Consider the following 72,089-nt stretch of genomic DNA (forward strand, 5'->3'; position numbering starts at 1 on the left):
ATGTTATGGAGAAATGGTTACTTTGCATTTATGGTTAAAGAAAAAAGAAGAAAAAAGAAAGTGCCAAACAATCCTGCCCCAGTTCTTTATTTAAGGAGACAATGTACTTTCCACCCATGCGCAGGCAGTGCTTTACAGGCTGTATAATAAAACGCTGTTCCAGATATTGTCTAAATAGAAACAGATTTAACCCTGCTGTTGTGACTCGCATTGCTGGGTAATGAAAGTTTTCAATCTGGTTTTACTTTGTTTTATGCTTGCTGGAGAACTGCACATCCACAAAACCTTAACTTATGCACACAGACCTGTTGTTCCAATGCCATCTGTTTGTATATAAAAGGTGAACACCCACCCCCCAAAAAAAACCCAAACAAAAAACCCCCTAGGATTTGGCCTTTTCTGATAGGTAATGCACTATAACTCGGCCCTCAAAGTGATCTTTCCCGCAAAGACCGCAGGTTGGAACCCAGTGGCTTCAAATGAGACTTGTAGGTGCTCGAGACAATGGGGTGGTGGTGCCTGTTGCTTCATTTCGTGACGAGAGGTCTGAAACCCGAGAATTTCTAAGCCTAAAACTCTTTGAGGCTGAGTCAAATCATTTACCTATGCAGTCATCCACTAATGGCATACTCAAAACTGCTGAAAAGACTCTTTCATTTAAGTCGACTTTGAAAATTACCCATTGCTGTCTTACCTAAAGCAACCTCCAAGTGTTTCTCCATAGGGGAAAAGACCTGTGATAAGAGATAGTCCCTGAAGATCTGAGAACAAAAGATGGGCTGCAGCATATGCATATCAGGAAACGGTCCATTACTCATTAATTGCTCCATTTCCGTACACCAACGGGGGTCACCCTGTCGCTGAGGACCAGAAAGATCATAACAATAATATAAATACTGCTTTATTTACAATTTTGCAAGAAAACAGCTTTCCATGGTTATTATGTAGAGACTGTTTTTTTAAAGTTTCCACAAATAAAACATTCTCGGAGGACAGTAGGAAGTTTGTAATTTGAAGCATTTTGCAGTGGGACTAAAGGCATATTTCCATATGTCACAGAGCCGTGTCCAGCTGTTGGGGCATGAACTAAGGACGAGGAGGAACTATATTCTCCTCTTTGCCCCCCTACAGATTTGCTGTGTGACCTTGAACAAGTTTCTGAGCTGCAGTGCCTGTGTGTACAGGCAGTACTCTGTTGTACTTTCTTCTATACTCCATGATACTCCCTTTTATACTTTCAGTATTTTATATCCAGAAAAATCACCCTTATTCTGGTTCCCTTAGCTCCCGTGCCAGCTACCTACTGACTGCAGCATATGCAGTTCTCTGCCCCACAGCAGTCCGGTCCCCGGGCTGGTGCTGGGGGAGGATGGAGGGAGGGTACCAGTGCGAGCTGCTGGCAGCGTGCGCCCTGCCTGGCTGGGGCTGCCTGGGGCTTGCTGGGACTGGGGTCACTGTGGTTTTCCCATCTGCACATCAGAGGTAACAGGATTCACCTACTGCATGAGAAACTGTGTGTGGGTAAATAGAAGTGACACTAAGGGCAGGCATTATTATCATAATGTGTGTCTTACAAGTGCTTGAGGTAGTCACTGTAACAACATCCCCTAAAATTTATGTCCACTTGAACTGCTCTGTCTCTGTAATCGCAGAGCAAGAATGGGCAGGTATGACTCTGATTCTTATCATCTAGGATTAAAACACAGCAATCACCCCAGCCCACCTCTTAGTATTCATTTTACTTATTAAAGCTTCCCAACAAGTCTCTGCAGTGATGTTATCTGCTAAATTGTGTGAGGTTTCTGATCATTAAGTGGATTGGTCTTCAAAGAGCTAAATGAAAATGAGCAATAAATATCAGTGTTACTTAGGTCATATAGTGCAAAATGACAAGGAGACCGAAAGACCTTCTGGCAACTGTAGAACAAACAAATGTGAAACAGATTCACTAAAGCTTCTTGTGGGTTTTTATAAAGTTTCTCAATACTTTTAATTATTTTAAAAAGCAAGTTAAAATGAAGAAGCCGGCTCAATCTTAAGGAGCAGGAACTCCTGAAAATCCCGGGTTTTTTGTTCCATTGCTGTGACCTGAAGTTATGTCCTTTTACTCCTGCATTGCCTTTCTTCTCTGCAGAAGGGACACTCTAATATTTATGTATGCACCGGAGAAAGTGTCATTATTGCGGCAATTTCTACAGTGCTTTGCACATAGACAGATGCATTTAGGAAGGTGAGCCTCCCGCTGGTGGGTGTAAACATCAGCTTGAAGTTTTGCACCTGCAATTGTATTTCCTGTATAAAACTGAGCGCCTGTACCAGTAGCAACCTGACTGCAGAGGTAAATGAGGCAGCAGCGGTTGCAGTAGCTTCTGCTCATGTCGTTGTTTTCATTCACTTGGAAGAATAACCAGCCACAACAGTTGCCAGGGCAGATTGTATCCTCAACCAGATACGATGAAAATCTTCCACTGCGAGTAATGTTAAACAATTTTATGATTTCTTAGACAGTATTTGAAGGACTTATTTTTACCCAGTGAAAAAAGTAATGAAAAAAAAAAGTCAAAATACTGCGACTTCTTATGCCTTGATTCCTTTTTTTAGTCCCTTTTCCGTAGTGTAAAATCATGACAGCAGCCAGTGTGAATGGTAACTTTCTCCTTGTGTAAGCAGCCTAACCCTGTGAATATTGCTCTGGTGAAGCCACACAGTCCTCCCTTATAACGTGGCAAGAGCTCTGCGAGCCTGAGATGTCCGTGCACACTCCAGCAAACCAGGGACAAACTCCTCACCCCACTACAAACCCACTCACCCTGTTCTCAAAGGCCAGAGTTTTGCTCTAGCCAGGAGAAAGATTTTCCTTGTCCCTTTCACCAGCTTTTCTCCTTCTGGAGAAGCAGTGTTGGAAAGGGGTATGACAGAGAATTTCTCCTGTAATAAAAATATCCAAACTTGACTGTACTCAATCCTTTGGCTCTTTTAAGGTCTTAGCTGTTGGCATCTCTTCCATGGAGACTGAGGCATTCGAGTTAGAAGAGGGAAGAAAAAGAAAGAGAGATTCAATTGAAATAGGGTTGAAAGATGGAGGCAAGCAGAAAGAAATGGAAGGAAGAGTCAGCTTTTTAAACCGGAGAGAAAGAAGGCTGTAACCTAAAAACCCGCAAGCCTGGTAACAGTCATCTCTTATTTCTCTGAAGACTGTTGGGGTTTCTCTAAAGGAAGCTGGGGGATGGGGAGAGGACAGTTCCTGGTATTTTCCTCAGCTTCGAAAGCAGAAAAAAGTCATCAGGCTTTCTACGTGAGTAAAAAGAAGTGTTAGGAAAGTGTGAACTCTACTGTAGCACCATCACGTGCTGTATGGTAAGGGCTAAGGTACCATGATGATGGCTGTCAAGCAGACAAGAAATATTCACTCATATTTGACCCCGCAGTGAAGTTGCCAGTGTATAAGGGAGAAATTCTGGCTGGATGCTAAAATGATTCAGAGGAGGGTTAGGAGTGCCTGGACTCCATTCTTCCTGCTGCTCAGTACTAGCTGAGCCCCTGACACCCCAGGAGTAGGCAGTCCTCGGCAGCAGGACGCTTCCAAACACAGCCAGGCAGGGGGCTACATCTGCCTTGTGTGACTTAGACCTAATACATCCGAAAGCTTTCTCCGCCTCGGTGAAACATCTGTTCACAAAAGGTGCCAGCAACAAAAGGGTCAATATGAGATCACCATGAACTGGTTTCAGCAGCCCTTCAAACAGGACTCAGAAACAAATCAAAGCGGTGTAAGGTAACTGTAAAATTTATGGTTCAAAATTAAATTATGCAGTCCTTGTTAAACATAATATTTTAAACTTCTGTGGAAAGCATCATCAGGCTTTTAAATTATAACTGTGATCAAGCATGGTGTGAAATACCATGGCTCCCACTCTGCAGACAGGTAAATCAGGCACGGCGCAGAGTGCAGGCATGAGGGCGCGCATCACCTGGGTTCTCACTCCCACCTGCCTTCCCCTGGTGCGTATAGACATTATCCATCCACACAGCAAAGGGGGGTGGGGGGGGTGGGGGGGGGGGGGGCGGGGGGGCAGCTACAGGGGGGTTTCTTGCTCTTATATAGGATCAGATCTCTAGTGACTTGGGCAAGGACGCAGAACTGAGTAGCGGCATTAGGATGAATGCAGATGGGTTCTGCTCCCATTTTAATAGGGATTCAGCTGTAGAGGGAAAAATTCATTATATAAATATGCACTGAGGTGAAGCAACCCAGAATGAAGATTAGAAGGAAGGAAATTCTGGTCTCAGGTCTCGGCTCCTAAAGTATGAAATTCTAAAGCCAAAATGGTGTGACTTGTGCTGGAGCCTGGTGCGCAGGGCCCGTGTTTTTAAAGACGTCATTTTGCATTTGTTGCATCGGTTAGGATTTACATAGCCTTCTATGAAATCAGGGCCATAAATGTTGATTTTAAACAAAGACATTTCCATAGGATCTTTATTGTCTGTGTAGTGGTAAAGTGCTATGAATAATTTTTCCCAGGTGCTTAAACAGGTGGTGTCTTCAAGGGAAGCAGGGCTTCTTTCATGTTCCCTATAATTTGTGCTGTCTTAAGCCTTCATTGTCAATGTCTTGGGTGAACGTTTATGGCTGTTTGAAATGTGCCTTCCCCACAAAGATGCTGGATACCCAGCTCCACAATTGGAATATAAGTGTTACAGTTATTTATTTACAGGGAAGGAAATAACACAGTGGCTCTATTTGCTACTCCTAAATTTATTTTCTCTTCTTTTGTGCAGTGTAAAAATGTTAGTCATCTCCAATGGCCCTTGGAAATAAGCTTTCCAAATATATTCTCATACTCTATATAGATGCACTGATGACACTCCAGCAGTTCAGCAAGAGGAAATCTGAAATAGTGGCACTAAATGACAAGGGAAAAAAATCACTGGGGAGAAAACTCCCCATAAAAGTCGGAGAATGATTATGGAGCGTTGGGAAACGTTGCCAGTGCTGGACTGCATACTCGTTGAGCCCTCATTACTCAGACATCATTGATTAAAGGTGGATGGAAAAGTGCCATACAAAAGAGCAGACTCACGAGCTTCAGCTTCTGTTTCCATCTGCTTTTGGGCTGCAAGTTCAAATCCGTGTGACGAAATTGGGATTTTTAATATTTACTTAGGACCCAAGCAAAAATGGCCGGACCGGGAAGGGCTGAATCACCACCATTAACACGTGGTGCCTGTGATGCTGTGCCACCTTCATTAGGAGCTTGCGTTCAGAAATGGGAAGCAAGCTGTGGCAGCCAGGTTTGAAAATGGGGATTGATATGACTGCAAGTTTCTGTTTCCTCATTCAATTTTTTAAAAGGCCTTAATACTTACTTTCCTAAGAAACATGTGTCATGGACTTGGATTTATCAGCATTTTTAAAAGCAATGGATGTGTAGGCTTGCTGCGGTCCATCAATTATGAGGGCATATATAAGCTGTATAAACATTTCCATGTGGTTTTGGGGTCTCCCTCAGTGATGTCCTATGTCCATCCTGTCCACGCTCATTTATTCTGACACACAGAGAATCCTCCATGACTAATGACGGTGTGAAAGTGAGTGATTGACCCTTCCCTGGTGTGTATGTGCAGAGATTATCCATCTGCACCGGCAAAGGGGTGGGAGGTGGCGGGGGAGTGGGGATGACTGCACATAGGTTTCAGGGGGATGCTTGAAGGAGCTAGCATTGTGATAGTTCAAGACATTGATCGTCCAGCCAAAGAGCTCAAAGAAATAAGAAGCAGAAATATGGTAGTATATTAAAATACCACCTCTGCTTCTCTAGCCACATGTAGATCATCCCCAGGATAATACCGTTTTACTTATTTATTTATTTATTTATTCATGTGTGTATATATATGTATATGAATCTTTTTTCCATTAAAGAAAAAAACTGGGATTAGGACACGTAAGCTGAAGCAAACTACTGAGTATCTATTTTGTTCAAAAACTCTGAAATAATCTTTTCTTCTTCCTCATCATCATTTTTCCAGCCATATGGATTTGCCAGTTCACTGCATCATTGCATGTTTATAACACAGCATTTCTTCAGCAGCTGTCACTATCTCATAATGCCATAGTACATCTTGTATGCTGAGTTGCAGGCCACAGTATGCTAGAAAACAGCTTATACTTAAAGCAAAAAAGACCCTCTCTTGACATTGATGTGGGCACTGGTTGTAGCCTTAGGGAAGGCAGAGGGAGCGCTAGCAGCTATCTCAAAGATGTCCATTTTGTATCTGGGCTGCAAATTCAAAACCGGGGCTTGCTATTTAGCCATTTAGCACAATACAGTTTAGGATACATTTACCAGAGACGTGGTCCTTTCTTCCCTTTGCTAACCTGTGACGTGCAAGTTGGCTACTGGGATGGAGCTGGGGAGCCTGGCTTGCTGACAGGTGTTTTCAGACTGGAGAAAAGGTAGGCGAAAATAAAATCGGTGTGTGCCCACACAGAATTTGTGTGCAAATTCTGAAGATTTCAGTGAACTGGATCAAAAATTGCCCTCAGGCTGGTCGTAACGATTTATTCACTGCAGGGTTACAGCTGAGATGCCAAGGCACTAATTAATGTGTGATCTTCTTTCCTCTCCAAAAGATAATGAATCTGTAAGAACTGCCCTAAAATGATGTTCTCTGGAAGGGGTAAGTAGAGAAGGATTGAGGCTGCCTTCTGCCGTTGCTGTTACCTTCCTTGCCCGGCAGCCCTAAGAGCTGGGGAGATGGCTCGGTGAGCGCTCTGGTCACACCATCGCTCGCTGCATGCCCACCTAGGGCCAGGAGGCAGGATCTGCTGAGCACGGGACATGTGTTCGTCTGGTCCTGTGAGAGCGTGTGTGGGCGTCAGGTCACAGGGAAGGGAGTCTCTTGCCCTATTTCTCAGAGTACTTGAGTTTGGTTGTGCTGGGGCTACCCCAGCTGAAAACCTGACCACACAGGCTGTATGTGAGGCAGATGTTCAGGCTGTGGTACTTTTTCAGAAGTTTGGCGGTTGTGACTTTCAGCCCATTGTTATCATTTGACCATCATCAGAACAGGAAGAGAAGTTTGGTTGGGTTTTTTTTCTTCTTCTTCTTCTTTTTATATGAATATTATGATATGATAGCTTGATCTATCAAAATATCTTATAACATGTTGCAGGTGGTGGTTTAATGATGTAACACCCCTTCACAGAAAATAAACCCCATACCTGGTAGTTAGATTGAATGTGATCAGATAGCACTAAATCACAAATTGGCGTTGCTTGCTCCCCTCTTGTGAGCCTGTGTGATGAGATTTTACAGAAACGAAACACAACCAGGAAATATTTCTTCTTGCAACCAGTCATTAGCAGAGAAAGAGCAATTGCTCAGTACTAAGATTATCCAACAGAAGAAAGAACATCCTAATCCCAGACGTGAGAGACAGGATGTCCATTAGGAATGGTAGCCACTGATCAATAGTCTAATTTAGCATAGAGAGGTTTTATTGCTCTGGGAGCTGGAAGGAGGAGAGGGAGGTATTGCAGTGTCTTCAGTTCTAGTCCTGTCCCTGCCGCTGATGCACCCCAAAGAAACACTGGCTGACTCCACTGCTTTTCCACAGCTATAGGATCAAGCAATAATTTTAAACCATCAGACCATTATGTATTTTGAACGTGCATTTGGTTATGTATGGGGCAGCACAAACGAAGAAAATCCATTTCTGACAATGTCAGGAGTAAGCTGACATTTGTCTGCAATTCATTTTGGAACAAATCCAGCAAAGTTCTAGGCTATCAGTAAAGAAAATAATTATGAAAGCCTTTTCTCAGACATTTGGTGTCTTTTTCCTTTTCTTTTTTCTCTTGTAATTAAAAAAATAGAGATAAAATTCCAAAGCAGAACTTCTAAAAAAATTATTTTCTACAAATATGCAAATATTTTCTACAGGGTGTTTTTACTGTTTTCAGAACACCTCTGTCCCCTGTTCCCCTCCCATGCTTCTCAGATATGAGATTTCAAACTGCAAGCTGGTGAAGTGCATCACCTTCAATAGTGAACTTGGCTGCCAAAGGTTGTTCTAACCAGGTGAAGGGGTAAAAGTTGCTATTATTACATGAACTAGCTAATTAAGAGTAAGCATTACCAGTAAAAACTTTATGTGATGGAATTTATATAAGGGTCAGGTAATCACATGAGTAGGAGGTGGCAGGCGGCATGCTGGCACGCTGCAGCCCTCGCTCCTGCTCTGCCTGCTCTGAGGAATCGCTCCTGGTCTAAAGCCTGGGGAGGGCATGTCTAACTTAATGCAGGAAAAGTGATAAAATGGTGGTAGCGGAGCCTAATAGATTTTCAAGGAGATTGAGCAGGAGCCATGGAAGGTAGCAGTGAGGCATAGAAAGCAAAAGTACACCAGGCCTCATTTAATTATCTTCTTCACACTGCATTAATCATCACAAAAACAGGATTATGCCTATTTTTACATCAGTGTTGGAAGGTAATACAAATGTCATTTTGTGCACTGTCTGTCATTAGCAACAGTTAAATGAAAGGTTTGGAAAGCAAAATAATGAAGGCAGGCTGCTCTCTTGACCTATTTTTCACCAACAACTTCTTTCCCTTTGACCTCTGAATCTGTATTTCCCTTATCAAATCATCGTCTGATTTCCTATGACTGTTCTCGCTTTCCCCAGCCCCCACAGCCACCCTGGTACTTGCTGTTCCCATGACCTCTCTCTTCAGCTGTCTTATTTTATGTCCTGGTTTGACAGTCAGTCTTTTTTTTTTTTTTTTTTCTCTTCCTACAGCATCCATAACTCCTTGCTCTCCAGTAATCCTCTTCCTTCTCCAGTTGCTCTTCCAGCAGCTCCCCTGGTGCCTCCTAGGACCTCGGGCTCCTTGGCTGTCTGCTCTGGGGCTCAGCTCAAACCCTTGCCCACCAGCTCCCAGTTCCCATGGCCCATGCCTCCATCCCTGCCTCGTGCCTTCTCCCTGTTAAGGTCTCTACAGCTTGTAGGTGTAACAGGTACCTAACGTGCCCCTTCCCACCTGTCTCTCCACTACCGTTTGCTTCTCTGTTCCTAGTTTTGTCTCTGCCCTCCTCACTCTCCTCCGCTGTCCCTGTTTCCTCCTTTATGCTTCCACCCTTGCAATAATTTAAACAACTCCAATCTTTTGCTGTGGTCTCCATCCACATGTGGCCATGATCTGATGTTTCAAAAAGAGGCACCCAGTTTGGCTGGCTGTGTGCTTAGAGTATGGTTTAACGATGTGCGATCCTTTCTCACCCCCACAAGGGCAACAAATGAGTTATGAAGTTAAATATACCTGTTACTGTGCTTCCATAATTATTCTTCCTACACATGGGGAGGTAGAAGTTCTGTATTAAATTTAACCATAGCAATTGTCTCAGCAATGTCTCAGGCTGACTATTGCAGCAAAACATGCAATTTTTAGTGTTCTTAAAAGACTGACCTTGCACTTCACCAGGAAGTCCCTTAGTCAGAATTCATGGGAGGGAGCTGAAAAAAAGAAGCAACGTCTACTTGGGTGGAATTTATCCTAATCTCTTCAACTCCTTATACTCATGTATCAGTATAAATGCTGACATATAGCTCACCTTTTTCCTGCACACACTTGTGATTGCTCTGTATTATCTCTGGCTTGGAGGTGCAGAGGTGTGAGTATTGCAAAGTTAGGCAAAATTCCAGGCTGGTGTATAAGATGCTGTGTTTTTTATGGGGGTGAAATAGTAGGACAGAAGTCTGAAATCCAGACTATGACAATTTCCAGTGATTTAAGGACACAAGATGAATCGGATCAGTCACAGCTCCGATTTCGGAGGAATGTGCAGGAATATATCTTCTCACATTAACATCCCCTGACTGTGATCAGTCTTTATCACCCATACCTCGACCCGAACAATGGACAATCGACTGCATCTGTTTCTACTTTACTAATTTGATCTACCTAAGGAAACTACTCTTGCAGTAACTTTAAAGATGAAAAATAGCACCAATTATATTCTCTAATACAATTGATTTCTAAGTACCCACGTGTACATTTCTGATTCTGTACAATTCTGCTGCCAACCCCATAAGAAGGGATTTTATGATGATCTGAAAACATTCTTTCCTAAGACTGTGCGTAAACATGCTGCAAAGCCATATATATAAGCAGATACTCCAGAACTGTTGGTAAGAATACATAAGATTAACTATAAGCAGTTCCAAAATTTTACCCATTTGTACAACAATGTATCAAATAAATGTAGCAAAACCTCTTTTGGGTTCTTGTCTCTTCCATTCTTGTGTGCCACCGTGTGCAACCTTGGTTGCAGTTGGCACGGAAGACAAATCTGCTTTTTGGCTGCTGCACCCACGGCAAAGGCGTTGGGAGGTAGCTGAGATATTTTATGGGGGGAAAAAAAGCTGTGTTAGTATGATATCTAATAATACAGTTTAAAAGACAGCACATTTTATAATTAACCAAAGCAGATACCTTTTTGTGCCATTGAAAAGTCACCTCTGGAACTCAGTGACACATTAGCATAGCCTTTGCTGGGTATAGTTATGTGGGTTTGTATTATAAGAATAAAGTTTAGAACTCAAAATTTTAAAAAGGACATAAACCTTGCCGTTTCATTCAGTATCTGGTTAGGCTCTGGAGAAATGCTTGTACAAGTAGGTTATTCCATCAGCTCAGTGCAGCAGGTATTTTTCACCTTGCTTCATAGAAGGGTGGGAGGATCTAGTAACTGATGAAGACAGGATACCAGACAAGATGGAGCATTGGCTTGATTCCATATGATAATTTCAGCATAATTGTTTTGCCTTTAGGCTGCTGTATCTGATTAGACCAGTCTCTAGCTGATCCAAGGTTAGGAGAATGCAAAACCACTGTAGTGTGGTGCTAGACACAATGCAGTCAGACCAAATAATGTGGGTCAGTTATCCATGCAGATCTGCAGATACAGGCACACAGGCAGTTTTGCATGAGGAACATAAGATGCAGTAGCCCCAGATTTGGGAGGAGAGTTAGTCATTGGCTGAGATGAAAGTTGTGGCCTCTACAGTAGGCTGGGTAATCACATAAATAAATATAAAAATCCATTTTAGAGCAGTGTTCTTTTAATACTAATTGGATGCAAAAATCTTATCACATTAGTAACCTTCATACCTTTATAATAAGTCTTTTATTGTATTAGCCAGCTTGGTTTTCACTAATATGATACGAAAGACTTGCTAATATATTAGGAAAGTCACTAACACTATTAATTTACTAGATAAATTACTTCTCTATCTTGGAACTTTAAATGAAATGGAATTCACTAATCCTAATTGGTTTGCCTTCTACCAGAATTATTTCCCATTAGTTCAGCATGTTTTCTTTTCCATACTTGAACGGAAGAGATTTCTTAAACTCAAAGCCTTGGGGTACAGTATATGGGTTTATTAATTATCAGGTATTCATTCAAGGGGGTTAATTAAGCAATAACTTTCCATTGAGTGGAATATACAAAGGAATAAAAGGCTTGACTTGTCCTGCTGATTAAAGCACTGAGGCCATTGTGTCATCATTTTGCTCCATCTGGTTGTGGGGGAATAAAGATTTTTCCACTATTTAACATAATTGGCCGAGAGCTCAGAGACCCCATTCCTTATGTACAGGAACTTTGTTGTTAAGTTTTGTCCTTTGTTTTCCCTCCCTCGTCTCTGCCTAGCAGCGAGTGCTGTGACCTTTCCTTGTGGCTGTGGACCTTGGTGTTGTTATCCGTGTTTTTATCACCTGAAGACTGCAATGCAGTAAAGGGAGCTAAATCCCCTGGGAAATGAGGAGCCGGTGCTGAAGGCATGCATCCTGCTGAGTCAGCAGGGTATCTCGCTGTAAGCACATGACACCGATGCTGAGGAATTGGTACTTGGCTGCGTATTGGCTTCCAGGCAGAGTTTATGGTGTTGGCTTTGACGTTTGGGCCTAATTCAAACCTCTTTGGAATCAGTGGAAAGACTTGCCATGTACTTGAATTGATTCTGGATCAGGCCCAGCAGCCTGGGAATAGCTGGTCTGTGCGAGAGACACCCTCTCTGCTCAGGGGACATTGCCTCGTCGTTCGAGAGGAGCAGTGTGTCAGCTAGAACATCTTCCTTCGGGAAGGAGAGTGAGCTGCTCTCAAGTGAGGACTTGAGACTCTCACAAGGGCTACTTTGGTCTAGGGCTCATCCTGCAGCGACTTGAATCTCTTGGCTTTTAGGGTGCACCTTCGAGAAGTGGATCCTTTGAGGGCATGAATTAATATATTAGAATAGGTGGAAGAGAAAGAGGGTTTTCCTAGAGCTTCCCTAGGTCCAACTGAACTCCATTTCATGTAACAGCCTCCCCGAGGCCGCGGCAATCTGTTTTAATTAGAGCAGCCTCTGAGCATCTCTCGATTATGCTGAGGAATGGGGCTTCGCTGAGAATTTAGCTGACCCAAGCTGTGGGAGTGCAAAGGCCATCATTGCGCAGGCCTCCCACGTACCCTCATTTGCACTGTGTGAGTCTTCAGCCCAAGCCAGCTCTCTGCCATCCGGGCTCTGGAATCCATTTATAAAAGAAGCTTGTGGTTGTGTCTGTTTGTTGGTAAATGCATATTCTACGCTAGCCGGAGCTGGCTGGCTGGCTGAAACTGCCGCTCGCAATCAGCCGTGCATCACTGAGTCAGCGCATCCCAAAGCCTGAGCACATCTCTACCCAGGGGAAGCAGGGCTGGGTCCCCACCACGCCTGGCGAGGTGGGGCCTCCGGGTACCAGCGCAGGAGCCCACTCGTCCCAGGCAGAGAAGGAGAAGGAGGTGGAGCTGCAAGCTGGAAAAGTGTGTGATGTTAGAATGACTGCTGAGTTTATTCTCCAACAAGCGTTAGCATGCTTTTCTTGCTTGATTGTTTTGGTGATTGTGGTAAAGTGCAGATGTTATGCAACGGTAGGACTGGTAACACTGGCCACTGCCAACTGTAGTGTCAGGAATCATTTATAAGCTTCTCAGCAATGAGCTTTGTCAGCACATGCTTCACCTTCTGTTACCATCGCGGGCACCACCGTTGAGCCAAGCCGTGCCGGGACTGAGACGCCCCTTCCATCAGTGAGGACTGGACCAGTCCGCTGGGAGAAGGGCTTCTTGCCCCCACGTGCTGTGCCCATGCCATCCTCTGTTAACTTTCGCAAACCAGCTCTGCAGCTCAGCCAGAGAAGCTGAGATTCCAGCATTGCCTTACCAAGAGGGACATTTTGGTAAAATGAAAAGATTTCGAAATCTCGACAAGAAAGGCTGTAAGATTGCCTTAAGTGTTTGAAATAATGTATGTATGCATATATCTAGGTATACCTGTATAACTACATGAGCCAAATGACTTGCTTTGGCTTGCTTATCATTCTAAAACATAAAACAGGTAATCTAGCTTTATTTGACACCTGTGATAATCATCCAAGAAAATGAGAGGCTCTGTAATGGAGGTCTATAAACAGGTCTTGCAGGTCATTCGCACACGCTGGCTCTGCACGCCAGGGCTCTATGGAAACGTGGCTATAAACACTCTGTTGGATCGAGAGCTTCTCTACTGACAGAAAAGACGAACACTAAAGCTGTACAAAACTGAGTAAGTCTCAGAAAATGATTCACGCTCTTAATTAATTTTCCATGTTGCTTGGTGGAATGCCCTTAGGTGGCTGCAGTGGGCTCGAATTTCTTCTTTCTGGGCAGAGTTCACCTTTGCACAAGGACTGGGAAACTCTCCTCTCCCACCCTCCACGCACTGAGAAGCCCAGGCAGGATCCTTTAAGGGAATATTTTCCTCTACCCAAATCATTCTGAATCACACTAATTTCTTAAGGCACAGTCACATGTGGCTCAGAGGCTTATTTAATTGCCAGTGCAGTGGTATGCTGGGAAGCCTGTAGCCTTGCTTTGTTAAGCAATGCCCCATTCCCATCTCATAGAAAGTATCCCCAAGTGCATCACTGCAGTTTTCCGTCACGACAGCCCCCAGTAAAAGCAACAGTACGTGTGAGCAGTCCTTCTTGCAAGGGTTGCAACGTTCTCTGGGTTCATTTCCCGGTTGTCTTCATGCTAGGACTCTTCATTCACCGGGTGAATCAAGCACTAATAAAATAAGGCAGAGCCGAGCACGTGTTCCTTAACCGTGCAGGATCCAAATGCCCATGCTTTGCCATCTTCTACCAGCTCAGCTGCAGCAAACCCAGGCTGCAGTGCTGCTTTTATGTCAGATTTGTGTGGTTGAAGTTCAGTAGAGTTTGCTCGCTTTCTTTTGAGCAATAAGAAATGGCAAGCTCTGCTCCAGCTGCTTCTCCCATGATTTACAACTACATCCTTAGGCACAGTTTTCCCACTGAAATCCTTTACTCTGACCAGGAGACAGGACGAAAGGAGTGGAAAGAGCCCCCATGTCATGCCCCAGGCCATCCTAGGGAGGGGATAGGCAATCCTGTGCCTTATCTCTCCCAGCTCTCCCCCTACAATATGCTTGGAGAAATGACTAAGTGGGGAGAGGAGCTGGAGCAACACCAGGTAGGTGCGTAGGAGGTTGCCAGTGGGGCTGTTCCAGCTTACGCTGGGAGTCACCTTGACCCAACACTACAAAGGAAATGCAAAACTAAATCTCTCTTTTCCATTCCTGCCCCACAAACTGCACAGCGTAAAACGTATCACTTTCTTATTTTCAGATAGAATTTCTATATGCATTATTAATGTAACTAAAACCCAGACCTTCAATTTATCACTCCCTGGACACTCGCACTTAGAAATGTGTGTTATATCATTATCTGTTTAGAGATGGTGTTAAGTTCTAGCTGGAAAAGAAAGGTGTGGTGTTGGGAACTGTGTCTTTCCCAAAAGGAACACCAATGTTTTTTGGTTTTTTTGGGGGTTTTTTTTTTTTTTTTTTTTTTTTAGGACAGCAGTGTGTAAGGGTCTTCCCTGATCTGGGTGTCGGGGGGCAGCAGGGTAATGAAAGGGCATGGTCCATTTTACTGTACCCACCAGGCAGGAGCTAGTTTGGCTGCTTCTGCCATTGTGCCTGCATTAATCACTGATTTGGCTGCTTTCCCCCTTCCAGTATTTTCCTAGTAAACATCAGTTTAAAACCCAAAATGTTGCCCGCTAATAAATCATGGTTATTTTGTTCTATCAAGCTTTCATCTGGTTAAGCCTTAAATTTCCACTGCCCTGAGGAAGACTTAGATTAGGGTGCTCCATGTGGTGCCAGAGATGGAAGAAGGTTTATATAGCTGGGGGTTTTCAGCAAACCATCACAAGCCTTAGGGTTTCACTTTCCTCCTGACAAAAGTTGCTGGTGAAAGAATAGGTTCTCATAGTCAGATTACCAGAAAAATTACTGACACCTCTGAGAAGCCAGATGTGGGGTGCAGTTTTGACCCCGTGAGATTTTTAAAATCAAGGTTACCATGAAAGCCGAGTGAAGGCAATGGAGGTATTTCCATTGGTTTCAAAAGGCTCTGAGGTATATCCCATAGGGTAAAAATCTCACAGGCTTTTCAAAACCTGAGTTAGGTGGATTTGAGCAGCAGACCTGTGTTAATGGGGAAGGGGAGGTCCGCTCCCTTTCCCTTTGAGGGGAGAAGGTGCAGAATGTGCACCTCCTGGCTCACCCACCAAGTGATACGGCCCCAGCGCAGCCACTGCCCATTGCAGGGAGCTACAAGTAATGTGCTGCCCATCCAGCCGTGGTCCCTTGTCAGGTCTCACCGACATTTTCGCTGGGCAAGCTGTGCTGCAATGGAGCAATCGGGAGTCACTAACGGTCTGGAGTCCATCGTGATCCATGCGATGCAGGGGTGGGAGGCCATGGCTTCTTGGGTCTCCACCTCCCGTCGGCCAGATGGGAAAATAGCTCTGTTGTGGAAGGGTGAAGGACAGGAGCCGAGCAGTGTTAGCATGCACACCTTGTGGAGACCTATGCCTTCAGGCAGGAGTTAGATGAGATAGTTGACTTGAAACTGGAAGAAATCGCTTCTGAAGCAAACTATGGTGGGGTGTAAGGCTTCATTTCCAATGTCTAGAACCTGCGCTCGGCTGCGCTTGGGAGAAGCTGGCTGTTCAGCTCTGGGTACTGTCAGCAGGGCCAGGATTTCGACTTCTGTAATTAGCAGCTAACGTCAGGACTTCATTGTGCCAAGCAGCAAAGGGGTCCCTTCCCCAACTACCTGCCCCCAGCATCCTGCAAGTAGGAGAAAAATATGAGCACGGGGAATTAAAGTGACAGCCCCCGCAATCTGGCATATGTCACTGCCTCTGAGGCTGATTTAACTGGGCAGCAGGTAGAAAAGACAAATATTCACTAGAGGAGCTGCAGAAAATGGAGGCAAGGCAGAATGAGATAAAACCTATTAGAGAAAGTGTTTTACAGTGCAATTCCTTGGGGGCTGGGAAGGAAGGAGGAAGCTCACCATAAATGGAAAAAGGCTTGAAGTATAATTAATTTACCTTGTCTGAGCTTTTTACCACATTTCTACCGTATTTCCATGCATGAAAAAAAAAAAAAAATGCACCAAAACTCATGTACTGTATTTTTTAAGTACACAACAGATAACTGTCTCACGACAGATTAGCGTGGTAGTGTATTTGCTCAGGGTATGTAAGGGCTTGTGGTGGTCTTGGACTTCAGCTTCAGATGAAATCATCAACCCAGACTGAAAGGATGTTTATCGGAAAGGCAGTATGAGAAAAGATGCTGCTGCTGTCTGAACTGCCTGGCTCCTGCAAATTGACAACCTAAAGGAGAGGTTTTCTTGGAAATCTGTAGGCAAGAGGCTAAGCTCCACTGCTTGCACTTAGCCAAACGGGTATCAGGAGCAGCGAAGGCAGTTCCCCTCCCAAAGCTGCTGGTCACTCAAAGTCAATCTGGGATGTGGCAATCAACCCAGATGCTCTCTGGCTCATACCTTGCCAAAAAGAGGCTGGGAAATCAGGCTGTATTTAATGTTTCTAGCACCAGCTGTGCTAGATTCCAGCTCAGTTACCTGTGTGGGTTCTTCAGGTAAATGTGCACCTCTACCAAAGTTATTTTGTGCCTCTCTCAGCGGTGTCAGCAGCAGAAGGGACACTGAAAAGTTTGATCAGCCTGAAGCCAGAACACACATAATCACTTTTGCTGTGTAGAAGTGGATAAAAATGACAAGATTCCAATGAAGGTCTGGACTGTCCCCAGGTTCAAGGATGCTCGGATCAGGGGCTGGAGTCTGCTAGGAAATTGACGCTACGTTTTACACTTTCCCCTTTGTAGTGTTGACTACGCAGAAAAAATAGAAATATATGGAAGGGAGCAAAATGTATATATATACATCTGCAGCCTAAGAGCTGCTTTCAGTACTGCATACTTTTATGTAGAACTCAATAAAATGCATTTGCAAACGTAATTACAGATGCGGCAATGTTCTCTAATAATGGATTATATAAAGCATGTTATGAAATGCATTCATATCAAGCTCTTGGCAAATTATACTACCTACTGTAACCAGGTGTTATAAAACCAGTTATGGGTATATAGGAATTACCAACACAATGTATGTACCCCTTAAATAAAATACAATTGCAGCTGGTTGTAAAACATGCGGTAGAGGGTGGTGGAGTTATTTCAAACCTGCTGGAGCCAGCAGTGGTGGCGGGGAAGCCGTTCTTGGGCAAAGCACGGTGATAGATGGTGCTTCAGCCCCTATCGGCTGACTCTTGGCTCGATGCCTACAGGTTGATCCAGCTGTCCTTATGTGCCACAATGTTTTGTCCTGGTTTGTAGTCCTGTAAATTGCCATCAAAATATGTAGCACCTTGTTCGCCTAAGTAATGAATGAAAAATAATTAAGACCCTAGCCCTGAATTAATACCAAGCATTTATGACATTGCTTCAGTTTTCTGGATTCCCACATGAAGGCTTTATCCGAAGCCTTTTCAGTGGAGTGGAAATTTACTACTGAATTGGGCAATCTCTGGATAAATTCTTGGTTTAATTTTGTCAGATTATTTCTTTAGGGCAGAAGGGATGTTATTCTGAGTTACTAGGTTGTGTATTTTGCTGTGTCATGAGAAAAACAAAAGGATTTCTTATTCTACTTCCTCATCACTAAAAACAACCTCTAATAAAAGATAAGCAGAACCAGTACAGATAAAAAGGAAGCCCCTTGCTTTTTCTCCCTGCACTGAACCTTTACCCAAACTCTCTTTTTTTGTAAGGTTCCTGTTGTTGTTCATATATTTCCTAGTTCTGCCTGGAACAGGGCGCAGAGTCACAGCCACATGAGTTCCCATCAGCATCTTGCTTTGCTATCCAGAAAAATCTTCTCCAGCCCCATTTTTGTAACAATGGATTTTTGAGGAGTTTGAGAAGGCAAATAGTGCATGGACCACAGCTACCGCATCAGCAAACTACAGCATCAGCTTAAGCATGCGGCTGTGGAAACATATCCCTGAATATACAGATAAAACTCTTTTGAAAATGAAGCACACCATACAGCGTGCCCAGAGCCCGGCTCTCTGGATCAAGGGACCTGGCTGCAACGGAGTGAGATGCCCTTTCAAGCTGTTTTCCTGCATATCTTTCCTATGAAACCCAAGCAGCTTATGGTGTGTGACCACTCTTGTGCAAAGGATAGGGGTGCAGCTGGGACATATGCTTAAACACAGAAACTTTGATTTGTTGTTATAATAGCAGCTACACTGATCATTTGCAAGTGCATCTTTCCTCCGAGGACCTCGGAGCACTTCACGAATATCGCTGGAGGCTCAGAATGTTCTTGCACTGGGATAAACTTGGTCTTTGAGAGGTTAAGTGATTTACTCGAGGTTTCCCAGTAAATCAGAGGTAGAGGTAGGAAGTGAAACAGGATCATGACTGCAAATGACATCCTTTAACCTTTGGAGGTGCTACTCTGTGCAAATAGAGGCCTGACCCCGCTAGCCTCGCTCATGTGAGCAGCGTCTCTGAAATTAACGGCATGACTGGCGTGAGAGAGGGGCTGAGATACTGGCCTGTTTCGGCCTTTCTCTGTGAAGTGTTTAATATTTCCCAAGAGGTACTGCTTGGCTTCACCTGGTACCAAAGTGGCGTATAGCAACAACACCAGCACCAACAGAGATATCAATTTCATTTTTTCTTCCCTCTAGTGCTCTAGTCAAGCCCCAAGGCGAGTGCTCTCTCTGGGTAGGTGCTAGGCCACGGGGGCCCGAGGACACTTGGTGTTTCTTGGAAATGGGCTCTGACTTCTCTGCTTTTCTCCTTCGCAGGGAAAGAAGAGATTTGGGGTCACCATGTGGACCTACACGTTTCTCAGCTAGTAAAAAACGTAGTCCGTATTTCTTCTTACCAAAAGTTTGGCTCTGCCCCAGCTTCAGCAATCACAAAGACTAATACAGAAGGAAGACTGTGTAAAAAAATGTAAAAACGTGTCTTTAATAAAAGGAAACGAGAATCCCAAAATTCTTTCTTCTTTCTCTACAGGAAAAGTTTTCTAGCTACAAGCCACTTTTGCCTATTTAGGTCTCAGTGCTTCTTATTTCGCTTCTTTAGCTAGGTTGAAATGAGCAGAGAGGAAGAAGATGAGAGAGTGACATAGGTAGTAAATTATGTAAGTTATATAAATGCATGGGAATAGCAAGCAGATTTCAATGCTAAATGCAGACGGCAGAGATTTCTACCGTTAAGGAAGAAAGGAGGGAACCTGCAGCATCTGAAGAGAAATTGGCTGACTGAACTCCAGCGCCTGCTCCAGCCTGCAGAGATGGGAGACTGCCACAGACAGGGAAAGTGGAAGCGACTCCTGAAACCTGCAGAAGTGACAATTCCCCAAAGCTTGAACTTCAGTGGTAAAGAGAAAGAGATCATTAACCGCTAGCAAGCAGAGTTTGTGGAGGAGAGAAGAAAAAAAGAAGAAGAAAAAGAAGAAGAAAAAAAAAACCACCTCTTTAACTCTGGAGTTTTTAAAAGTGCCCTTGTTTGTTTTCTTGGCAGAGGAGCAGAGCATTTGGCACCCATCCTTGGAAGGTGGCCCAGCTGTGGAAATGCTGGGGCTGGCCCTTTCCATGCTGTTGCTAAGCGGATGGCCCAATAGCCGCCGGGGCTCTCTGATCCCCACCCCACGCTGGCCGCCCCGGCTCCAGCCCGCCTGTAGGAAAAGCCTCTCTTCTCCCACTTGCTAATAATAATCATTTAAAAAATAAAAGGGCCAAAGAAGTGCCGAGTTTATGCAAGCAAACCCGACCCAGCTGATGCCAGGAGCGCAGCGCAGAGAGCTGGGGAGCACCAGCCCGTGCCCGGCTCCCGCTGCGCAGCCCGTGGGGCTGGATGGGGCTCAGCGCTGGGCTCCTGTCTGACTCGTTCTGCTCCCACAGCCTCAAGGTATAGGGCAGAAACAGAGCTTCCTCCCCCCCCCCCTTTTTATTTTTTTCTTTTTTAATAACTTTATCAACTCCGGACCCCAGGATGATTTGTGCATTTCATACACTCTCAGTGCTTTTACTCTCGGTTAGAATTTGGATCCTTTCCATTTCTCAGTTAAAACTTCTTTTTTTTTTTCTCTCTCTCTCTCTCTCTCTCTCGCTCTCGCTCTTTTTCGTTTTTTTTTTTTTCTTTCCCCCCAGTTGTTTGTGGTTTTGCATGAAAGGGCATTGTTAACTCCTTCGCCGCCCGTTTGGAATGGGCTGTCTTGGCTCAGCTCTTACAGGCGTTTCTGGAAGAGCAGAATAAAGTGCTGCGTTTCAAAAGTGCAGGCTGAAAAAAAGAAGAGTAGTGATGGAAAAGATTTACATTGAAACTGCTACTGTAGGATAACCCGAGGTAGAAAAGCAGAGCGCCTATTATTTATTTACAAGAGCCCTGACCACTTCTGCCAGGCGCTAAAGGAGGCCTTTCCCAGCTGGAAAGCCTCGGTACGGGGGCGAAACAGGGATGGGTTCGGTAAGAGCCAGGCCACCCCGTGGCCCCACTGGCATCCTGCCCCACACCAGGGTCTGCACAGCACCTGGCCTTCGTGTGCAGCACGGGGAAATTGGGGCTTTGTTACTACCTGACTATAAACCAAGGAAAAGGTGCGCTTTTCCACGGAGGCTGTGTCAAAGGCGGTGTCACGCTTGCCCATGGGTAAACAGGAGGTCCACGACGTCCCAGGGACACACATAAAGCGTGGGAATTGCCGGGCTGGAAGTTGTGAAAAGCGGGGGATTAATTTTCCCTGTTGTCCGTAAAGATGAGAGGCTGGGAAATTGGCATCTGTCATTTAAAAACCTTTTTGCTCTTCATCTCTTCATCACCGGTTGCAGCTGCGGGAAGAGGGTATCGTCTCGCTCCCGTGGGGGGCTGACCCGGGGGCGCGTGCCCACGCGTGCGCTGCTCCAAGAGCTTTCCCAGCTGAAGTCCTTGAGCTTTGAGTGAATGCTAGAAACAGAGATGACTTAAATATTTGGCAGCAGCTAGGCTAAGTTATCTTTTTCCTTTAAAAAAATAACAAGTCATGCAAGTGGGTTTTATTTTATTTATGGGTATTTATTATTTCTTTCTGTAGACGATAAAATAATCTTTTCGGAACCAATAGGAATGTAAATTGAACATTTCATGCTTTAAGTGAATTAAATGACACATTTCTCATTTAAATTCTAAAAGCACATGAAGAAACCCCTTCCTATATTTGCACATCCTGTGGTAATTAGCACATGAATATTTTCCATTTTTAGTCTTTGAAAAAATAGACTTTTATAGTGGTTAAAACAAGTGCATATTTTTCCAGCATCCTGCCCAATATGATTGCTGCTCTTAAATATTTGTATGCACGTTTGTATGTATGTTTGTCGTGCCTGTTAGTTCAGTTTTGTAGAACAAATGGAGAAAATGAAAATATAGATTTTTAACCACAACAAGATTCCCTGCAGACAGGATTTTTTTGTACTGCTGTAGAAATGCAGCAGCTCGGAGGAAGAGCACAGCATGTAATTCTACATACATCACAGCTCTTTTTTATTACTCTTACCACACCAGCTGAATGGAGAATTACAAAAACTATGTCCCTGATTCTGTGAAGATTTTAAAAAGAGGCTTAACTTTCGGCATACAGGTAACTTCAAAGGGAATTAAGTGAAAATAGAAGATGTGAGTGGTTCGTGACAGACGGATGCATTAGAGAGAATGTTCTACACAGAACTCGATCCAGAAGTTCTGGAATTACATTAATTGACCTTGGTGAGCTAAACAAAATCTTACTGGAAATTATGTTCAGAAGTTAAACCCAAGACTTTTACAAAATAAAACCCAGTGTAATGGATATTCCTATCATTGCGTATCCACTGACTTTTCTATAAGCAAAGGGTGAAATGCCGGCACTGTAGAAGGGAGTGGGAGTATTGCCATCAGTTTTACTGATGCCAGAATTTTGCCCATAACACTTACACTTCCTCTGGCTCTGAGGCTTTTTTATTAACTCTGACATCGTTTTCTGCATCTATGCTGTCACATTGCATGGGGTGCAAAAGCATTTTAAAACTGACAATGGACTTGAGCTGTAGAGCACGGCTCGTTGATCAAACCTCAGAATCCATCTCGACAAAGTTTGATGAGATGTTTGATTCGAGGCTACCGTATAGACACATCTCTCTGTGTGTTCAGGATTTTGTTGGCACACCTGTTGTGGCCCGGTTGGGAAATTCTGTGCATGTAGCAAATCCTGGTCTAGTGGGGCAAACTAGGGATTGATTTTGTTTCACCACGTAGGAGCAAGCTGTGTCAACTACTGCACATCACTTTGTGATCATGCGAAAGCCACTCTGACAAAAAGCCACCTCAGCAAGCTGTCATTTTAATGTTTTATCCATTTTCTTTTTGTGTACGTTTGCTCCACATTTCAGTGAAGCCTCACCGCCCCCCCCCCCCCCCCGCCCACCGCCATAGGCTACGAGTCTGCAGCAAAACTCAGTCTCAAACATGTCACATGTAATGAAGCAGGAAAATTCCACCCAAAACATTCTGATCTCTGGCTTTCATACTGAAATCCCCTCCTAGTCAGGAAGAGAAGGGGACAGGCGAGACAGCGGTAGGTGACACCTGCACAGGGGCAACGCAGCCGAGAGCCTTGTCCCAGTGGCTTGCTGCGGGACGTGGGACACCATCCCCATGTGGTGGCTGCCGCAGGAACTCCTCGGTGCCTCGCTACCGCAGCCACGTGTGGGATGTCCATGTCCATTTATCACTCCAAACTCAACTAAACAGCTATATTGTAATACTGCAAATTAGAGACCTTCTAGATCATAATTTTAAAGCACTTAAGCTTGTGTTATCTTTTAGCTCTTTATTCATCTACCTAGTTAAGATTTTGAAGACCTAATCTAGTTCCCATTAAGACAAAGAGGTGCATTCCTTTCTCTGTTAAGTGTTACGCCTCGGTAAGCCAAAACTTTCTGTGTCTGCCTTAGACATTAATATCTTACAGGCATTAACAGCTCAACCTATAGGTTTTTCTCCATCAGTGGGGAAGTTTTATTCTTATCCCCATTTTACAGGATGAAATCTCTTATTCAGTGAAGTATGTGAGCATGTGCCAGTTTCAACAGAGCTGGTGGAATCTTTCCAGGATAGACTGTTTGCCAAAAGTGCAATTTGAAGTGGAAAACTATTCGCAAATTCAGGTTGAATGTAATGAAGAGTTTTGTCAGAAAGAAAATTGGGGGAATTTCTTTTCTCAGAAAGTTTAAATGTTTCATTTCGGTATTTTCAAAATAAGTTATGTCATCTTGTCCTTTCTTAAATCACTTTTCAAAGTTCACCTTTTTGGTTCATTATTATTTTGGAAGTGATATGATAAATAGAATATTAGACTTCTTAGTAACAGGGTGAATTGTCATTGCTTTGAGTTTCATTTTGATGTTTTGAAATGGAGGGGGTTTTTTTCAGCTAGAACTGTTTGTTTAAATTTTGGGTTAAAAAAAATATGAAAACTTCCATGCTAGATCAATCAAAGCAATCCAAGTTGATCCAAAAGGAAAGTCTTGGAGGGGGGGGGCTTTCATGTCTGCTCCACCAACACATTGTGTGTTTCGGGTTCAGACTCACCTGAATCACTTTCCAGTTCGCCGTTCAGCCACCAGACCAAAAGCAACACGTCCGTACAGCTCCGACTCCTCCGACAGCTTAACAGCCCCATTGTTTTCGGTTGACTCCTGTGAAACTACCTGTGCTGGGAGTCAGCCACGTGCCTTTGCGTCTCCCTGAACCCATGCCTAAATAAACCGTAGGGAGTCAAACGGGGTGATGGGCAGAGCCCCGGTGTCCTGCCTGGCCCATTTGGTGCTTTTGGAGTTCAAGACCCTTTTCCTCCTCCAGGTTTGCCAAGCTCTCTACAACACATCTGGCTTAAGAAGGAAGGATGGGGGCTGAAAGGGGAATTGTTTTCTTTGCGGCTTTCAATGCTGATGACCCAAATTGGGGAAGTGTGATAGGTGGGCGCCAGAGGAAGGAAACGCCTGGGTGAATTTGAAACTGAAATCTGCTCTAGAGTTATCAGTGGTTCTTATATTAGCCTAAAATGTTCTTCTCCCTCGTGTGAACATAACTTCCTTTAAATAACTATCCATTAGCTTCCACTAGCTACCAAGAGCTTTCCCATTTTCTGTTAATAGCTCCTTCTAATAATGCAATGTGATAAAATAAAAATTAGTTGGAATAATTTTGCAAAGACAACTTTAACCAATTAGTCTGTTAGGGGAACAGTGGGAGCAACAAAGACATAAATTTAAACATACACCTCTAAACAGCATAATTACCTTTTAATTTTCAAACTGTACAAATGAAAAAAAACCCAACAATTCCAACCAGCCAAGGGAGATGGAAACATGATCCAAAGGATGCTTACTACACACCAAAATATTTTCCACCAAACTAAGTTTTATTAACTTCCCAATGCCATGCGATATGTATCTGCAGCTCACTCATACTGCCTTAATTTGATGCTGTGTGTGACAAGTTGTAGTCTGATCTAGCCTGACACGCCATGGTGTGCACAGTATACATATATCATGATAAGACAGTTGAAAACCAAAGACAAACAGCCCTAAAGAGAGAGTTAAATAGCATGATCCAGCAGGGGCCTGCATCCATCAGAGGGAGAGTATTTGAAGTGGCACACCTTCTACTTGCAAGTAAATAAATACTGATTACATGCTATAGCTGGGAGTGAACAAGGTCATTCAATCCCACGGATGACTTTGTTTCTTTTCCACCCTGTTTATTAGTTACCATTCTTCATAGTGACGTCTTTTTTATCAATGTATAGTGAAAACAGGGTGTCTTGGGTGTGTAAACCCCACTGAAATGGGAAGGGTGGAATTACTTGCTGCCTGCTGGACAAAGAGATGAACCCAGCTGCTGGAACATGATGCTCCATGAGTGAAGGTCTTCTGTTCTTTATTATGTTGTTAAAAGCAGAAATAATTCAACTAGCTTCATTTCTGGCTAACTTCAGGTTCCCCATCTAAGCACACAAAATATTTCTGGGCTATAACTAAAGGAGTTTCATTGTCCAGGATTCCTCTGGTGAAGGGGGTGAGCTCTTCAGTGTTTGCACATTCAGGGAGAAGCTATTGCCAGGCTGAAGCAATGTAAGTTACATTCACATTACTAAAAGCTTTGGTATGAAACAGGTGACTTTTGGTCATTTAGTAAATGAAGGCATTGGTAATTACGACAATGAGCTCCTGTTGAAGGGATCATTCTACAACACCACAACAAAAATACATCTGTTCTGCTCCTTAGGTTTCAGGTGGCACATCTGAGGTGTTCTGGGGTCCAGGGTTTCAGGGCACTACAGGTGATTTCCACACCTAGAAAACTGACACACACTAAGGTAATGGTTTTTATCACCTATATTTGGGCCACAAAAGAACATAAAAATCCAGGTAAACATGGCAGTAATTTGTAATGAGTTCTTCAGCACCTTGTTTTAGAAAGACTCCGGTGGTTTGACCAAGTGAAAGGGCCCTTTGGGCTCAGCATTATGAGGGTCTAGCTAGTCAGCTGAGAATTTTAGCTGTTTATCTTAAATTGTTCTTAAAGCTGTGTCTGTAGTGTTGTACTGCCTTGCTCTGAGTAACTGGGATGATGAACTGGGCATGTGCTGCATCTGGTTAGTGTTTCTACAGGCTGTGCAGGATGATCGTTCATCCGGAAAGGAACACTTTCCACCCTACGTGAGCATCAGTGGAAATGCGCAGAGTGTTCAGCGCTGTTCTCTTTTTATCATAGAAAAGTGACATTCTCTATGGGCCTGCTCCAAAGGCTGATCGTGTCAATGAAAGGACTCCTATTGACTTCAGTGTGACTTGGAGTGGTTCCTAAAAACAGGAACAAAGCAGCAGACTTCATAAATCTTCTGATGTGGTCCTTAAAGCAAGAATTCAGGCCCCATGGGGCAAAGGTTTGTGATTAGAAAGATGATTTGGCCTCTCTTTCTTCCTGAACTGAACCATTCAGGTCTTACTGAAGATTCATTCTTTGACAAAGATCATATGCCAGTCAGCACGGGGGATAGTCAGTCTGCTAAACGCTACATTATGCCTTTTACTTTTCATTATGGTATGAGATTTGATTAAGGCAGTCAATGACCCTGTGCTTAGGAACAGAGGAAAAAAGGCAAGAAAAGCCACTGGAGCCATAGGGCTAAAATATGTTGCTGGGAAGTGAAAAAGTTGAAGGTGCAGAGGAGACAGGAGTTATCGCAGCACTGTTGGCACTGAAGTGGTACTGGGGGGCTTGAAATGGCCGTAAAGTGTAGGCTGGCGTTATTTCCTACACTGTTTCCTGCACCTTTACCATAATGCAGGTGCTGTTTGAGTGGGAGAGCTTCCCGGCATGTGAAACGAGGTGCGCACCGATGCCCACATGCCAAAATCACAGACGATGCTCACCAGCAGCTGCTGCTTTCTGAGTCCATTGCCTGGTTACGGCTACTTTCCTAGACCTTTCCTAGGGTGGTTTTTAAAGGTACTTTAAAAATTAACAGGAGCTGAACCTCTATGCCCCTTTGTGCCATTGAGAGAAAACCACTTTTATTCCCTTTCCTAGTGGATGTGACCTTTCCTTCTCTCCCTTTAGACCTGCTGCGTGCCCTCTGTAACATAGTGCTGTGCCTGGCTGTGTTAAAGCACGTTGGGAAGGGAAAGCCTGCTCGCTGTACAACTTTCTGTCACGACTCTTTCAGCATTTGACTCACAAGTGTAATTTGGCTTTATCACTCCCTAAGTGCACTGTAGATGCCTGATTTGCAAGGCACATAATGCAAACCATCATGTTACCGTGTGGAACTCCTTTTCCACACTGCTCTATATATGTCATTCAACCTTTTAATTTGATTAGGAGGTTAATTTGCATGGCACTGTGTGTATTCTTTTACTGGAATATATATTCTATGAAATGTATGATGTAAGTTAAATCCAAAGCTAAAGAGGCCAATAAAAGCCAGTTCCTTAAGGAGGAAGAAAAAAAGAGCACAGCTCAATGGAAGAAAAGCTTGGTAGGAGTCCAGAGTCCTGACTCATTGTTAGCCTCAAGAGCGTCCTGACTAGCATCAACGTGTTGTGGAAGCAATGTGATTTTCCTACCGTATTAACGAAAAAATAATAAAATGTAATGCTAAAACAATAGGGCATACCAGAAAATTTCCACTGAGGAATGGGGCTCTGTAATAAGCTCATGTCAGAATGATTTCCCTCCTGTTCTCACAATCTGAGCACACGGCAAAGTGGCACGGCTTTGTGCCCACCGTGGAAAAGTGGGGAGCTCTTTTAGGTGCGTGGACTGTTTCCTCTGTACCAAGTGCTTCAGAAAGCTGGGAAACAGAATATGAAATATATTTCTATTTATGGGAGCCACCCAGTCAAGAGGGAGCACGAGGAATGCACTGTGTAGCTGCAAAGAAGCATTAAGCCCTCATGGAAATCTGAAAAATGCCTCAATGGCTTTCTACCCATGTCTCTCCATAACTACAATCTCAAAAAAATATATAATTTGGAAGTGACGGCGTCCTGGAAGCTTGGCTAGTGTGAGCTCACAGTTATCTTTTACTTGATCCTGTGAAATAAATTATATGCAGCAAATCCCAACTGCAGATAAACTCTTCTCCATCTGTTTTCCTGTAAGAGAAAAAAATGTAGAATTACTTTCATGCAACAATTGCACAAGCAAGTCATAAGCTTAAAGACGAAGGAGAAGAAAGTTAGAATGTTTTCTGGTTTAATGCCAAAGATTTTTAAGATAAAAATTCTCTGAAAGTAACTGCCATAAACCAATGACTGTTGAGCTTAAACAAGCCTCAAGTTAAGTTAAATTCAATTTCACTTAAATATTTCTTGGGAGAAAAAGAAAAAAATGCAGGAAAACAGAATCTTTATGTCTTAATTGTCATCTTTTTCCCACAATGTCTCCTAAGCTGAAATGAGGTCATTCGGATTTTAGTAACCAGTCCAAGTACCGTGCAAAATATATTTCAAGGCAGAACTAGAGTTCACATCTCAAAAGCAAAGGAGTTAGCAAAAATATAAAACTGTGTGAGAGAGAAAGTACTCAACGCCTAGGGAAGTATAGTTTTACCTGCCGGGAACAAAAAAGTTGGTCTGCATCCATTGCAACAGACATAAGCTAACCTCAGCAAGGGCTGCACACTAGCAAACAGCTAAAGACTGATCAAACACAATCGAAACTTAGAAAAATTCCCAAATCAGAGTTGGTCTTTCTTTTTAAAGAAAACTTTGCTACATTTAAAAATAAAACAGGTACAATCTTGTAACTGTGTGCATCAATGATGTTTGTAGTAAAAGTGACAGAATGTGCTTATACAGTTATAATTACAGTTTGCAGGTCACTTAAATGCCTTGCGTGGACAGTCCGTAAAGAGAGTATGACCAGGCGCTATGAATAATAGGCTGAATAAATAGGGAAGTTGTAGAAGTCAGGCTAATGAAAAATAAACATTCTCGTTGGGAAATGGAGAGTGACAGTAAGAACTGAAGTAATCCAGTGTTTCGGGTACACAAGTGAGTGAACACGTACTGCAAACATTGCATATGAGTGTCTGAGAAACCTGGAAGAGGTCTAAAAAAAAAAAATGTGTTTGATGGTTACATCTGCCCCTCTTTAATCACAAAACATTTATTTAGGACTTTGTAAGCAGTGAAGATTTCTTCCACTTTCATATTTGTTGTGGGTCTCAGTCTCTGTTAGATGTCCATCAGAAGTGCCTTAACCCCACTCAAAATTCAAAACCCAAAAGTGCATAAAGGGAAATAATCCAAATGTCAAATGTAACCGTGAGCAGTTAGTCAATCCAGCCGAACAAAAGCAATCAAGCCACAACCTTCTCTTTCCTCTTCAGAGACTCATGTACATCCAATAATAACCCACCATCAGCACTTTAAAGAAAGGGAAGAGAGGAGGAGCTGTGAGTTTTTACCCCATTCTAGAAAACAAATTGTCTCCAGGCATTTTGGTGTGAGTGCAGCAGCCAGTGACACCCCAATGTTCACAAGGTTCACGTGAAGAATCTGAATTACACCCTGAGATCAGCTGGAGCATATAGCACTGCTTGCCATGTGTGTGAGGAGCTCTGAGGGCTCCAGCAGCCCCACACTGCAGCCTCTGAAGTTCTCCTGTTGTCCTGCAAGCATATCTTCTGAATGGTTTCACACTCGAATCAGTATTGGAAAAGCCATGTGTCCTGGTTTCAGCTGGGGCAGAGTTAATTTCCATCTTAGCAGCTGGTACAGTGCCGTGTTTGGGATTTGGTGTGAGAACAACGCTGACAGCAGCTGATGGCTTTGGTTGTTGCTGGGTGATGTTTATAGTAAGTGAAGGACTTTTCAGTTTCTTGGGCACGGGACGTTGGGAGGGGACACAGCCAGGAGAGCTGAACTGGCCAAAGGGCTATTCCATACCATATGACGTCAAGCTGAGTATATACAAGCTGGGGGAAGGAGGAGGCAGGGGGGACGTTCGGCATTGGGGTGTCTGTCTTCCCAAGTCACCGTGACACGTGATGGAGCCCGGCTTTCCTGGGGGTGGCTGAGCACCTGCCTGCCCATGGGAAGCGGTGAATGAATTCCTTGTTTGGCTTCTCTTGCGTGCGTGGCTTTTGCTTTCCCTGTTAAGCTGTCTTCATCTCAACCCACGAGTTTTCTCACTTCTGTTCTCCCCCATCCCACTGTGGGGGGAGTCAGCGAGCGGCTGCTGGGGCTTGGCTGTCGGCTGGGGTTCAACCACGGCACCGTGAATAAAGCAGATGAGGTTTCCTTCTGAGAAGAGACACAAGACAGCTCCTGCTGTGCCCTGCACTGCCATGCCCATGCCATCCCCCCAGCAGCCAGGGATGGTAGCAGCACTGCTTTCATTTACCTGCCACCCCAATTAGAGTGCGAAATTGTAACTGTGGTTTTGCCAGAAGTATTCACGTGACCGTTTTGGGGAAAGCACTTGGTTTTCTGTTGACAGTCTTGCACCAAAGCCACTGGCAAAAATTTCTCAGAGTTAATGGGTGTGCTGGGCACAGAGTGAGGAGCTGTGCGCAGGCAGGGGACATCATCTGGCAGACTTTGTGGGGGTGAATATTCCCCACGAGCTGACCAGGGCTACTCTTACGTGTGAAGTTAAATAGATGCCTGCTTGCAGGATGAGGGGCTTTATGTGTTTATACATCCTTGAAAATCTAACTTTCATGCATAAGTACTTTATTAATGTGGTTTATTTTGGTGTATGCCTTCCCGTGTGCGAATGTATCACAAATACATCTGAAACTGTCTTTTGCACAAACGTGTTGATTTTGGTCTGTAAGAAAGTTGTTCCTGTATGTTCTGCTGGGCATTTCTTTTGTTCATTTCCTTTTGTCACAGGCTGACAGTACACTAGCTGCAGTTTTCGTGTCATCATTCTTGAAATTGCTTCATGCTTGGAGAAATGTGTAGGTGTTCTCTCTATGTAATTTATTTAAATAGTAAGTGAAAAGAGTACTACAAGGATAAAAAAAAATACACCGCAAGATTCTGTTCTTTTTCTGCCATTTTCATCTTTCATTCATCTAATGAGCTTATTTTTACTCCCTGTCTGTCATCCCCTACTCTATATTAACAACTTCTACCTTGATTTCATTGATTCTCCTTGCCCACGATGGCCTTTTTTAATAATTTATTCAATATGTTTATTCTTCTGAAAGTACAGGCTGCCAAGAGAGGTTGTGGAATTGTCATCATTGGCTCGCCTAGACACCCATCTATTAGGGATTATTTAAGGATAAGGAAATCAATCCTTCTGTGATTCAAGGGGAGGAGGGGATGGATTAAATGACCTGATAGAATAGTCCCTTCTAATTCAAATTATTCTGGTTTAGGTTTGTGGGTGGGTTTTGGGGGGTTCTTTTTTTTTTTTTTTTTTTTTGTTCTAAATTCTTTTTGATCTCAATTTCCTAATTTTTTTAGATAATGTTCTCTTGTGTTCGTGTTCTTTGAAAGTATAGAGAATTTGCATGAACCAATTTTTATTAGTTCCCTTGAGAATGTTAAAAACTTCAATTAGGTCACAGTGAAGTCTCTTTTCCAGAGTGAAATTCCTTAATCTTCCTTAATAACTTAAATCTTTGAGAAGTGATGTTGTTCCACAATGTATTTTCCTCAAAAGTAATTATATACTGACTAAGTTGCTACATAATAGCCAGTGCTGTGTTGTGCTGGAAGTTAATCAGTCCTTGGGTTTTCTCGAGCCTATTAGCCCTGATGGGCTGGGAACACATGACTGTCAGTACCGAGTCGCAGGCTGGGAGATAGGAATTTCCAGCTTCCAAGAAGCCGGCATTTTCTATTTGCACAGGAACCTCTCGCAGTGTCAACTGATATTCTGGCTGTAATTTTTAGTAGATCTGCTCAATTGTGATTTTAGGATTATTTTAACAACAGCAGGCAAGGAAACCCATGAAGCAGGTATGAGTTAACAGGCTGAGGAATGATGCAAGCTCTGCCTTTTCCTTTGTGCGTGTATTATCATCTCTGCCCGGTGTCTGCTGTATTTTCCAGTAGAATGCATCAAGCTGTTTAATACTGTAAGTAATCAAAAGCTCAAATCCTAGTATTGATCCTGGTGTAGTAGGAAGCCAGCCTCTCTCAGGCCTGGCGGAGATTCCCCTTTGTGGCTGCCCTTCTGCTGTTTCTTCCTTCACTGATGTCAGCTTTGGGGTCATTACACAACCACTCCGCAACACTTCTGCTTTCTGGAATTAAGGGAAAAGAGCTATCCAAATCCTCTTAAGAAGCTTTGGAAGTGCTGCTTGTTTTGCTGCGTGCAGCAGCGAACGCACCACTAGCGCATCGCTGGGAGCAGGGGCTGCTCCGCTTGATTTCATTTGCCTCTGTTTCCTGACCATGAACTCGGCGTGCTCCTATGTCAGCCTCCAAAGGGGTAAAGAGAGACACGTTAGGCTAAAATGCACAAATAAATTTAATGCCAAAACCGCTTGTTCCTTGAAGAGCTTTGATGTAATGTCAAGGACAGTTTTATCTCACCTGACAGTTATGGAGGGCTCCATGGTCCATATAGATGAAAAGTTTCCTACCAACTCTGTTGTAAAGATTAGGATAATCTGTTTGGAAATCCACAGCAAAGTGAGGGTTGAACGTGTTGGGCAGAGAGGTGAGGTGAGACCAGTAAGTGCTTCTCTCATGCACACTATATCCCTCTCTCTGCTCTACGTGATCTTAAAAAGTACGGGACTGAAGCAAAAGCTCACAGCCCAGACACTCCCCAACCTGAAAGACTGCCATTAAATAGTTTCTCCTGTTTTTTAATCCTGGTTTATGAGTTCCTTTCCTTCCCGGGTGTCCTCGGAATGTGTACCCATTTTATGGACAATGAGATGCAGATGTTTTGCCATTAACAGCGTAGACATCCCACGCGGGCAGTAAGGGTTTGTAGTATCTTTCCATCTCAGCTTGATTGACGCTCTCCATGGGCACAAGGTGATTCGTACTGAACTTGCCATGTTGATCAGCCATGTGCTCATTCCACATACGGTAGGCAAGGGTGGAGTTCTTTGGAAGAAAATCAGAAGTTTGGTTACTTAACCGATTCCATTTGAAGAGAAAATCAAGTGGGTTTCACAAAGCAGCAACAGCCTGCTTCCTGTGCCTTCTCCTGCTCTGCTTTCTCCTGATGATTTTTGCTACTTCTGGAGCACTGTCTCTGCTAATAGAGGCACTTTAATAACTCAGTTTTCTGTGAAGTTATGATGAGAAGCCCTGCTATTCAGTCTTGCTTTTTTTCCTAGCGATTCTTTAATCTCTCTGTAATAATTACAGTAATGTTCTCCCTCGGCGCTATAGGCGTTATTTTGAGAGCAGGCACTGGTGTGGTGCTGACATTGGGGATGTGTGTGATTTTGGCAGGGAAAAAAAAAATCAAATATTTCTCCTCTCCGTTTTCTTTATTTCCTGCAAATCTCCATGTGCCTCGTATCTGCTGTGTCATCTGAGGTGATGTTTCTTCACATGCCTTCAGTTACAGCAGCCTGGATATGGCCAAGCCGGAACTCTTCCTGCGCAGAGCAGCCCTGCCTCCCTGCTCCATCACAGGCACACAAGGGACACCCCTTAGCTTTCTGCCCCTCTCGGTGCCTAAAGGAGGAAAAGGCGTAGGGGAAGAGGATGGGACCAGAAGTGTCTCAAATGCACCATTTCTATCACATAGTAACCTCTGGTAACACTGGGCTGGGACTCTTCTGGGGGATGAAGCCATCTCCTGCACCAGCAGCTGCTGGTCCCAGCATGGCTGGGGTCACTCTCCAATGAAACACATGCTTGTCAGGTATTGGGGATCAAATTCAGAGCTGATGCAAGGAATGGCTCGAGGACAGCGTCTTCAGACTTTGTTTTGTATCGTATCAGGCTTCAAGTATTATATAGTGTTGCCATGCCAAGATATTTTTAGTGTCCTAGAGACTGGGAACAAAAAAAAATATTTTGTCTCTTGGCTGGAGGATTTGCCCATATTTGTTCCAGTCTGATTTAACTCTAGTTGAATTCAGTGCATCCAATTTCTAGGCTTAGCTTAACTTTGGGACATACACATATTCTGCTGTACTTATTTATTTCAAATATTGTGCTCTAGCAAAGCCATCTCTGCTTGTAATAACTGAATAGCTGCTTTCTTACAACACCACTGAAAGGCACTGCAAGAAAAAGGAGGTCGGATTCGCAGGGAATTTTTTTCTGGTTGTTTTTTAACCTGACAAAAATGTGAGTTTTAAAAGTTTACATTACAATCCTTGTTAATGTCAACAATAACAAAGTTCGAAGCAGGAATTGAAGTCCAGTGGCACTCAAATTAATATTATAAGGAAATGCAAGCCTCTTAAGAGGCCTGTTGTACAGCGACGTATTGACATCCTTAGCTGGAGTCTTAAGGGTCAAGTTTCTGGCACTATTAGTCATCTTATTTATATATATATGGACAGATATTTATGTGTTTATGTCGCGTGTGTGCACACACACGCATGCACCCTGGCCATTATTCAGCCCTAACGATGCACAGAGCCCTGCTGCAGGGAAGGCAATGGGACCTCGTGCCAGAATGGATGGTGAGTTCCGTGTTTGAAGGCAAAAGGGAACGAGCATGCTGGCGAAGGCGGTGTAACCACTCAGGAGGCTGGTGCTAGTTACAAGATGTTTCTGTTTCTGTCTTGACATTGAATGGGAAACAAACTGGGAGGAGGAGGAGGCAGTGAGTGGAGAAAAGATCTTTTCCGTAGATGTATTGCGGCTGCTGGATTTTGAGTGTCAAGGTTACGATCCTTGCGTGGAGCTCCTTCAGCTGAGAAGATAGAGACTCACAAAATGAATAGCATTTTCATACAGTTAAGGCAATCCTCCTTTGGCAGGAATAGATGTCCACCATTGTGGACACAAAGAAGCGTCAGCATATAAATCTGTTTTCTTCCAGCTAGCCAAAATGCCATCGCTGGGGAGCACCTGCCCTCACTCTCCTGTTGAGGATGAAAATGACACTTTTTCATAATTCCCCCTGATATCTGTGGCACACAGAATAAAGGTGCTAAACTAGAACTCACAGGTTTCACAGGAGGTAGCTTTGATGCACCAACATCAGTACAAGCTTTGATTTGGAGGAGCAGGAGACCTGCACTTCAGCTGGCAGGGGTGTCAGCTGGCAACTAATGAAGACCTTCTGTCTTGACATCAGTGATGGGTTTGTGTGCGACTCTTGGTGTGCCTGTACGCAGAAAGGACTGCTCTGTAGTTGTCCTCTATGCAAACCTGCTATCAGTGGGTTTTGGTACCCCCAATCTGATACTAAGTGATCGTGGCCAGACTGTGGAGCAATGTGGTACAGCTTGTTTATAATAAACTTGGAAGAAAAAAAAAAAAAAAAAAAAGGTTCTTCATTGTATCACAGTGTTCCTGATGATGTGTTACATACTGGAGCTATTTAATCAAAACCATTAACAACCTACATCTTACAATGCTTTATAAAGCCAGTCAGTATCATGATTCTTATTTTGCAATATGTATGATTCAAATCTGATGGGATGCAAGTTGATATCCCAAACCAAGTTGGTTGAATGGCTGTTTGTGGTGGACAATCATATCAGCATGTGTGCTCACGCTGAGCACGAGCATTTCAGTGCCTCCCCGAAAACAATGCACACGCTGAACTCCAAGTGACCCTGTTGTCTTTGCTAATCTCCTGCTGATTACTAGCTAATCAGTGCCTTGTTTAGAGCAACTAAGCCAAAACCACTCTCTGCTATGCTGCACTTGGAAAGTGGGCTGCATTTTTTGGTCATCGTCATCACTGTGCTGCAATTGCAGCGGAGGTGGATGGTGAAATGCAGGCTTGTGCCATGTGGAGCCCCGCACCCGTGGGTAGCTCAGGAGTGTTATCTGTGGGCAGACTTTGCCAGTCCTTTGCTCAGTAGCCCCATTCGGTGAAGAAAGCAGCTTGTAAGTATTTGTAAATGAGTGTGAGCATCCCCCCACACTGCATAGGAAGTGAGGCTGGAGACTGGGGCAGAGAAGTGCCCTCTGGGGCCGGTATGATGCATTTTATCCTCTAACTGCCATCCGTGCAGGGGACCCCCCCCACTGAAGGTTTTGGTGTTGGGTCATCCTTATGCTGGAGTTGAATTCAGCATGGGGCCGAGGCGGAAGGAGAGGAGAGGAGGAAGGAATACACACCTGTATTTCTGCAAATAAGTCACTTAGTAGCTGTTTGAAAGAAAGAGCACTGTTTGAATGTGAACTTATCTTTTGTTACCGGGTTTTCATGCCAGCAGAGGTGGGAGTCATAAACCTTCCTGTGATAGCTGCTGCAAGAAGAGGATCCCTTTTGGCAGCATGATGCACGCTTCAGCAAACAAAGTGTGCCTTTTAAAAGCTAACGTTATCCTTGTCCTTGGCCAGAAGAGTGTAGACAATGGTTTGGCCTCTTTACCAGCATGTTTATTAAACAGTTAATCAGCTGTATAAGGTTAAATTTCACCCTGGGGATTTTTAGGATGGACTTTCTGGTCAAACTTATCTTGCTGTCAAACAAGTAGCTATAGTTTTGAAACAGGAAATAGAGACTTTTTTGTGTGTTTTATGACTTTTCTTATGATGAGGGACACATTTGTGACATGAGCTATCCCGCAGAGCCTTGCCGATCTAAAAAGCACTGCAGTGACAGCAAGAACCAATGAATTACTGCAAATGTACTAGTTTCCACACCTGAAATATTATAACTAATTTTCACTGTTGGTACATTATGATTGAATGGGTACTTTTTAATGAGCGTGAAGTGTGTTTTTCATGTTTTGGGTTTGTTTTTATTTTTCATTTTCCCTTCATTTGTTAATTTGCTAATACAGTCACAAGAATAATCTGCACTGAAAAGCAGAATGTTTTGTTCTAGCCAATCTGTACCATACACACAATAACTTTTAACTTCTTTAAATCTGCATGGAAAGGCTTCTGATTACAGGTGAAAATTAGTTTAATGTATCTTTTTATTAAAAATACTGTACCTTCTGATGTTACTGGCAGTTTCTGTTCATTTGAGGTGCCAGACAGGAATAGCAAGACAAGAAATGAGGCTTATTAGCAGAGCTATTGTGTAGGAATAAAGCTATCAGCCTTCAGTTTATTCTCCCTCATCAGTAAGCATGAAAGTGAGATGGTTTTTATGGGTATGTACCAGAGTAAAAAGTATATGCCTGATGGTTTGAAATACAATTAGCTCTGGGTGAAAACACCATGGCCCCTCTATTATCTTAAGTTCTATAAACTATGGATTTCCGTGGACCACAAGGAGGGGAAAATGGGGCTGACCCCAAAAATCTGCTGACTTCCAGACTGGCTGACATTCTAATGGGTCTGTCAGCTGTAAATTTGGATACCCGTCCATTCACACATATCATAAACAGAGAGTATAAGCTAGCCGGGCTGAGCTTTGTTTAAGAAACTTGCCATTAGAAATATGCCAGGACTTCACAATAAAAGGCAAAATGTATTGAAATTTATGGGGTTTAAAATTTCCTCACAAAGTTAAAATTAGGCTTGTGTTTGCTTTTTTGCATGACCCTACTCACCTTTGCCAGTGAGAAGGAGCCAATTTACGAAGGAAGCTGGCTTTTCCTAAAGGCAGATTTGAAATTTCATGCATGATGTTAGAATTTCCTAGCATTTCTGCATGCCAGGAAGAACTCTTTCCACTAATTTTCCCAGAAAAGCACAACATTCAAGGTACATAGTCTTCAAAATGTTGAGAGAATTCAGCTACAAATATTTGCAACATTCAGCCCTAGTTGTTAAAGTAAACAGTGCTCACAGTATAGATGGCTTTGCCTGGGACTAGCCAGACCAGGATATCCAAGTCCCTCACTTTTCTCTCTGACCTCCCTCGGGCATCCCAAAGAAATCACTGCGCCTCTATTTCCACACAGCCCTCCTTAAAGCGGAAGGTCAGAGACTGCTTTTTGCTTTTTATTTTTATGATGTCTTGCATGCAACAGGCCCAAACACCAGTATATTTTGTATTTATTTTCATGCTATTCGAGAAATATCCGGCGATGATACAGAACAGGAAAACTGGACTGGAAAGGCAATGTATAATGCTTTCTCCTAAACTTTCATCATTTTTTGGTTTTGCTCCTTGTCCTTTCCAGAAGCCTTAGTGGACTGCTTGCTGTCCATTTTTAATCCTTTTATTGCTAGATGGACCTCCTTCCTCCTTCGGTGTTAGAAACACTTTTTCTCCTTGGTCCTGGGAATTCTCCTCTTCATTTCATCTTAAATCTCTTGCAACGTGGAGCAGATTGTTTGATAGTGCAGGGTGACACATGTGCTTTTTTAAACAACTTTTGTCTTTATTCTTCTGGCAGCAAATGCCGCTGCTGTCAAATAAAGTAAAATTGACTCCCACAGGAAAGCTTAAAGAGTCAGATATGCCATTGCAAATTCTAGCATCGACTGTTTGGAAACCTTTTTCTTCTTGTTTGGCAGGACATGTGCTCGGTCCCTGAGCGCACTACTCAGAAGCTGTTACAAAATATAGAAGACAATAAACACTAAGCAAGTTAAAATTTTATCTGCACTGAGAGAAAGGAGTCTGAATGTCTAAGACACTAGAATTCATTTGACAAGAACAAGAGATCTCATACCAGTCTTGTAAATGAAAAGCTGTTAGGCAGGCAGTACCTTCCCCAATGTCATGTTTTTCTTAGAACTGGGGCATACATTACACACAAATTTGAGATTATCTCCAACAATTATCTAAAATTAACTGTGGTTTTCTAATGAAAAACATTAAGAGGAGGATCTGATAAGAAGTGGGCCTATTTATAATACTTGCTACGAGAAAGAAAGGTTTGCTACTCTGAGTGAAACCACAATGCACCATGTGTCAGAGTATAAAAGAACATTGGCTTCCTTTCCTTTACTTATTAGCAGCAGCACTGGGATTTTATCACATCTATCGGTGGTTAACTGAAAAGAGCCAACTCGAAGAAGTGTTCCCATTTCTGTGTTTCTTTTGGTACTGTATCAGTTGCTCTCTGAACACCTCTGCTCTTACAGAGCATGTACACACCATGCAATGTCACACATTGCAACTCTGAGCTCTCCTAGCAGCTTTTCTCAACACACTGCATGTCAGAAAGGGGCGCCGGCTCGGACCACCAAAGCAGGTTCACTCGTGCTGCAAGGTAACAAACCCCGTGTGCATCTCGAGTCTGATGAGCATGGGGCTGCTCTGGCTGTGCCACATGGGCATCTCATGGGAGTATCCTCATACAGCCACCGTTATCTCTGTTCATGCAGCAAGCCTGAGACAACAGAGCTTAGAAGCTAAAAACACGAGCTCCTGAAGAGCCACAGGGCCAAGTTCTTCTGCAACACCGTACTTATTTGGGTGTGACTTGGCCAGGGGAGCCCTGCTCGTGATTGATTCAAAGGACTCCAAAATAAGCATGGTGTCCACCTGGATATGATGTCTATCTATTCCCAGTTATGGAATGGGAATGGTCCAGAGCAACCCCTGTGTATGCAAGCTGGGAGTGAGATGCCCGCAACACAGGTTACGTACTCTTCAGATCAACCCCTCTGAATCCTTGCAGCTCAGAATGACAGAGGAGAAGCAAACACTGGTGGCACATGAAGCGTGTTTCCCTTCATCCAGGCAGCAGGTGGGAACCAAGTCACTGTGTCTAGGGACTCCTGCATGCTATGCAGAACGTGAGTTATGGGGAGGGTTGTGTCAGCGGAGGGTGTCGGTGCGGAGGCTCCTTTTTCCCAGTCACACTGTATTACAGGCCAGAGAACGAGTCTCCAAAGAGGTGCTGTTGTTTCTCTTTTGGCTTTTCGCACAACAGAGTTGGGTTCAGGGACCTGATTCACAAACAAGGGAGTTACAGTAAGGACCTGTAAGCTCTGATTTCTAACACCATCTGAAATTTGGCAGTTTCACGCTGTGGGTATCTACATGCACACTGACACATCTAAGTCCTTGACTTCCTTTAACGTGGGTTTGAAAGAACCCAAAGAGAGTGAGTAAGACTCACAAAAATCATGTGTCACCTAAAATTCACACGTTGAACAAATTCATCATGCCGATTGAACAAAACAGACAAGTCATTCCACTTAGCCGAAAGGTCAATGGCTCTTAACAAACCTTTCAATGAACCTACAAGGGCTTCTCATTTGTAGGAGCCAGAGAAACCAGGTGGATTTTGTTGTGAGCCATTTTCCATAGTTCTGCTTATCAGTCATGTGAGCACAGGTAATTATTTTCACCTCATGTTTGCTAGTGCTGATTTACTTTGCATTTGACTGGTTTTAAAAAAAGAAAATCTTTAATCTAAACCAAACAACCCTTAATGCAACCAAATGTTTGGATGAAGAAAGGGCAAATGTCTGTGTGTTTGTGAAAGCAGCACCAATAAAAATAACACAAATATCATCTAGTAACATAATGCCACTAGGCAATGCAGAAAAACTAAAAGAGGCAGGGTAACTTTGCATGGTTGAAAGGGGCTCCACTGTCTCCTCAAGATACTGGCTTTAACTGGTGAAGAAGTTTACAAAACTTAGATACAAGTTCTCCAAAAGGTTTGCAAATCTGACTGCTTCTTTTGTTTGTTTTCCTTTTTTACAGAACAACTTTTAACTTTTAGAAATTTCCACATGAGAAATGTTTTCTCAGCTGCTATAGCTAATTAGGAGATGCAAGGATTGGTTTTGTTATATTTTCCTCCAAATAGGAGTGAAGTTATTTCATGCAATATTTTATACAACTCTGCCGTGTGATGGGCTGCATACAGAGTAGTTTATTTATACCACTTTGTCTCACACCTGTTTGGATACTGGCTGTTTTATGGTATTTAAACATACTATTTCTTGCCAATTGCTTTATCTCCACAGTTCCTGCTTTTGCTGCAAATGTTTCTTATTAACTCTAAAAGAAACATCAATTGCTCCCTGAGTATTATTAGCGAGGACAAAAATAACATAATTGTTAGTTACTTCCAACATGTTATCACTGCAGACCTATAAAACAGACATTCTTTCAAAATACTGTAGGGGCTCTTTTATTCTGTTGAAAATAAATAATACATGTTTTAAGGACTTATTATTTCACCAGAGTTTTGTTTTTCAATGGAAAAAAACCCAGATAAAAAAAAAAAAAATCACAAAGTTTTGCTGCTGTGAAGTGTGCTTTTCCAAACCGTTTTGTTGTGCCACCTCTGAGCACACCTACCTCCCCAGCTGCCAGAGCCCAAATGCAGAAGACAATGTCGGGATAGGACCCACACTGGGGTGAACCAGGTTATTCATGCAGAAAATGCGTAATCCCCCAAGGATCCCTTCCTCTGGTGTGAATATCCTCCCTGCAGCCTCGCCGTCGTAGATCTGATGGTGGGGATTTTTCCACCCTGCAAGTAGGAAGGAGGTGGGGGCTGCCCCTCTGCACATGCTGTTGCGGGCTCCTACACTGTTCAGAGCCCTCAGGATTACTAAAGGACTTTGGCTCCTCAAAACCTCTCTGAGAGGAAGATGCCCAATCTGCATTGGTAGCATGACTCAGATGAAGTGACTTCCCTGCAGTTAGGTAGATAGATGTTTTTATTGGGAAGGGGGCCACGTGTGTGCTTGTACTTCTCCTCCCATCACCCTGTCACATCAGCACCAGCGACATGAGCTGAGCAAGCCAGGGCGATGGTCCTGTGTTCATCCACACCTGTCCTTCAGGCAGCCGCCCTGGCACCGCCATTCCTGGGGCAGATACTGACTCCTAACAACAGCCTGGGCTGGGCTTGGACACTCAGCCTCTGCTGACTGCCCACAACCCCATATTGCATGGCTGTAGTGATGGCCGGGTAGATGCCAGGCAAGGGAAAAAGAAGGGCAGCGGTATGTGTCCGTGGCTGCAGAGCTGTGGGGATTTACCTCAGCTCCTGCCTGCCTAGTGCCAGGACTGGTTTCCTTGCAGTCATCAGGGAAATAGGGCTCAATCGCAGATGGGGAACGACAGGACTGCCTGGAGAGAGGAGTCAATGTTCAAAGCAAACTGCTTCAGTCGGGATGCCTCACTTCATGCCTGGTTTCTGAAGTAGGTTCTTTTATCCGCAGCCAGAGAACACACCGCCCTCCATCCTTCTTCCTCGGGTGGTGTTTTTACTGGAGGCATTGCTGGAGCTGAGCTTCATATTGTCCTGCCTTGCTGCTACTGTTTAAAACCTGTCTGACTTGAAGACATGTGTCAATGCTATGTTTAGAGCCCCAGCTTATCATCTCTTGTTTCTTTACAACCAAAATAGCACCATTTTGAACAAGCAAAGTACCTGGCTGTGAAGGTAGCCCTGTGTAAGCTCTCCAGAGTGAACCTTGCCTCACCAATTTCGGAATTTTTACTACAAAAAACAAAATTTCCAAAGGGCGGAATTTCTAACCTGAACTTGCCTTTGGTGATCCTCAGGGGCTGGAGTTTAGCTCCGAAACCACAACCTAAACAGGGTTGTTGGTTGGCCGGGTGTTTCTGCCATTTCCTTTAGGCTTTGCTGTATCAACATGAAACTCAAAAAGCTCAATTTGCATTTACACTCAGGTGCATTTGCACTCCCCTTTGTTAAAACAAACAAACAAACAAGCAAACCAGTTTTTCAAAGCTCATTCCCACCGAGCCTAATGAGAGGTTTCTTCCACTGAAACATCTGGTTTTAGTCACTGCTGGTTGGAGGATGCTGACAATTCCTTTCTTCTCAAAAAGCAGGGAAAGCGGTGTTAATCCGGGGCCTGGGGAACTACCATGAGCCCAGCCAAAATAGCTCTTGTGACTATAATCATTCATTGCTCTTAGATATTTTATGGTGCATCAGAAAATGGATTCTGTTTATATGAGGATTTCTTAAACTAACAGTGAGACTTTTGTGTAAGCGAGCAGTAGGCTCCAAACCTGTGCACATTAAACAGAGATGTGTGACTGATGAATCACACGTGAACCAACAGTGCCTGATTTCATTAGCTTTTTTAATTTCTGTAATCCACACCATATAACAGAGGCTACATCTTCAAGGAAAAGTTTTTAAAGATTTGCAGAGGTGAAAATAAAACTTCATTTGGATGAAAAATGTACTGAGCTACCTGCAAAAGCACAGTGCAGCATGGCGTCGCTGCTCAAAAATGCTGTAAAAAGGTTCTCTCGTGCGCCGTGTGCTGCTGTTTGTAAGACTAGACCTGTAAATCACACTTCAGTCATGAACGTTTTCCAAGTACTTTCCAACAATATATCACATTGCTCAACAATTTAAGACTGCCTGACAGAAGACCGTGTATACTAGTAGCAAGTTAAATAGGCATGGGCCAGTGATACAGACCCATCATCTTTCCATAGTTCAGGCTTAGATCTCCTTTCTCACCCTTTCATAATGTTTTAATATATTTTTCTTCCTTGAATTTGTTACCATTAGGGAAGAATGAGCTAAGCTAGATTTTGAAATCCGAATCTCTTTGGGTTTTTTTTTACTTCTAAGTCACTTCCAAGCCCAGAGGACCATTTGTATATGCTATACATATAAACTCATGAAAACAGTGATTCTTAGAAGGTTTTGTCCCAGAGAATTTGAAATTTCTTGATGTTTCTCTGCAGCTGAACAGAACCCTTGTCTGAATTAAGTCTCTCAACCGAACCTCAAAACCCAAACATACTGTAACTTGAATCCATCTCCAGGCATGAGCGTGTTTCTCGCCACTCCATATTTTAATGCTTTATTTATTTTTTACATTGGCTGAAAGCAGTCCTGCTTCTTTGGTATGGACAGACTTGTCCAATTCTCAGATGTGCACAGGTTGTTCACCTCTGGTTTACAGATGTTGCTCAACACAGCAAACAATATGTACACTCGGGGAAAGAATTTTCAGTGAAAGGGTTTGTATATTCTTTACTATCACACTGAAGATATAAATCCTTCCTTAGTATTTTCATCATCCTACACAGTTGCTGCAATTACTTATCTATAGCCAGAGCTATAGCTCTTGTTTTACTGTTTAATGCTTAAATATCCCTAACAAATGTCAAAGCAGCAACAAATTATGTTTTATCTATTTCGGTGCTTGTAATTAAATTGTTTTTTTCTATGGTGAGACAAAGCCAGAAAAAACCCAAGCACCTATCACAGATGCTCACTGACTGCATATTTCCATCAGCATGCTGCAGAAAGCAAAAGCAGTTAATACAAACCTGGGTATAATTATTTACCAAGCAGTTTGCAGAGTATTCATGCCCACTCTGTTTGTAAACTGGCCAACATTTTGACTCACATTGGAGCCGCATGTAAAAAGCTGGATTATCTGTCATACAAAAGCTTCAGTGCAAATAAATAAAATTATGTAGGATGTCTCCCACAGTTTATACCACATCACAACTCCTCTTACACAAGACATCTGTAGGCACAGCAAAGATACCAGCATACCATCCACACCTTCATCATCCCCTTATCGCACAAGGCTGGATAGAGCTCTCCTCCTTGCAGACGTGTAGCAAAGCCAATAAAAAGTTGTCCATGCAGCTCAAGCACCGAGCAGACACACAGCGTGTATAAATCACCCTCCCCTTCAGCAGGGCAGACGAAAGCTCATCTCATAACTGCTCTCCTGCCAGCCACGGCAGGTTTACAGCCCCGTAACTCAAGCAGCCCTGTGCTCTGTGCCTCGCTGTGCCCCGCACGGGGAACGGTGCATTCCTGCAGCACCGCCTTCAGAAAATCATCTCTTTGGAGAGCAGATGGAAAGAGGAGGCCCCTGGCTTGCAAGGGAGATGCTGTCTCTGTGTGTACCTCCAGGAGCAATGAAAACCACCTGCTAAGCCCTGCTGACACGGGGACCCCTGGAGCCCACTGCCCTGTAGGAACCCACCCTGTTCCTAGTGATGAACCGGCACAGTCCTTGCCCATGGATACCGTACCGCCCAAGTAGGCAGCTCCTGTACAGCAATGCCTTCGCTGCTCAGAGCTGAGTCTTTCAATGCAACGTCCAAAATTCATTTTGGAAAGAGTATAAGGACCTGATTCAAAAGTTGTTAAAGTCAGTGGTGTGAATTGCTGCTGGCCGTGGCCGTGCAGGGATGGCTCACGCTGGTGAGAAATCACTCCCTCCTTTCCAAAACGCTTTGGCTCGTATTTTGCAATGTGTTGTAATGTTTCAAAAGCTTCACATAGTTTTAGAGTGTGTTCTCAAGCTTGGGAGGTGAATTGCTGGGAATTTGTTTCTAATGTAGGTAATTTAAACCAACTATTCAAAGATGTGACCTTTCAAAATACTGGAGAATTTTGACATATTTCAGATCTCTGATAAGACTATACTTAAAAAAAAAAAAAAAGCTAAGAAAATATCTCCTTCTGTTTCTGTTTATAAACTGAGATTATGAGGAGGGAAAAACAAACTTGTCTGCTTGCTTCCTTTGTTGACATACCAGTTTTGGTCAGAGAAAGAAAATGGACTTGAAATAAATTCATGACCCTTGTTGGTTTCGAAGGGGGAGTTCCCTTGGGAATAATATTTTTCTAGAAGCCTGCTGCAGATAATATATGTGCTTTATCTCTTTAACGATGACTGTTGTGATGCTCATAGAAGAGCAATTGCAAGCTACGCTGCAGCTTCAAAAAGTTGTACTTTAACACACCAATGACTATTAATGAAACACTTGGAAAAAGATTTACAAAACCAGGCCAGCTCTTTAATTATTAGCTCGGCATTTTTCATTCAGTAGTTTTCTCCCTGACCTCACTGATATTTGGGTAAATCAGTTAATTCTGTTGAAATCTGTGGAGGTACATCGGTTTACATAAACTAGGAGGTTTTTTCTTCAGAAAAAAAAAAAACCAACATTAAAATATATCTTAAAAGCATACTTACTAGAAGAGCTTAATCTCCATTAAAGTCTACTTTTTGGTTCTTTATGGTTTTCAAGTCCTTACTAAGAACCAGATTCTGAAGTAAGATTAGAGCAGTGCATCAGTTTCCAATTGATTGCCTTACAGATGTTTAAAAGGAAGTATGTTATCAATAGAGATTATTATCGCAATCAAAATATTCAGTGAATGCTAATGTTATTCTTTTCTCATTTGAATATAAAGATCAAGCCAAGACCCCGCTTGCTTGAAGTCAGAAAACCCCGCTATCAGTTGAACAACCTACTCCATGAGTATTTTTAATAGAATATTTTTTTTTGCTTATTTTTCTTGTGGAAATCAGAGGGGATTTCATGTCTTCTAAGATCAGTACTTGGAATGAGATCATCGCTGTCTCACATACAACTAGGCCTGAAAAACTAAAATGTCCAGAAAAGGAACTGAGTTTAAATTACCTTTCTTGACCTCTTTTAATAAAAAAAAAACCACCAACCTTTTTTATAAAGAAAAGATTTCTGACCCAGAAATCTACTATCTTACAGCAGCTGGGAGAGAGGGTGGTAAATAACAACGTATTTAAAATTTGCATAAATAAAATACTTCTAAAATCAAAATATTATTGTTTGGTTACCAGCATTTTGATTTACAGCGCCAGCTATGCCTGGTGGCAGCCACGAGCTTCAGTCAGAAAGCAGCTACTGAAGAGGTTTTCTGTCTTTTATTATTTTTGCCATAATTTCAGTGAGCCCGTTTTGTGCCAGTGGTCAATAGACCAGATCTGATTAACACTACTTTAGAAGGTAAAAGTCTAAATAGCAAAACATAGCTGAATCCATCACATAGCTCGCTTGGCTTTGGAGCAAGTCAGCAGGGGCTTATTCCTCTCTTACATGTGACTTGTCCAGACCGTTTTTCCAACTGCTTCAAAACTGAGCTGTCTATTTTTGAAGGGGAAAATAGAGATATTTAGAAATCTTCAGAAAGGAAAACAGATTTAGTGCATTCTTGATGGACTGAGCCATAAACATCCCCTTAAACCCTCAAATTTTGTCGCTGCAAGTTTGCACTGAGGGCAACATCCCGGGAAAATACAGCCCTAAAGCGCACATGGGAGAGCCAAGACCAGTATGAAGCGAGCAGTCAGAATGCCATAATGCCAAATATAAGCACAACCTTGACCTGATATGTCCTCCACGATCTACTTAGCATTTGAGTCAAAGAGAGGAGAGGAGCTATCGGATAATGGCATGTGGGCCTTACAGACCCAGGAGTGGGCAAAAGGCATCGCTCATTATTCCGTCAAGGACTCCACATGCCAGTCTATGCAATCTGATTTGCAATCAATTGCAAGTGATTACACATTGTTTATCATCGATTGGCACAAGGAATCCTTGAGAGAATAATGAGCTGCAGCTGATGACAATCAGAGACTACTGTCTCGTTGCAAGTTTGATTGCAGATCCTTCCATTGGTGCTATCGAGCACCCACCACCACCACAAAGCACCACGGTAAATAAATAAATAAAGGGTGGCATCAGAAAGCAAAACACTGAAAGCTCTTTGGAAAAATAAAGGCTGAATGGAAGTTCTTCAGTGTAATATTAGCAAGGTTAACATTATTAGAATGCTTTGGATTAGAAATATGATCAAAAGGTTTCGGTAGGTCTTCCAGCTTATCTTTTGACAAAATAAAATCTGGATGGGAGGCAATCATTTATTTAAATAAACAGGCCAAAATTTGGGCAAAGGCATCTGAAGGAAATCTATTATTTTTAAGTAAAGCCTGCAGCCAAGTTAGAAGCTTAGAAAGACAGAGGGACATTTTAAGACAATCTGCTAATACCTCCTGGTTAGAAATTCACTTGTTCTTTGCAGCATGATCTGCCCTCCTATCAACAAACGGACAGAGAGCAAAGTAAGTAATTACATCATGCTGAAACTGTGAGCGTGATTAATTCAGTGTACAGCTCTTTCCAAATGAGATACCTGGTCCTAAACGTTCTAGAAAACCACAGTTAAAATCAAGAGTAAGCAGCAGATTATGGCCGAGACTCTCAGAAAGGAGAGTCCATCACTGACCTTACACAGTGGTTAAAGGATGGGGTGTTAAGGATGGGGTATTCACTGTGTGCCTGACATGGTGTATGTAACAATCGATGCCTGAGATAGATTCTGGAGTTACAGATTTGCTTTAAAAAGTAGCAGCAAATTCAATTTTGTGTTGTACCTGGCTCAGTACCAATGGAAATATGATGGAAAATATACAGATTTCTTTACTAGGGATTTAATTTTTTGAAGTTTATATTCAATTAAGTCTTGAAAACTTTTTTGCTGTCCCAGCATTGCCAGCAGGAACTTTGCCTTTGCTGGAACTGAAATGTTTGCCTTCTGATCTGGAAATCAGCTCCATGCACATGAAGCAAAATCATGTTTTGGAGCTCTTGTGTTTCATGTAGCTGTCACCTTGTTCTCACCGCCTCCTTGGTGGTCAGCTGTCCGCCACTGACATGGTGGGTTTATTCCTTCTGTGCCAGCTTATATGTTCCCCAGGATTTGTGAGTCCTGTTTTAGCATTTCAGACAACATGGATTCCAGCTGGGCTAGCCCACTTTAGGTGATTATTCAAAAAAGGTCAACATACTCTAGCATGCAAAATTTTTTGGAGTAACTATCAGCCTGTGGCTGAATCTGATGCCTGGAGAACTCCATAAAGCTGTAAAAAGGAAGAGATTAAAATTTTTTATTCTTATGCCAGAGAAGCATCCAAGGTTTCATTTCGGCTTTGTTTTTCATGGGTCTCCCGGTACCGAGCTCCTTCAGAAACCCTGCCTGCAGCCCTGTGGGCTTTAAATAAAAACCTCACGCTCTTATTTAACCTTTGCCCAGTTGCCCAGGCAGAACAGACCTCTCTACAGGTTCCCCAGTTCATAGCCTAATGTTAAAATACACCCAGAAAACCCAGTGCTTTCTAACAAATGCCACTAAGCATGACTTAGCCCTCACCTTCACAGAGAAACATCGAGTAGAGTTGTACTGGCTTGTTAGCACAGAACACAACGCACTGGGTCTCAAACTGTAAATCAATATCTGTATCTGAAGAGTGACATTTCAACAGCTGTGGAATGCTGGAGCTTATTAGGTTTTTGTTTTGTTGTTTGGTTTGTTGGGGTTTTTTAAGTGTCAGATTATAAACTTCATAAATAAATGATGAGCACACCTCTTACAACACCACGTGTGTTTGTGTGTGCCTGTGTCAGCTCCTCTCTGGATGTAAGCACAGTGACCCTGGAAAAATAGTCTCTGCAGGTTTACACACTTGCCCTGTGCTGTGAAGTTTTAATTAAGCATTGACATACCCTGAGCCATTTAAATAACCTCAGACCCTGGAGAGGTGAAAGGAATCACAGGAACATAAGGCTGGAAGAGATCTGAAGGGGTCATCTGGTCCATCCTCTTGCCCCAAGGCAAGACCAGCCAGACTTAGGAAATCCCCAGCACATCTTTGTTGAATTCATTCCTTAAAACCACCCTGTGATGGAACCTCCACCACCTCCTCGGGCGATCTGTTTCAGTGCTTCTACTGTCTGAACCATCAAAGAGGATTTTCCTAATATTTAACCTGAGTTTGCCTTCCTCCAGTTTAAACCATACAGAAAAATAACCAAACTGGCAAGAAAAAAAAAAAATAGAAGGAGAGGGAAGGGTTTTATTTTAAAATGGGGAGCAGGATAAAGAGAAGAAAGATGTTTAACTGGAAAATTGATTTCAAAGGAGGTGAATGTAAAGGGGAAAGGCTGTGCTGAGGAGGACAGGTAGTTCCCTGCATGGAGAAGAGGCTGTAAGAAACATTTTCTGGGATGAAGGAAAAGAGTCTCTGAGAGTAAGAATTTTCCTTTCAACGAATTTCCCTTTCCTCTTTTATCTTCTTTATGACTTCTTTCTCTTGCACCTCTCCATACTGCTTAGCATTCCCCCTTCTAACTGTGCTATAGGTTTTTCCCTATAGTTATAGGGTTTTTTTTTTCTTCTATAGGTTTTATTGACCAAACAATGTACTAAATTGTCAGGATGCAGCATGCCTGGGGAACTTCTGAGCATCGGTGACTTTAGCTGAATGCATGCTCCAGTACAGAAAATTTTCAGATGTCTCGCTATGTTTGTGTATATTATTACTTACACATTGTGAGGAAGCTCAAGAAGGAAAATGTTTAACCAATCTTACATATTTTACATAAAAACTGGCTTTTGAAAGGCTTTTAAGCATCGGTTTATTATCCCTCCCAACACCTCCCTGGAGCATTGGCAACCCTACTTTACATGAAATGATAAGAGCAACCCAAGCGGATGTAAAATGAAAAAATAAGAAATCAAATCAAAGAGGAAACACTGCTAAGAAAATATGTGTTAGTTTATTATTAGTAGGCTTCTGGTGAAAGACAAAAATAAAGTTTGTTTATGACTTTGACCTCTTAGATGTTGCAGCGACATTGTAATTTAATCATAAGCTAATAATTTACCAATTCCCCACTTCTGAGGAACAGAAAGCCATTGTGAGAACAGCAATCAATTTTCAGCTCTACTTGTGTCTTCATCATGGCTGAAAACCCTCATGTTTCAAAAGACCACAAGAAATCTGGCGAGGTGATCACACACAATAGGAGGGCTGAATTTATCAATAGAGTAATTTTCAGTAATTGTATTTGCAAATTGAACATCATTACAATAACAATAATATAAAATCCCAAAAAGATACTTGATGCTCTCGAGTAATTACATGCAATTAATTTGTATCTAATTCCAGACTCTGGCACGCTCTGTTCTAGCCTTTCTCAGAAATACTTGCTGGCAATGAAAAAATAAGATGCTGCCCAGGCCACCTCTGCTGGGAAAGCTTTATGTTGTGCAAGAAGGGTTCAGATTTGGCAAAGAGAAATGGTGAGTCTGCAGGGAAATGTCTGAAGGATCACAGTTTGTCCCACGTACTGTTATTCCAGTTCAGGTCTTTGGCTGTACCTTCTCACGTTGCCTTTGTTGGCTCTTGCTGTGCCCCTATAGACCGTATGGACATAACTATTTTGCACTGGCCAAACGAAGACAGGGGGAGAAGACCTTCAACTCTTGTAGCGAATGTTTTCCTTTCCCATGCTGATGAGTGAGGAGCCGGAGGATTTGAGCCCCATCTTCCCAAATGGCTGAATGTTTGTCACCAAATAGTTTAGATTCCCACAACTTAATTGACGAAAGGAACTAAGGATCCTGCATTATTTCTGAACCATACCTTTTCTTCGCTAGTTGCAGGAAAGTTTATGCAGATCTTCAGAGAAAAAAAAAAGGGGGAGGAAGGAAGAGTATGGGGACTTTAGAGAATGCAAAGGTTTTAGAGTCCAAAAGTAAAAATACCTCAGAATGCAAGGGCTTCGTTTCACAAGCATATATTTTAGACAAATCAATATTATTCGGTGTGTGTTGGCACTAAGTTCCATGTTATAGCTCACTATTGGTATTGATTTTCATCTACTCTTCTCTTTAAAGGTTCAGTTTCAACTTTGAAAGGAAAAAAGGGGTTGAGGCGGAGAATAGGGAAATTAGAGAGAGGGTAACAGAGCCTTGTACTGCTTTACTTCTTGATACACTGACCTAGTCATGGCTAAGATGACTGAAGTCATTGATTAGTGTACATCGATTTATTTATTTTTTAATTCAACCACTATCAGACGTAAGGAAGAGGTATGTGTCTTTATGAACAGATAGACATTCCAGGCGTACAAGCAGACTGGTTTGGTTGGTTTGGGGAATGCAGGGGTACTGTACACGAGTACCTGCAGCGGTACGCTGGGTGTGTAGAAAACCTTCACAGCTTGCTCTTAGCCTACCAGAAGTGATGTCTGGCAGATAAGAATTTACCAAAAAGCTTCTGGCAAGCATCTTGACTTATCTAACACAGCGTTGTTGCCTTGGGAGATGCTCGCGATCAGCGTAGAGCCATCCACCACCTCAAGCAGGTGCAATAAAAATCTGTACTGACCTACAGAGATGTTGGAAGAGGTGAACTTCTGCCTTAAACTGCTGCTAAGCTGGGTAGGGGAGAATGGGATCACCCTGGGGCAGAAGCCACGGCATCTCTGTAGGCAGCAGCGGCGGGGCGAGGCGGTGTGCAGGCAGCTGCCTGCCTGTGCTCCGCGCCTGGATTTCAATATGAAAGGCACCCAGACCAGTGCGTGCTGCAAGATCCAAAATCTCAAGCATCAGTTCTTGTTTGCTATTATTATAAGCAGCCCTAAGTTGCTTTTTCTCTTGAGCAAGAGTGCGTGTGCGTATCTCTGTGTGTGCATATATATATACACACATACATACATGTGTAGGTATGCATATCATAGAAATGAAACCAGTACAATCTACGAGCTCAGCTTTGATGTTAACGCAGTAAAACAACACGGTTTTTTGAAACAGCTTTTGAATAAATATTGTTGCAGGCGTCACATAACAAGCGAACTTGAAACTGCTACGCACTGTAGCGTTGAGGCTCTGTGTAATTAGGTCAGTGTTATAGCTAAAGGGAGGAGGAGCCAGTTCCTAACGATGCAAAATACTGAACCTTTAAATTATAAAGCTTTCTCTGCAGGGTAACTGAGAGTTACCTCCAGCTGATGTTAAGGGCGATCTGTTCAATGCATAAGTTGCATTGAACATAAGACATAGAGGGGTCTGTAGACGACAAAACAGTGATCTGCCACCATCTGCTTGCTTGGAGTAAGCTGTCTAAAAGTAACCCAGAAGTAGAAACCCCTGCCCAAGTGGAAGAAGGAGCACAGAGGGTAAACCTCCCCGAAACAGAGAGAGCAGTTAGCTGCAGCGAAGCCTCAGCTTTCAAGTTTTTACATTTTTGCATATGCATCAGATGCTCCCGGGAAGGGTGACACTCAGAAATGGAGTTGTAATTATTTGTTTTGGAAATTAAGTTATGTGTTAAAGAACACACGCGCCTCGGGACTTCTAGCTCTAACAGCTACTTAGGTTTCAGTAAACCAAGTGAAAAAATGAACCAAGTGAAACTGAGAAGAAAGCTTCTGACTCACATCCCCTCTCTCCTGACTGTAGTAAGAAAAGTCTTGAAAGCAAAATGTACCATTTTGTGTTCTCAATAAACCCCCATAGAGTTTATGATAGAGCTATTTACCTCTGTCTGAATGCTAAGGAGGGGTCGGGGACAGGAAAACACACTATTTTTTGAGGCGTTTCAAAAATTTGGTTACAGTGCAGCTCAGAATGAAACTGCAGTAAAATAAACCAAAGTATAACCTGAGAGAGCATAATTGATACCTGGGTGACTAGGAAACTAATTTCGCAGGCTGGAGACCCAGAGAAAAATCCCCAAACTACCTGCAACACCTTTGTCTCGAAATTCCTACCTTTGGGGCAAAAGTTGTGATTTTGACAGGGCAGGTTTTTTCAGCAAAGAGATTTTAACCAGCTCGCCAGCATGCTAAATCCACCTCTTCTCCTTCTCCACTTGACTTCCTCCAGTGTTTTGGGTTGCAACGCCAGAACAGCAGTAATCAATAGCCCAGAAAATTGTAGTATTACATGTCACTGTAATGACTCGAAGGCTAGTATCTGTGTTAGCTTCTTATCCGGCTGCGATGATGCCTACTGATTGGTATAGAGGGGCACTTGCAACAAAGCTCCTCTGAAATTATCCTCCCAACGTGTTAGCGAGGCAGCTGGGAACCTTGTGATAACAAGCAAGTCAATCTTCACTTTCTCATTGTCTTCATTCAATTGACGAGCAGGTCTGTCACCTGCCCAGAGGACTTGGCAGAGGAGCTTTTCTGCATTTGGCTCTAGGAAAGGGGGTAAGAGAGGCTGGATTCTCCTGCTGTGTTGGGAAACTCTGCATCATCTGAGGGATTTTAAGTCCCATCTATTTATTCAGTGAGATGGAAAATATTGAAGCATGATTGCATGGAAGTGACACTGAAATGTGAGTACATGTGATACGCACAAGTATTGTGTTGACTGTAGCTTCCATTATTTTCCTGGCAGGTGTTGTAGATGCAGTAGGGTCTGTGCTGGAGTTTCATCTCTGAATAAGATTTCCCCGTGTCTTTTTACCTTCTGAACGACTGTATTCCCTGGTTTCCAGTTCTGTAATATCCAAGAAGTGCTTTAAAGACTATTCCTAAGCTCCCAGAGCTTAGATAGCATATGCCTCTTGTGCACATGCTGCACGGCGTATGGCCGTGTGAAGCGAGCTGGAGCTATGTGAATGCATCTTGGCATTTTCTCTGGTGCCTGTAAGTGGGATGCTTGTCTTGGAAGAGTAGCTGGCTCCCGGTGGGCTGAAACAACGCACAATGCTGGGGATCAGCCCAGGGGCCCAGCTCCCACCCGAGACAGGCTGCAACAGGGCTCCAGCTCAGAGGGAGCAAAGAGGATGGGGTTCAGGGAGGCGGTTTTTCAAAAGAAGTGGTTTCTCTATGAGTGAAAGAGGGAACTTTATAGGACAACGAAAGCAGCTGGGGTTTGGCTGTATTGCCAAACCTATGTGAGCGTACAAAGAGCAACCAATATGCAGAGAAGGCTATTTAGGGGATTCTTGGTGGAGTAATGGTGTTTATTACTGTGGGCTCGTAGGGGGCAAAACCAGCCTGCTAGTGAAATGAGCGTGTCCCTTTCAAGGGATTCTTTGTTCTTCCTCTGTTCTTGTTTCCCTCTGGTTTAACGGGTGATGAGGAGGCTTTTCTAATCGATTACTTAATGGGAAGACAGCTAGAAACCGGATTCCTTTGTTTTCTATACTGCTTTGAGAAGCTGGTTTTGGTGGTTGAACTGGTTAAATGGTAGAAGACCTGACAGTTTCTCTCCTCTGTCAAGTGCTTTCCAAAGGTTTGGGAAAGGAGCTTGGTGCGAATGAGGGGCTCTGTTGGCCCCTGATGATTTTCTGGAGGAGGTAGAGACGATCAGTGCAAACCCAGGCTGAGGCTCTGGTCTTCTTTTAGTAGCAGAGATGGGAGATGCGTTTGTTCTCCCTCTTCAGTCCTCCAAAGCGTGTGCGTTTTCCCATCCCCAACTCATGCCAAGTCTCTTCTGAAGCTTACAATGGATGCCTGTGGGCTGAGGACATGATGCAAAGTGTGATGTCACCAGGGCAACCTTCCTAGGGCTAGAATGAAATCCTGGTGAGATCAGATTAAATCATATGTCTTACTTTCAATAAAGCACGTTTTCTTTCCCCCAAGTTTGTCTCTGGAGATGACAATTAATTCCTTTGATACAAACAAATGGAGACGGAGCAACTCCTGCTAAACGCTTTCATAGGAGCTCTTTTTTCTTGTTTGTTTTGGTTTCGGTTGGGTATTTCTCTATGTGCAAGATTCCTTCCCATGTATGCTGCTCTCATGGTACACAGAGCTCTGCACTGAGCATGGTCACAGCATTTTAAAGCCTGGAACTGGTGTTTCTTCTCTTCAAGAGGGTGTTAACAGAAGGTTACAATTATACATACATTTTAATATGTAACTCTATTTTAAACAATTCACTCTTAATATGCCTGGCTTTTGTTTGTTGTAAAGTTATACGTTATATTTGGATTAATGATTCACTCAGCTGTATAGTAATTTTTCTGTATAGGTACAATGTCACTCCAGTCATCCTAGATTATTTTTTAACATAATCTAATTTAAAAAAGAAAACATCCTCCCTGTTTATAAAAATATTATTTGTTCCTGCCTTTCATACATATATTTGGAGGAGAGAAATGAGTGATACTGAATAATGACTAGCACTCAGTCTCTCTCACCACAAATTATGCACCTCTATTTGCAATTTATTCTAAAATGTTCACTGTTGTTGGGGTTTTTTAAAAGCTTTCTCTTTATGTATTCTTTCATCTTGCTGTGCAGATTCATGTTCATAACTCCCCTTGAATCCATACACAGAAACACAAGTACCAGGGCTGGATTGTGGAATTTGGGCTCCTGTAAAGGCACGAGGGGCAGCCAGACACTTCTGTGGCTGCTGTGAGATTGGGTTTGGACTCATAAACTAGTGGGTGGAGAAAGACAAAGACCAGCTGTCTTTGTCACACTGTCCCAGTTTGACCTAGTCCATATAGGAACAGGTTGGTATTGAAACAAAACAGAAATAGGGAGGAATTGTCCCTGTGCTGTCCTGGGATGGACAGCTGCCTGGCTCCTCTCTCCTGGGGTGCGTCCTTGAGGCACCATCTAGCTCAGTGAGGGCAAACGCATCATCTCGTCTATATATAACAAATATTTCTGTAGCATAAATGCAGTCACCTATCTGAGCAAGATACCTCTTATGATAAGTTTATTATGCAGCAATGTAGGAGAGGAATCTCTAGATGGAAACACTGGAAAATACTGCTCTTCCCATTGGAGAAAAACTTGTTCAGAATGCTATGGATGCTGGCCTAGGGTAATGGCAGCAAGGACTGTGGGAGGTTATCCCACTTAACACATGCTATAATTGTTTCCTCGATGTTTAAGGAACACTATAAAGACAGTACTCCGTGTCACCACAGAGGCAGCAAAGAAACGGGGATAAACCATCTCTGGTCGTAGTACCCCACCACTTTTGCTACTAGTGACAGTGATGTGGGAGAATGGCATTAAAATAGCTGAAGTATCCTGCTGAGGATGCAGAGGCAGGAGTCTGGGCCACAGAAGTAGCTTTTTGTTTGCCTAGTTAGGGAAGTGTATGCTGGTAATCCCCTAAGTTTTTCTTTCATGGGCTGTGGAAATACATGTTCCTTAATACACCGGCTCACTGGACATCCCTGTGTCAGATCATGGACAGATGAACCTGAATAGCTTCACATTGAAGTGTCTGCATTCATGGCTTCTCAATTCATGGTGTAACTGCTCCAGAGAAGCTATGAGCTAGGTGCCAGGCAGGGGAGCAGCACCAGGTGAAATCCCGTCTCCGCTGAAATTGAGGGCAGCATTCCTCAGATAACGTCTCCCGCCAGCCCAGCCTCCCGCCTGCCCTCTCCTCCCAGAAGTAATGTTGTGAACTGTGAAATAAATCAGTTCTGCTTAATGGCATTCTCTGGTCAGCCGTAGATCTAATACCTGGAGAGCCAGGAACCCTGAATACAAATGTTTAATCTGTTAGGAAGAGCAAAATGCAGCGCTCTCTTTCCAGACAGTATAAAAGACTTTTTTTCCCAATGTCTTATGTTAATTCCCTATGTAAAATTTTTGCATAAGTATTGACTAACACTAATACACACTTCATATATGGCTACTAATCAATTTTCTGTTCTAAGCAAGATAAATAATGCTTCCCAACTCTAGCCTTTCACAAGTTTGCAGGTCCAGCCTAATACTATGAAATGAGAAGGACAGTCTCTATTTTTACCCAGAAGTAATGTATAATATCCTGAAGTCCAAAGGCAAGTTAGCTGACGGCGTGGAAATGGTAGGGAATGCATTTCATTAATGATCACCACCAGCTCCAGAGTTAAGCAATTCCAGCGTGGAAAGACTCCAGGCAGCTCTGAAAACCAAAGGAGGAGTCTGTTAGCTAGGGAAATACACACATGAGAGTTTGTGTGACTGAAATGACCTTTCATGTGAGCACAGTGAGGTTAAGAGATGAGTGTGCAGGTTCTGAGTTGACTTAATCTTACATCTGCCCTTCTCTGCTGGGGAACACCAAGCCCTGTACGTAACATAACTTATGTACGTAACATAAGCCCTGGCCTGATACTCCCACGGCTCAAGCTAAAAAGTCAAGGTTTCACCCAATTTGTGACTCTCATATGAGGATGAGAGGCATGGTAAGACACTATTTAGAGTCCAAAAGCCAGGGAAAATGAGCCCATATGGCTAAAGACCTTCAGTTTACAGACAGTAGAGCTGAATGCATGCAGGTGTGCTCGAGCAGAAGATATGTATTATGGGGAAATATATCACAGAATTAATGGCTTCAAAGAGACCCAGGGCAGAGAGGTGGCTTCCACACAGCCACAGCAACACGGAGAGAAATGGTGAAGGATGTAGCTTCCTTGCGTGCTAAACTGGGACAGTTTCCTTCCATCCTGAGAATGTACAAAATATAGTTAGTTTCCTTTATCCAAAAGTAAAGAAAAAAAAAATGGAAAGCAAACTAAGAGCTTTGTTCTTTTAGCATGTTAATATGTTCACTACATTGAGAATAAACCTTTCAGGATTGATTTTCACTGGGAAAATGGGTGCACCAGATATGGCTGTGATGGAGTGGGAAGCCAGCAGCTCTAACCCAGCTCCTTCCCCTGTCAGGCTGGTTTGGTGACAGCAAAGTGGCACTTTGCATTTCTGAAAGCGAAGCCACTTATTTGAGGGGGTTGAATAAACACGTTTACCTGCATCTGTGCCTTGAGTTCCTCCTCTAAGGCCCATGCATGTTCTTACGCTACTTTTCATAGCCCCAGCAGACAAAATGAACGGCAATTACACCTCAAAGGGGTTTCTTTCCTCTAGTGGATGCTCTGTTAGATGGCAGGCCCTAACAGCCTGACTCCTCGCCGTGTTACTCCAGTATTACACTTTAATATAATCACTTGGACCAGTGGTCTCAGGAGTTAGTGTAACAGAAATATTTCATCACTGAATATGAAATTCCTTTGAACTCCCTTATGCTGCAGTCAGCTAAGTTGTTACCTTCAAACAAGCGTATTTTCCAGTCCAGCTGGTTCCATTTTTTGAAAATCCCCTGAATTTTTTTGCTTTTAGAGATGTTTATTGAAATCGAGAATGTGTCAAAATTATCTTCTGAGGTGGGAACCCTGAAGTATTCATTTCCTGAAAAGTTCAGCTTTGCTAATCACAATCAGATGCTAGCCAAGGTAACAGGTCCTCCCTGGGTTCCTAACAGCTTTCTCAGAAATCTAACTTCCCATCTCCTATGATAATATTATCTTGATAATGACTTTGAGTCATTTTCGTGGATATTTACATGGTGTCTACTCGCTTTCCTCCTGCCTTTAAGGGTCTTGTCCAAAGTCAAGTAAGAGATTTTCTACCGCCTTCAAAAAAAGGAAGATAAGGCACTTGAAAAGATCATTCATTTGGGGAAAATATGTTCTCTCTGCAAGTACTTACATGCTGCTGGGCTTGCATCTTTGCTAAAGGGATTACAGGCTCTATAGTGCATATGTGAGTCATGCTGGTGAATCAGAGTTTTCCCTGGTTTTCAAACTGTGGTTTTCTTTGTAATAAAGCATACATTGTATTTTCACTGCCAAAGCTCTACCATCACATCCCTTTCACAGATGTACATACTGGAGGGAGAAGCTATCCATGGGTTTAAGTATCTCATGCAAATAAAAGGGACAGAAAAGGGGCAATGCTGGAATGATACACTTGGGGTGTTTTTTTGTTTTCGGATTAGATCTTTTTAAAGGTGCAACGTGAGTTTCTTGCAGTAGTTTCAAAATACAGGAACAGTTAAGCTGCTTGTTATTTTGGGCAGGAGTGAGGCATCTCTACCAACTAAGTTACCTTCTGTAAATCTAACCTTTATGGGGAAAAAAATGCACTCATTTTTCCAGGGAGTAACTCACTGCTAGTCTGTGATGGATGTTGAGTTAAACAAAACGCCTATGATATACTGCATGGTGCTAATTATCTGGTATTTTGCTGTTCTGCCTTCATCCTTCTCTCTACAATATTAATCCTCTAGGCATTTCTGTTGTGGAAATAGTCTTGAAACCATAAAAAACAAATGCCATTTAGGATGTTGGGCTCAGGTCCCTGGTTAGTGTAAATCAGCTCTGACAGGAATGTGTTTATATTACTATCTATCACCTGGAAATCTAGCCTGTTACCATCTTCTTTGTCCTTTCACAAGATTATTTGGGACTTGCTCCCAGAGGAAGTGTGAAGCTCCCCACCACACATTTCCTATGATAGTCATGTGTCCATCCATGTTTTCACCCCTGCCCCAACAACAACTCATGAGTTGATGGGAGATGAACTAGATATACCTCTGGGCCCGTTCATTGATAGACATGGTGATACATCAAGTTGTTTGCAACACAAAATGAGTTCATACCAGATTTAAAATATATATATATATCCAATTGCCTTAATCATTAGCAAGAAAAAAGAGAACAGAAATAGAGGAGAGAAAGATCTGAAAAGATTTTGGAACAACAGTTTTTAGGGTGTTTGATTTACTATTCAAGTGTGCACAGCTGCTGCTCGGGGGTGGGGGGAAAGGCACCATGCCAAGAAGAAGAGACAAGGGTAGAACAGCAACAAGAGCAGAGAAGATTGTTTGCAGACTGGCCTGTTAAACGGGCTTGGAAAAAGGTCCCCTTATTGCTCCCTCCATAAAAAAGTTGCCTGCTTCAGCGTCCCACCAGCTCACAGATATGCCACTTAAGCAACACTGATGCCATGAACTGCTGGCAGCACCGGATTCCACCCTTCATTCCTCCAGCCCAGTTTTCCTAAGAGGCAACGTTAGCTGCATTAAAAGCTCCCTTATTAGCAGCATCTCTCCTGCACGCTCCCTCTCACATCTTTCCAACAATCAGCTCGAGCAGGAGATATATAATTACTCATTCCAGTGACATGACAGCAGTCAGCACGGCCTGTCCACAGCAATCGCGGCTCACGGGGGGCAGCAGCGCCTTGATGCGGGAAGGCAGAAAGCTTCGGTACGTGACACCTGATGGGAACAGTCCAGGTGCGGCTCAGAAGCGCTTGCCAAAGCGGATCACAGCAGCCGCTTCCTTACTTTTCAACAAGGTGAAGGATGCCTCCCTTTGGACCCAGAGATTTGTCATCATCCAAGCGCTGCTATACTTGTACAGACGCAGATTGACTCGGTCTTAATAGCATTGATCGGCTCGCTCAGGTGACAGTCCTATGACACAGCCTTTCATTCCGCTGCTCCCACCGCTGGGCAGCTAACATTTTTCTCTGCTTCCTTTGCTGCTGTTTTTGTTGCTCCAGGCTCCTTGGCTTTGCTCGTGTTTTGCACTACTGGAAGGTTTCGGCAATGCAACGCTCTTGCTCTGAGATACAAGGGCAGGGGCTGATCCGTGGGTGGTGGGACCAGGTGACTTTCCTTTGGTGAAGGAGAGCTTGACCCAGATTTTCATGTGTTCCACACTGATCAGGGCTTGGGGAGGGAGAGGAACTGGGTTTGTGTTACTGGTTTGGATTACTTTGTTTATGAGAATCTCGCTTTTGGTGATTAATGCCTGCACATTATACAAGAGTGGCTTCAAATTTCTCTTTGAAGAATGGCTCTAGAAATACTGCCAGATGATATTTCTTCCCAGGCAAATTATTCCTTTTCAATGGAAAATGGGAATGCTTTGTCAGTTGCAAAAGACCCTAATATGGTACAACTTATTTTCTTATTTACAAACACAGCCTCTTTATTCCGGTAAGAGGTGAATACACTGTTCAAACATTGGACTGTTCAAACTTACCATAAACTAAGCTGGGACTGCCTTCCCGAGTGGCCAGTTCAAATGATTCGCCAAAGCAGCTATTGAATTCCACAATGAGAGCTCTGGACACAACATCTGCTTTTGCCTAGGCTCTGCTAGTCACAGCTTTCTGATCTCCTTGGGATCAGGCTTTGGATGAGCTGGAACTACTTCAGTCCAATTTAACAAATTACCTTTTTTTTTTTTTTTATCCCCCTGTGGTTTAGTGACAATTTCTTTTACCTTTTAGGAAATATAAAGTTTTAAGGAGACATTTATTTAATTCCTATTCCTACCGGATTTTTGAGATTTGATTTATCATGCTCAGTGGTCATGACAAACACACTCTAGCCAAGTGCGAGAAGAATTATTTGAATGCAGATTGACATGAAGAAAAATTTTCAGAGGAGCTTATGTGACTAAGGTGTACAAATCTCATTGACTTTGAAGTTTTTACTTAATATCTTTCTAATGATCTTAAGAGTCCAGTTGTCTGGTTTACTAATTATGAATCCAATTTTCAAAAGCGTCTGTCAGACTTGTGCAAATGGGACTTAAATTCTTAAGTCACTAAAGAACTGCAGCTTTGTATGTTAGTGGGAGCCTTAGCTTTCATTGAACTTAAAAATAAATGAAGGTGATTAACAGACAGGTAAACTGAGGAACTGTGTGTTAGGACCTTGATTTCATCCAGCTGTCTGCTCAGGCGGTGTTGGTGACCAGCAAGGTGGAGTCTATGAGCACACAATGCAAAACAAGTGACCTGTCGTACATCCTACTGCCATCCAAACCACTCTGCTATAGTCTCATTTTATTCTTTCTCATGATTTGTTTGTCTAATTTGCTGTGTAAGCCCTATTTCTTGCCTATGATAATATTACCGTGTTGAAATTCTGCTACGGACCTTGTTCAGAACCCTAAGCTTTTCTTTATCGTAGTGCTAATGGCCCTGGAAGATGCTGTGAAGCTTTTTGTTCTATTCAGTTTCAAAAGGCCCGTGTAACAGGGTTTTTGCCTCACTTCCTTTTGAAGACGGTTGCTCAGCATAGTATCAGTTACCACTTGGAAATTTTACAGGTTTTCATTCAGAATATTTTTTACTTAATTTCATTCTCTGTCTTGGTGATTCCCTTTTCTCCAAAGTCGTGCAAATTAAAATCCCACTTTGTCATTTGCTGAGTATAGCGGTGCCAATGATTAAATAGGTCCTTGGAATCAAATCTCTTAAGACCTTTACCCGCTAACATTGTTCCTGCAGAGATCCCTCAGATTTTTTGAGATACTCATACCAATGCTAGACTAGATGGAGTTATTAGCTGACACCTTTGCCCATGGCAAAATATACCTACAGCCCCAAATTTCTTCCTACTAACAGTTTGGGGGAATTTACGTTCCCCTTTTAAAAAAATTATGTGTACGTGCATCTGCCTTGCAATCAGTTTGTGGTCTTTTGGCTGTTTATCCTTTACAATAGAGCAATTTGGTTGGTCTGACTGATCTATTGATTTTAAACAACTGACGTGACAATAAAGGGCAAGCCTTTTTGGTGGTGTTTTTTATTTTATTTGGAATTTACAAAGGAGGAGTCGTCTTAATACAAATTGTGGGTTTGTAAGTTCATTTTCCTTCCCTTTCCAGTGTGACACGTTTTTTTTCCAATTTGTGTAAACAGTACACCCGACTGACGGTGAATTTTGGTACACATTTTAGTGTTTCAATCAAAAGCATAGGCTGCTGTTCGTTACTCTAGGGATATAATCCTGGATATCGTCCTCCCCCTCAACACAGATAGGTTCCTGATGTTTACACATACGATTTGCTAGTGTCACTATTGGCTTCCTCAGAAGTTACGCAGCTTCCTTTTTTATATGCTTACAGGTGATTACAGACAACAGTATCCTCTTTGCAAATTCACTGAATTCTGGGAAATGAACTGATCACCAGTATAGGCTTCTCCTTTCTGTAGAACTGATATCAGATTCATCAGAACAATCCAAACACTGATTAAGACAACGTATTAGTTGATTTTGGTTGAGTCATCTTTTGTTTTTATCCTTTTCCTATCCGGTGTCTCAAACTCGTAATTACTTTTGAATGTCGCACATGGTACCACAACGGAAACACTTTAAAATAAAACATGAGCAATTATTTGCTTATTTATTCCTATATGTCACATTAAAACGTTACCTTATTTTCCACTTGTAGTAAAGCTGAAGGGAAAGAAAAGTAAGGGAAATGGTCCAAACTCATTTTCTGCAGGGATTTCTGAAAAGAAATTGTGGCAAATTACTTGAAATATGCCTGTTTTCCAAAGAAAGGCACAAGTGCATTCTATGAGGTAGGAAGGATTTTGAAGACAGCAACGTGTATGCCATATTAGGGCTGAAATATCCTTTCAACTCTGATTTCTAACTGGTTTAGCAATTCTTTGTTTTGCAAAGCTTACCTCCTTGATCTTCATGTTCAAAGCTTTTCTGCAGAGACTCTTGTTCCTGCAAGCTTTGGAGCAGCCCCATAGTCACCCAGTTCTTTGTCAAGCATGTTGGAAATGCTTGGACTAAACTGGCTTACTGGTTCACTGCAAAGTGGAAAAGTAGTGTTGAAATCTAGGTATCTCCTTGCAAGGTCTTGGATGTAGCTGCAGCTTAAAAATAAAGAAAATGCCCATCAGTCTTGCAAGTTATTGGATTTTTTAACCACAGTCATGCAGATCCATACTGGGAGCTACAAGAAGCCCCAACCAGTGCAATCTGCACTGGATTCAGGTGAACTTCCCAAACAAGCCTAGTCCCAAGGGATCACCTTCTAAGGGCCAACTCTCAACATGGTTTTTAACTACTCAGACTGAGTGAGCAAGTGTGTCGAGCTTCCCCTGGGACAGCCGTGAAGCATACCCCAGCGGTGTGCAGGGGCAGGCAAACTTGCAGTAGGCTGCCTTGACATGTTTCAACGCATTTCAGCTCCCCAACAGCCCTGGTTTTAGGGAACATGATGCTATTAAAGACAGTTTAACAGCACAGAAGTAAACCCTACGTTAAACCAGCTAGCAGCCTCGTACACCTACTTCATCGCAACTCAGCTGCACAACATTCCCTATATACTGGGCATCGTTCTCTGTGTAGGAAAACCCTTCCCATAAATGCTGTTAATCTCATTCTAACCATACTTTTGCAAATACAATGACATGGTCAATGGTCCCACTGAGACAACATTTCCCAATAATGAGGGAAATGGTATTTACAGGAAGGACTTAAATATTTCTTTTGTACTGGAGCATGCATTTTTGCATGTAGTGTATGAACCCCCTAATACAGCTATGACTAACGTACCCATCTAATTAAATTTTTACAGCATTCCAGTCTGTCAGTGTCAAATGTTTGCCTCCAGTTACCCTCCTCATAACACTGTCAAATAAACTTCTGGTTTTTATATTTAGTGTCTGCCTCCCTCCTTCCACACCATGTGAAATCGAGGCATCATCATCATCTTCACAAAGACAGGAAAACTGCCTCCTGCCCCAGCAGTGACCCCCTAAGCTTTTAACTTGCCATTTCAGATCTGCTATTCTGCAGGGGGATCCTGTGCACGGTTATTCAATGCAAGGATTAGAACTTGGAGTTAGAAGATGATATGCACGTGCAAATAAAAGGAAGAAAACCATATATAAAACTTCATTTATTTCATTTGCAATTTTCCCTGCAGAAAAGTAAGGCTTTCCAACTAACCAGATAGCTGCTTGGAAACAAATCAGGGAAAGATAAAACAGGAAAACAACAAGCTTAAGGCTAGTAGCTGTTAGGACATCAAAGCCAGGTGAAAAGGTCTGTAAGGCACCTCTAGGTTATATCCCTCTAAATAACAAAAAGGTTTATGTTTGGGGATGAAGTAGGATTACTCCCCCAAATCGGGCATCACCAGGAAAATAAAGACATTGTTTAGTTGGTCTGTTTAATCTTGCCTTTACAACACAGGCAGGTCATCATGCAATCTCCCTGAATCCCTAGGTAAGCACTAAGTTGTGGCCTTTAATTAGTCTGCAAGTTATAGTTTAAATGCAGTGGCCTGACATCTCAATTAGGTATGCAAGATAAGATCCCAATAAATGATTTCTCAAGTCTAATATTCTACAGTGAAGCCTTCTGGAGCACCGACACAATGGGTATCCTTCTCACCTTGCAGCAGATGCAAACAGGGGTATTCAAAGCGCGGTGTTGTAAAGGAGCACTGCATACTGCTTTAATCCCTTCATTTAAATGATTGTTATTTGAACAGGTTCTAGAAAATAACCTTTCATTAATATCCTTAGGAGTAGACTGGGGCAAAGCCCATTAGCTGCCTAGTAGCTGTAGGTATGGTTGAACCTACATGACAATAAAACCTTGTTTTGGGGAGTTTATCAATTAACTGTGAATGAGCATTTCAGGTTGAAAAGTTTCTCCAGCCCTCTTGCTCATGGGGAATATCACAGACCAGGGTTTGCTGCAAACTGGAGCTCTGCACCTCAGGGTTTGTGTTGTGTTTTTAGAGAATTTGGGGCGTTTCTTTTTCTTGAAAATTGTTGAGCCTTTGCCACTTTAAAAAAGCCACCAAGTAATGTCAAAGGCATTTTTAAGTATGCGGGTTTTCATAGAAGAAACTGGGCAAAATATAATCCAAGAAATTATTACAACCAAGTCGGCTTGTTCTGAGGAGGCTGGAGTCTTTTTTCACTTGGGCAACCAAACAAAGCTTAGGTTATGTCAGAAGAGATTAAAAGGCAGTAATTCTAATTTCCTTAGAAAATCCTAAATTCAAGGTGCTGAGTAATCCTGAATTTGGTGCTTCGGTTGCCAGATAAAGTGTCTGCAAATTGCTCTGTGCCCAGGAATGGGAGTCTTACAGGGGAGGACAGTTGGCAGGGGACTGCCTGAGAGGTCTTAGAGGAACTGCCAAGGGAAGGCATGGAATTTTTGGAGTTAGGGGTCTTCCTCTGGACCTAGCAGAGAGCTTTCCTTTTGTAAAAATTCGTGGTCTCGGATCTTCCATGGACATTCGACCCCTGAATCCTTCCCCCAGCAGTGGAGAAAGGAGAGCTCTTTCCTGCCCGTAATGGGGCTGGAGGGAAGGTGGGAGCAGCCTGGGAGAGGCAGAGTGCAGAGAGCAAGGCGTTCCTCCTGTCCCCTGCCTGAAGGCATTCAAACCACTTCTCTTACCTCACCATGCTGAGCTCCCTCCCCGTGCGACTGTAGGACTCGAGTCATTTGCTGCCCTCCCCATGGAAAGTGCTCCCCTTCCACAGACCGCTGCCGCCTGCGGAGAGGAGGGAACCTGTGCCAGGACCCCAGCAGATTTTAGGTTGCTCCGACATAAGGAGGGGGAAGCACAGCGGATCTAAAATAGTGCCTGAAAAACCCAAATGCTATCTAAATTTCACGTTTGGTGATTAAGTCCTTTAGAAAGAGTACCCGAATTGTCATGTCAGTGGGTAAGCAGTAAGCTGGTTCAAACAAACAAGTGCTTTTCAGCAGGGGCTTACTCATAAAAATTTTCATATCTCATTAACCAGTTGATTCTGCAAACCTCCCCCATCCGTTAATTTTTTTCCCCATCTCTTTCCCTTGGCATGCTTCCTATTTCTCACAGCAGCAGCTGCGCACAGTTGAATAGTAAATCAAACACCCTAAAAACTGTTGTTTTAATACAATGTCTAAGATTTCCTAATTCCCTTTTCCCCCCTTATTTTTCTTGATAACCATTCTGGCTCATCTTTGGTAGTAAAATAACTAAATCTGGTAGCGAAAGCCTGACCTGTATTTTTATTTTTTGTAGAAATTAGTGGGTAGGTTAGCAAGTGAAAAGCAAGTAATCCACAAGCAGTTTAGATAAGTGGGTATTACAGGCTTGTGTTGTTAAGTGGTATTAAATACATTTTTTAAATTACATTTCAGTAGCAAATGACTTTTCTCATCAGACTCTCTTGTGGAGAGCTATTTCTTTCTTCATCGTGGTTATAAGTCTTTGGAGAAATCAGTGTATGCATCCCCCGCAGCCTTCATTTCATCCTCTCCCTGGGCCGTGCCATCTGGCAGCAGCATCTTTATCTAAGTCTTCAGGTGCCTTTGTTGGCCTGAAAAACCTTCTGAAAGCAGGTTGAGTTCACCACGTCTTAAGAGACATCCTCTCTAGGACGAAAGCACCTTCGTGGGTTCCCAAAGGTGCTGGGAGGCTTCCCAGCCCACGGTGCAGCATCAGAGGTGGCTTCCTGGCTCGAGAAAGGGTGAATGAATCCCCACCGGCAAGGCTGCAGCTCTTTGAAGCGGATAGTTTGCAGTAATCAAAAGCTCAATCTGCTGAAGAAGTTACTGAACTTATGTTATCTCCGTACGAGTTGGCTCGTCTAGTGTGGGATGTGCAACTTCTGGGTTAGTGTTCACATCTCCGCTTGCACACAGCGCTAGGGGTTTTTCTGTTTTGTTTTTCATCTGGGCTGTGCAGTAGAACCAGCCAATGGTAAATCCATCCCAGTGAAATGCCGGCTGGTATGAGTTAGGAGGAAGACTGTTTCGATTACGCTTGCGACGTGCAAATTGCAGATGCAGTGCCAGTGACACTAGCACAGTGAAACTGCACATGGGGGGAAATGTCCCCCCCTTCAAGAACAGCCTTTGTGTTCCCTTCTTCTGTGAGACAGGGACTGTGAACACTGCTGAAGGCAGAGCATGGGTGGGGTGTACACGCAGCAGTCGCATCACGTTCTGCAAGCAGATTTTTCTAATAAGCCTCCAAGAGCAGCAGCAGAATCTCCACGTTGCTGTCAGTGCGGCCGGGTGAATAACACCTCCGATGTGACACCATCGCTGACAAAAGCCAGGAAATTCAAAGATAAGGGCAAGGCCACATCCTTGACCCCAGCCATTCTAAGAAAAAAAAAAAAAAAGCTTGATGACAAGACTGAGAGAGGAAACGCCAGCCTTACTAGTGGGTCCTCAGATTCTGGTGGCGCTCCTAAGGGATGGACAGGGAGGAGATGGCCGTGGGGAGCACGGTGCTGCTGCCGATGGGTGCTTGCTCGCTCCTGTAGGATGGCTGTGGTGGGGATAGAAGGAGGTCCCCAGTACCCACTGGAAGCCAAAATCTTCTGAATAGATGTTTTGAGTCCACGCTGCAATTCTGTAGCCCCTGGCTGAAGCTGGGGAGCCTTATGGGGAGCTGGAGAGGCTCTGGGAACCTAGAGATGTGGAAGTGTAACGTAATCCCCGGGATGCCCACTTCTCGCTTTTCATAGAACGGCATCTGGGGAAATCACTGCAACTTCTACCTCTCTTTATGCTCCTGCTCCCTTCTTGTGGGTCATTATGCTTTTTGTGGCTTTTGGTCTTTTGAAGTGAAGTTTGTTATACAGTCTTGGTGAGTGCTTTGTGGCTTGTGGCAGCGTGTAGGCGCAGAAAAAGGACAGGGCTGTGCCGAAGGCAGTTTGGTCTCTGTTGGTAGAACCGGCTGTTAAAATCAAAGCCAGTTTCCTAAACCATCTTCAAAAACCACTCCAGCAAGCTCTGCTCCCTGCTGCTCGGTGCCCCTGTCTTCTCAAAGCCACACCACCCATGCTTGTTTTGGCAGATTGTGCACTTTCCTCCTCCTTTGCCTACTGAAGTCGTCACTCCAAAGCCTCCTCCCATGGTCCCATGCCTTGCACCGGTTTCTGCTGGTCTGGCAGCATGGCCAGCAAAGGAATGGGCTTGGGAAAGGTCTGCAGACCTTTCTGGGCTCAATATCTATTATGTGGGATGGGACTGACTGAGTGACCCTGAGGTACGTGTGTTAACAACGCACAGTGCTGCAGCCAACATTAATGATTTGTGGACAAGCCGTAGTATTTCAACTAACCAGATTAATACCTCATCTGGTACACAAACTCTGTGTAGCCGTACAAGCTGCACGCTGTCCCCAGAAGACCATAACAACTGCTCTAGAGCCATTACCGTCTAACTAGCAAATAAATATCTGGGCACGCAGGCTCATTTGAAAACGTGGATTATTTCCTGAGAGGCTGCAACGGCTCCTCTAGGTAGAGGCTAGCTCAGGGCGCTCTCTGTAAAGCAGATTTTTGACCTGGTGGACCTTGGCTCGCAGGCAGATGTGTGTGCCTGGGCAGCGAGCTGGCGGGCTGGGCTTCGCTGGGAGGACAGCAAGCCCCGGGCGGGGAGCAACGTCTTGTTTCATCAAGTAATGTGTCTTCCCACCCTGCCCCTCACTTTTTTTCCATTTCTTTTCAGAGGAGACAAAGGTACTTGTCCAAGCAAGGACCTCAACGACATGAGTATTTCAAAAGCTTTAAAAAATGCTTTAGAGTTTAGAATTGGAGTTTGTCAAATGAAGCTTTAAGAAATACCCTACCGGGGCTCCTTTTCCAGGGATGTTAAATTTTGCTTTTGCATTTAAGGGTTGTGTTTTAGCAGACAACTAACTTCTCCTTCCCCCCTCTCAGGGCACCTCCACGTTGGCCCTGAAAGGCTTTTTCCTCTGCGCTCTGACTTTTTTCAGTCGAGTTACTCCGAAGCACATTTCCAAGGCTGAGGGAAAAGTTCCGGAAATAGGTTAAGCATTACACTCCCATTAAAAAGATTGATTTGGTATTGAAGTTAGGGAACCAGATAAGCTCAGAGGAATACGAGCAAGATACGGAGCTCTGCCTGCCTTTGCAGCCAGCTCCCTCTGTTAGGGCTCTGGTGACTCGTACCCTAATCCCCGCAGACCGGCTGATGGCTACACTGACATCCAATGGCTTCAGTCCACGGCCCTGGGAGGTGTCCATACTGCAGCGTTCTGCACCAAACCAGACTCCTTTCTGCTGAAATACCCCTTTAAGCCAAGGTCAGAGCCCCTGACAAATGGCTAAGCACTGTGCTTGTCTCTCTCTGTCCCTGGGGAGGCATCTTCATGCCAAAAGCGCCAAAGAAAAATGTAACCCCAAAACCTGAAGGTGGGTTTGTTGGGACAGGTGATATTCAGAGACGGTGAATATTGTGCAGAGTCAGCACACATTGGGTTTGTGACTCTGAAAATCAAGGCACTCGATTTGTGTCACTAAACACTGAGATTTAGGACTTTGCTTCCAAAAGAGGTTTCAAAGATACCCAGAAAAGCACGAGCCAATTTCAGGTGTTGTTAACTCCTAACTGCTCTGCTGTGGTTCTGAAAATCTTTCCCACTCTCGCCAAATTTAAAAAAACATTTTCTTCGAGTGCTGTCAAGCTACAGCTCCTCAGTAATGCCAAAATTCACTTGAAAGAATGTATTTAAAAACAAATACACTCAAAGATTATGCACGGATTCATATGCATGGATTCAAAGACATTGTCTCATAGACAACAACTGCAGCATATTGAATGTCGTATTGCGGGATCATTTCACAGTGCTTTACTGTAGGTTTTAGTCCTATCTCTTTGCATCTTTATCAGAAGCCCATATATGTCACCGTTCATCTCTCTCCTTGAAACGACAGAATTACAGAATTTGCTTGCTGAAAAGTGTTGAGGTAAACATGTCGTCCCCCCTGCCAAGTGATCCCTCTGGCTCTAGGAGAAGAAGGGACCTGTGTGGGGATCTGCCCTTTGAGGAGGATGAAGGGTGCAGCTGGAGTTCAGAAGCATCTGGATTTGGGCTTTATCTTGTTCTTTCCGGGCCTGTGAAGGCACAAGTAATCTGGCAAATTAATCTGCCATGGAGGGGCATGCTTTGCCACAGACACCAGGCACCCAATTGTGCTCAGGTTGTTTTTAATTATGAGAACTTACACTCTGCAGAGAAGGGGAAACGGGGGAGGAGAGCTTTGAGCAGGGACGAGCACCAGCTCCCACCAAAAAATGAAAGTCTTTGCAAACATCCCCTTCGTCCCCACATGGAAAGGGTTCTTGGGGAGATTTTTTAAAAATCAACAGCAAGAGTCTCTTCTCCCCAGCAGTATTTGTTGATGATGACAGAGCCCCTCTTTCCCTTCCCCCCTTGCTATCAGCTGGCTAATCTGCCTGCACATTCTGACACACAGCTGCGAGAGATGAAAACTGTACTGTTGATAGATGAAACTTTGGATAAGATTACATGGTTTTGAATATCTTGATGACATATTTGTCTGAAAAGTCTTTTAGAGGACAGCCTAATATAAATGCACGGAAATGTTTCTAATGACTAGCATTTGTCTACGTACTTGGTTTGGAAGATTAACATTCACGTGTTCTTCGACTGTCATTTGCATTTGTATGTGGAGGCAAACTTTTCAATAATCACTTCTTCATGCCGAGAAGAGTTAACAATTTATTCAAAATACACAAGGCCAAATTAGTCCCTTCTGTAAGGCTGCGAGCTTTGGTGGAGTTGCACCAGTGGTGGATTTGGCTCCGCTGCACTCTGCAGCAGCCCCAGCTCCATGCCCAGGAGACAGCACACGCTGACCTTGCCTGTGGTAATGACGAAAATCCCCCCATTAGAAAGACAGAGCACACTACAGAGCAAAAGGGGGGAAACACCCAGCCACCCAAGGTCAGGACAACTGCATCTTTCATCTCTTTTGCTGTTCTGAACTCCAGTTGGTTTCTATTTTGCACTGATAAATGAATGCGATAAGACATATTGTAGTGGTTTTATTCTTATTTTCACAATACCCAGTAATGTGGCTGGGCCTCCAGAGTCCCGTTTTTCAGCTG

The 72,089-nt window shown here is 43.2% G+C and overlaps 1 long non-coding RNA gene across 1 annotated transcript; it reads right to left on the reverse strand.

Moving 5' to 3' along the window:
- Positions 1 to 20,589: 20,589 nt before the first annotated feature.
- On the reverse strand, positions 20,590 to 24,397 carry LOC129785654 (uncharacterized). Its single transcript, XR_008749820.1, has 2 exons — positions 24,092 to 24,397; positions 20,590 to 21,430 (listed from the first exon to the last, which is right to left on the reverse strand). It is a non-coding gene; the product is annotated as an uncharacterized LOC129785654 (long non-coding RNA).
- Between the last annotated feature and the right edge of the window lie 47,692 nt (positions 24,398 to 72,089).

This window comes from Falco peregrinus, chromosome 14 (genome assembly GCF_023634155.1).
Source record: "Falco peregrinus isolate bFalPer1 chromosome 14, bFalPer1.pri, whole genome shotgun sequence".
NCBI classification, from domain to species: Eukaryota; Metazoa; Chordata; class Aves; order Falconiformes; family Falconidae; genus Falco; species Falco peregrinus.